At 38.7% G+C, this 62,686-nt stretch overlaps 1 protein-coding gene across 1 annotated transcript; it reads left to right on the top strand.

Annotated features, from left to right (window-relative positions):
• Positions 1-25,229: 25,229 nt before the first annotated feature.
• LOC114657550 (adhesion G protein-coupled receptor G3-like) lies at positions 25,230-60,250 on the top strand. Its single transcript, XM_051932210.1, has 12 exons — positions 25,230-25,347; positions 28,685-28,826; positions 30,549-30,687; positions 35,032-35,154; positions 35,287-35,394; positions 35,496-35,535; positions 37,038-37,132; positions 40,364-40,476; positions 47,496-47,764; positions 48,939-49,047; positions 53,594-53,883; positions 59,943-60,250. Exons 1-12 carry the CDS (start codon positions 25,230-25,232, stop codon positions 60,032-60,034), a joined length of 1,638 nt encoding a protein of 545 aa, XP_051788170.1. The 3' UTR covers positions 60,035-60,250.
• The last annotated feature ends 2,436 nt before the right edge of the window (positions 60,251-62,686 follow it).

Below are 62,686 nucleotides of genomic sequence, written 5' to 3'. Positions count from 1 at the left end.
TTAAATGCTCATGCATGCTTTCTTCTATTTCACTACACAATTTGCTACTTTCTAAAGGTTATGTAAGACACAACTTACATTAGACGGATGATTTAATTTGCAGCCAGTATGGCCTAGTGGCCAAGGCACTGCGCTATAAAGGTTTTACATTTGTTCCCCACCTCAGACTTACAATGTTACCTAACCTGGCTATACTTAATTCATGAAAAAAAATGTAAACCATTGTATTACAGCTTTGTGTTTTTATTTGGCATCTTTATATTGGTACATTAGAATGGTTCTAAATAAAATAAAGGTAGTTTGTTATGTTAAGACAGCATTATGGCATTAGTAGCACACTATTTGAGTTTTCCACTTTTCCTGCCTGTAAAAATGACACCTTCATTAAGTAAAGAATGCATTCACTTAGAGTTGTGTTTCCCAAGTTCAGTCCTCAGTGGGCCCCCATGGCTGCATGTTTCTTAATCTGTGCTCTTTCTTTTAACTGTGCTTCTTGTTTACTAAGCTATCCCCTTTTACTTCCATGTAAATAAATGTTTGATGATGAGGTGAAAAGTTTGCTATCGAGCTAAGTTCAGATTCTGAGAAAAGTTGATTTTAGCATGGCGTCTGTATGTGTATCTGTGGAAACCTTTGTAAAATGATAACTTCCATAAAGATTGGCTTATCTTTTTTTAAAGAAGTTGCATCATGTTTGATTTGTCACAGACTCCAGGCCTATTGTTTTTGATCCAGTTTGGTCGAACACAGAATATGGGAAGGACAGCAACAGTAAAACTAAAGAACTGGTGGTGGGTTTAAAAAGATCAGGATCTCCAGTTACTCCCCTGTCTGTTAGGGGAGTGGATGTGGAGATTGGGGTGTATATGAACAGTATGCTAGACTGGTCCAAGAACTCACTGGCTTTATATAAATAGGGTCAAAGTAGGCTGTATTTCCTACGACGACTCTGATCTTTTAGGGTCTACAACACTATACTGCGTATGTTTTAGTAATGCATGGTTGCAAGTGCCATTTTTTTCGCTGTGCATTCCTGAGGTGATGCAGCATGAAAGTGGTAGACATTAAGATGATAAACAAACTGTCTCTGTGGTAGGAAAGAAACCCGACAGCTTGGAAACTGTGGCAGAACAGAGAATGTCGTCTGGACTTCAGTCTATTATTGAAATACTAATCACCCACTTGATAGTGTTGTGGTTGGACAGAGCAGCATTTCCAGTAGTAGACTGACTAGCATAAAGTGCTCCACTGAGCATCACAGGAAATTCTTCCTTTCCACAGCCATCAGACTCTAATAAGTCCTCTTCGGGTCAATCATCCACACTACAAGCCGTTTCCTTTTTTTCTAATGGATATTCTAGTACATTTTCAACTACTTAGGTATGCAATAACTTGTCTGTTCTTCTCAATTGAAAAACCTTTTGTTCTCAAAATGTGCAACATTTTCACTTAACATGCAATATTATTATTATTAATTATGCTATTACTCTCTAGTATACCATGGATTTTGTAAGATACTCACATGCATAGTATTTATTGTATTTCATTACTGTGTACCTGTAGAGCTTAGTGAATTATGATTTATTGTTCTTTATTTTGTAATGAATTAATTATTATTATTATTTATATTCTATATATATTTTTATTTTACATGCTTATTTTTTATACTTGTTCTTAGTGTTACCTGGACCTTTATCTATGTGTATAGTGGTAACATAAATAATTATCCTTGGGATTAATAAAGTTTTCTGATTCTGATTTAAAAGCAATTTGATTTACTGTATGTCCAACGATAGCTGCTGTAGAAATTGTTTAATTTAACCAGAATATTTTCAGTCTGCTCCATTTAGTTGTGGTACAAGGCTTATTGATTTGCACATTTTTTGCAGACGTAACTTTTGAGAGACATCATTTATTTAAATATAGAAGTATGCACACACAGAAGCACCTGGAGGCACACGCACACTCACACATTCAAAGAAATGTATAAGTGGAGATAGCTGACAGCCTGTTAGCCCTAACAGAGCACATGGCGGGTGATAAAGAGAAGGAAACAAACACATACACCCATGTGCACACACACACATGGTCACACACATAAAAATAGATCTGTAAAGGTCGATGTGCACAGAAACATTAAACCACCCCATACCAATCTATCTATCTGTGCAGCTTAATACTTCATTTGACCCAACATCTTTAGTTTCAAATTACTGTACATATTATTAAAGTTATTCTCTTGATCAAATTTCCTGTTCATTTTACTCTGCATTTATTTGTGTTTATCAAAAATATTATATAAGGTAATGTACTTGATTTTATATTTTTGTGCATTACAATCAGCTGTCTTGTATTGTAAAGTCTTCTGTTGCATGATTTCCTGTAATATTACTAAAGTGTAATTTACAATGAAGAACTTTATGGACCATCCCATGCTGATACTTTATTCTCTTACTCTAAGAAATTCTGAAATATTTGTATTTTTACAAGAATGTAATTTACTTTCCCATGTAAATGATGGAAAGCAAACCAATGCTGGTACAGGAACAAAGGCAGAATGTTCCCTGCCTCACCCAAGAGATAGGCAGAAGGTGCCAGCAACATCCTGGAATGCCTGACTGGGAGGTCATTATGAACTATTTGCTCCCATGAAATGCAAGATTGCACCCAGGGCATGCTGGGATCTGTAGTCCAGCAAGGTGGCCCTGTTGGGTTTCATGGGTGCAGCCTTAGATTGCTGCAGGGATCTGTGAACCTCACTTTGTGGGACTTCAAACTCAGAAGTACTTCCAATGAAACATGTTCCTAACACAAGAAGTACTCCTGGGTTCTAGATAAAAGGAATTGCTCTACCTCACCTCAAGGAGTAAGAGTCAAGAGGCAGAGGACAACACATGCTACTTGAGGAGTAGGATGGAGAAGAAGGTAAACATTTATTCTTAATGTTGAGGTGTGCTCTGCCAAATGATTCTTGAAGGGCCTATAAAGGTCCTAGAAAGAATTAAAGTGATTGCATTTGAACCTGTGACTGTTGTCATGTCAGTTGTGTTGAGGGTTTGGGGGTGCTGCTTTTCTTTTTTAATTGTCCTTTTTCTACTGAGTTTTCTGAATGCTAAAGGGAGCAACTACTTCAGTGCCATACTCAATTGTCTGCTCGTTTGTAGGAAACATTTCTAAATGAACAGAAAATAATTGAAAATGGCAGTAAATCAGTGTTGTTTTCATTCATGTCTTCCATGCCTATGGACAATCATTTAGATACAATTAAGGGAGCAAGTCTATGCAAAGGATAAATTAAAAATAAATGTAAGCATTTAAACCTATTGGTTGGACTAAAAGCCTGCAGCCATGGTGGGGGTTTTGGGCGTGGGGGGGTCCATGAATTTGAAACCAATAATTTACTGTATAAAGTCAAGAAATGTGTTTCCATGCCTCTTTATGCATACCCTGGAGACGGTAATAACTCCAGCGTTCGTATGTGTATTTCACATGATAAATATAAACTGGCCGAGTGTAAATGAGTGTTGTTTTGTGCCCTCAGAGGCACCTTTTCCATTGCTGTTTTCTGTCTTACACAAAAGGTGATGAATGGACTCAACACATATCCAGTGGTCTTGTCTTGCTCAATACTGCTAATTCTTTTTTTTCTTATTTTTAAGTTTTCTTGAGATTTTTGAAAAATTGCTTTGGACAACATATTTCCTGTGTCATTTGTTTTGTTTGTGCAAAGACTTATTTTGCTCAAATTTGACCACATTTGCTAATTTAGATTTTCTGCGTGCAGATTGTTTCTCTGTGCCCAGAAGGTACAAGTCTTGCACCTCTAGATTCTTCACTAAACAGCAATACACAGAGCCAGCAAGGCCAATGATGGAGAATTTCTACCATGGCAGAAAACACCTAACACAGGTCTATGTTGTGAGTTAATGTTAACCTGAGAATTTAACCTACTAGTGATATAATGTTAAATATTTTGCAGAAAACAAATGCTTGTTCATTTGTTCATCAAGGAATCATCACATTGTAGACCTGAGATGAAGATATGCTCCTTTATTCTCTACTGAATCTCAAACTGAGAACTTAGTCCAACCCAGTATGTCCTCCTGTTCTTCAGGTATTCCACATAAAACAGAGACATTTTATGAAGGATCTTGAAATGGGATTTCTGCCTTCTGCGTGTGCACCATATTGACATCAGGCTATGGCAAACTGGATCGAATCAGTTACAAGGAAAAAGCAAAAAAGAACAATTGAATGGTTTCCTCCATGAATGCTTATAAGTTCTAAAAAAGTGACATTTTCTACCTTAAAAGCCCATAACTGCTACAGTTAAGACAGCAACCAGACTACCGTTTTCACTGCTTCTATGAATAATCATCATGAACAATTAAAATATCTAGATCTAGAAATGGTGGTCTGTGTCCAACACAAGTGTAGGTGTGAGGAAAGCAGAGAGAAATGGTCTAGGTATAATCATACAGGGACGCTGCTAGAGAACAGGCAACCCAGCAGTAGGAAAGAATGCATAACTCTCTGAAAAAAGAGAGGGGGAGGATAAGGGAGGAAATGACTGGGGTGGTAACACCTCTTGGTAAATAGAGAACAAAGAGTCCAGGAGGAAACATACAGGAATCTGGTGTGTGTCTAATGGACCAGGGTCGGAAAACTGCCACAGAGACATGGTGCTATAGTTCAATGAAGGCATAGTGGCACAGGGGCACAAAAGTCTACCAGAACAATCTCTACCCTGGCATCCTTGGAGCAAATATAGGGCCGTCCTTGACTGAAGTGACCTGATACTGGGGTAAGAGCAGTGTCAGTGCCAGGGGTTACTGGTGTTGCATTTGACTCAGACACACAAGTAAGAATTTCACTCTGCTCTGTATACTTGAAAAGACGACCACCAGTACTACTTCTACTGAGTGCGGAGTTAGGAACTGGGCAGACATTCAGAGAAACAGAGAGAGAGAGGCCAGGATGTAAACAGAAAGAGTAAGACAGAAAAAATGTGAGAAAGGTGTTCAAGACCTGTATGGTAAGGCAAAGCAGGATTGTTGTTTCCGTTCAGTTTCCTCACACATTGTGCTTTCCCTTTTCAATGTGATTCATTTGATTATGTCTGTTATTGAAGGTGCTGTTGTTTTTGTACCCTTTGCATCCTGTGTTGTGGTGTGGGTGCAGAGAGATGCTTCAGACACTCTCTTCTATCACATCTTTTACAAATGGATACCATACTGTATCTCCAACTTTCTCCTGAAGTCTTAATCTACTTTATCTGAATATGTATTACAGATGACAATAAAGTGAACAGTAACAAGTGGCAAACTGTTCCTGTGAACCGGCCAGATAGTGGGTACAGGAACGTAGCCATGGTGTTATTTTATTCTGATGTTATAACAGTATATTTGTGCTTGAAGTATTTGTTGGAATTTCAAGCCAAAGTGCTTTGAGTGTGTCACATTTTATTGCGCACATAGTACATATCAAATTTGGTTTTGAATATCATACCACATTTCATCATAATAGTGAAAAGTCAGGAAGTGGAAGTAGTCATTAGTGTATCAGGTGAGAGGACAGTGAGTCACATTATCTATCAAACTGCAGAAATAGGATGTGCATCAACATTGCCAAAGCTGTGGGTTAAAGGCTGTGAGTAAGTGCACGTCTTGGAGGAGCTTAGAAGACAAGCATTGAAACTGAAACATCAACTGCTGCACAGGACCAAAATATAAAAAAAGGAACAGCCTGAAATAGGAAACAGTAAAATGTAAGTGCGTGAAGAAAATGTAATACTAAAGTGCTCTCAGTTCTATCATGTGTTCAGTTCTATCATACACTAGAAAATTAATGCTGATTTTTTAAAATTTATTTTTAAGGGGCTACATATGTTAAGCTAAAAAAAAATGATGCAAAATATATCAGCGAAAAAGCTTCAAGTTAAATGGAGTATCTGAACTTTCATCATTTAAGTACTGACGGCACATATTATAAGCCTATTATACTCAGTTAAATATGGAGTAATACTTTAATAATTACACATTATAAAGCAACAGAGCCTATGTTAAAGTGTTTCTTTTAAAGTATATTTACATTGTTTTTTGAATATTTGAAAGAGTGTCAGTAAGCAGTTAGTGAAAGAACTTATGATATTGGTGGCACAGTGGCTAACTCCAGACGTTTGGGTTCAGTTTCTAGCACAGTGGAGTTTGGCACTTTCTTGCCATGTTTGCCTAGCGTTTCTCACCAGGTAGTCTGGCTCACTGTATGCATTATGTGTACATTATGTTAAAATGGCTTGCTACAACATAATGTGGATGTGCAGCAGAGAGTTTCTGGCTGTCGACTGATACCATCTACACAGTTGCTTTTCGTTTGCAGTCAGAGAGTGGAATAGATACAGTGGTGTGAAAAACTATTTGCCCCCTTCCTGATTTCTTATTCTTTTTCATGTTTGTCACACAAAATGTTTCTGATCATCAAACACATTTAACCATTAGTCAAATGTAACACAAGTAAACACAAAATGCAGTTTTTAAATGATGGTGTTTATTATTTAGGGAGAAAAAAAATCCAAACCTACATGGCCCTGTGTGAAAAAGTAATTGCCCCCTTGTTAAAAAATAACCTAACTGTGGTGTATCACACCTGAGTTCAATTTCCGTAGCCACCCCCAGGCCTGATTACTGCCACACCTGTTTCAATCAAGAAATCACTTAAATAGGAGCTGCCTGACACAGAGAAGTAGACCAAAAGCACCTCAAAAGCTAGACATCATGCCAAGATCCAAAGAAATTCAGGAACAAATGAGAACAGAAGTAATTGAGATCTATCAGTCTGGTAAAGGTTATAAAGCCATTTCTAAAGCTTTTGGACTCCAGCGAACCACAGTGAGAGCCATTATCCACAAATGGCAAAAACATGGAACAGTGGTGAACCTTCCCAGGAGTGGCCGGCCGACCAAAATTACCCCAAGAGCGCAGAGACGACTCATCCGAGAGGTCACAAAAGACCCCAGGACAACATCTAAAGAACTGCAGGCCTCACTTGCCTCAATTAAGGTCAGTGTTCACGCCTCCACCATAAGAAAGAGACTGGGCAAAAACGGCCTGCATGGCAGATTTCCAAGACACAAACCACTGTTAAGCAAAAAGAACATTAGGGCTCGTCTCAATTTTGCTAAGAAACATCTCAATGATTGCCAAGACTTTTGGGAAAATACCTTGTGGACTGATGAGACAAAAGTTGAACTTTTTGGAAGGCAAATGTCCCGTTACATCTGGCGTTAAAGGAACACAGCATTTCAGAAAAAGAACATCATACCAACAGTAAAATATGGTGGTGGTAGTGTGATGGTCTGGGGTTGTTTTGCTGCTTCAGGACCTGGAAGGCTTGCTGTGATAGATGGAACCATGAATTCTACTGTCTACCAAAAAATCCTGAAGGAGAATGTCCGGCCATCTGTTCGTCAACTCAAGCTGAAGCGATTTTGGGTGATGCAACAGAACAATGACCCAAAACACACCAGCAAATCCACCTCTGAATGGCTGAAGAAAAACAAAATGAAGACTTTGGAGTGGCCTAGTCAAAGTCCTGACCTGAATCCAATTGAGATGCTATGGCATGACCTTAAAAAGGCGGTTCATGCTAGAAAACCCTCAAATAAAGCTGAATTACAACAATTTTGCAAAGATGAGTGGGCCAAAATTCCTCCAGAGCGCTGTAAAAGACTCATTGCAAGTTATCGCAAACGCTTGATTGCAGTTATTGCTGCTAAGGGTGGCCCAACCAGTTATTAGGTTCAGGGGGCAATTACTTTTTCACACAGGGCCATGTAGGTTTGGATTTTTTTTTCTCCCTAAATAATAAAAACCACCATTTACAAACTGCATTTTGTGTTTACTTGTGTTATATTTGACTAATGGTTAAATGTGTTTGATGATCAGAAACATTTTGTGTGACAAACATGCAAAAGAATAAGAAATCAGGAAGGGGGCAAATAGTTTTTCACACCACTGTATGTCTGAAATAGTAAAGCTGATTTAGAAAAATTAAAAAATTACCATAAGAGTATTAACATATAATAATATATCATTGACCGCGACTCTCAGCACAAAAAGCCTTTGGGAGGATGGGATGAGATAATGAAATATTCTTAAATACACCTAAACCCTGAAGGAAGTCCATTACAACAGTGCTGGAAACGCTGCATAGTGTGCAGGGTCTATTCACATATGGACATGCAGGGTCACTTTAGAAATGGTATTAAACCTATCACACACACATTTTTAAAAATTTGGGAAGAAAAACACAATATCTGTTGCAAACAAATTACTTCGACACAGGTCGAAGACGCAAACTCAACACTCAACATATAGGCATAGAATTTGAACTCAGGATGCTGGAGTCATGAAGCAGCAGCATTACACCGACTAGATAATGTGATTACTTTAGTAAAAATATTTTATAGCATGCAAATTAAAAGACCACTCACTGGAATACTGCACTAGGAAACTACTACAGTGTTAATAAACTTAGTAACTGACTTTGATGGTATACCTTTAAAAGTACCAGGTTATCAAGTAAATACTGTTTGTTTAGCATTCTTAGAATCTAGAAAGTGAAGTATATGACTAAAATAGAGGTGAAGGCTTTGGGCTTTGGACTTTAAATCCTGAGGCTGTGGGTTAAGATCCTGCTACTGACACTTTGTGACCATGAGCAAAGTGGAGCTCAGAAAGTATCTAAGGTGGCGTTGGGCCCAAGGCACGCATGGGAAGGTGTAGTGGATGCTATGATGTGGAAGAGTCCCCTGCAGAACATCACCAATAGTGGTATTCGGTAACATTATAAAGGTGATTTAAAGTTTCATTCAAAGTCAAAAACTGTTCAAAAGCATCAAAACCTAAAAATAGTACTGCATCAGTAAACATTGGGTTTGAAAAAATGTCTACCAACAAAAATATTAAAACATAATATGCCCCATGTCCACACTCACATCGAGGTGAATAAAAAGGAAACTTGGGCGTAACATTACGCACATTTTCACAGCAGCCTCAGACCAGGCGTACACACGTTTCTCTTCGGTTTTGTAATAGACAACACCCAGCATGAAAGCAATGCTACTGTTCCTGTGTGGTTTCCCTTTTTTATATGTGCACTCATGATGCAGGCTTTATCAAATACACCAAAATTAATTGCATATCATTTACAAATTTAAAACACTTGATAGTAATCAATCTGTAACAATATAATGGTGCAAGGAATGGCCAGAATATTCCAACTACCATGGCTGCTTTAGTGTTCTTAGAAGACATCGCAAATGGAAGATTGAGAAGAGAGTATTTAGAGATCATACTGATTTCTTGTCCCATGATGATGACTGACTTCTAAGTCGATTTCAATTTCTAAAAGCTACCCTCTTGGAGTTGTGTGCTGAACTGGTGCCGGCTTTACAACGACAGACTTTGAGGAATTGTTCTCTGACTGTTGCTTTGCAGGTTCTGTCCACTCTCGGGTTTTTAGCCTCAGGAGCTTTTCAGTGTGAACTTGCTGACTGATCAAGTATTTCACAAACATCACTGAGTCACGCCATGCCAGCTGTATAGGATGGTATTACCTGCTTGTCATCCAGATATGTAAGATTTCCTTACACTGTGGTTGAAAAGGCAAACATAAAAGTGCAATTCGCAGCAACATCCATTTTTCCCAATGTAATCAGAGCGGTCAACTGCACACACATTGCTATAAAGATGCCTTCACAGAATAAATTTGCTTAGTAAATAGAAAGCATTCCAACTCGGTAAATATGAAAATGATCTGTGATACAAAATGCGTCTCATTAATGTTGTGCTGAGATATATAAGTGTCTTGCCAATAAATGCAGGAGCTCGCTGCTCAAACGGTATGAGTCCCAGAATTCTACTACCTCCTTCGGTGGTGTCCGATGGTGGGCTGCGACTCACCTTTTCACATCCACTTTGATATTTGACCATTTCTTTTTTTATTTCAGGCACTGTGTGACTTTTTTCCTTTTCTTGCTTATACTACCACTGCTTAGGCCACCAAATTGTATGTTTTTCCTTGCCTCCACTTCACTGAACGGGACTTCCATTTTGCATTTGCTGAAATTGATATTATTTACAAGTGCTTTTGCCATTGTCTTTTAACAAAAGACTGAACAGAAGGGGCTATTTACATTGATTTGCTTATTCAAAAATGAGAAATTCTGGGAGGAGTTAAGGTTGGGCTGTAGGCTCACACATATATGTTAAAATTCACTTTGATTGGGATTTATAAAGGGAAAGTGCGTAAAATTTTGCTTATGCACAGTTTTATGCATCTGAAGTTTTTTGTGTGTACACACATTTCTAGTTTTGTCTGTACGCCATGGTTTAGTATGAATTCTTTGCAAGGAGTTATACATAAAGCCCCAGAAATGTATTTTTTTGGTTTGTTGACCAGCACATTTCAACTTAGGGTTTTTAAATTCTGCCTTGATATACAAGACGAGCAAACAAAGTCAGCAGCTCATCATAACTGATATCAGGCCACAAGTGCACATTATAATTTGGTTTCAGTGTGAGGCGCTACATTAGTGGCTGTGAACTTCCGTTAAGGTTCCATTATAATTACATCAAACATGCCTTCACATATGAACACACAAAGGAGATCACCTGTATCTGGTGCATATGTCACCCTGGGGATCCAGTAAATGGCAGATAGAGAATTGGGAATGGGAGATAGGGAATGTTGTCAAACTCTCCTGTGATACCATGCATGACACCGTCACATGCAGTGTGGTGATGAGGCAATCGTCTCAGATGGCACTTTAGTCAGGATTGCGTTTTTATACAATTCTTTTTTTTTATATTATGAAATAATATTACAAAAAAATGAGAGTTAAGTATGAACAATGAGACTTACTGTATATACATTTCAACTGCCTTATTTATAAACTCCCTTTAAAAATTATAAGAAAAAGTTTCATTAGAACTTGTACTGCTTCACTACACATGTGCATTTCGAAGCTACATTATGCTAGAGTTAATTTTCCTTATTTTTCATATATCATATTGTGTATACAGTATATTGATTGCTATTTTGTAATATTTTATTAATTTTATGAATGTTATTAAGGCGTCAGTCACAGGTACGATGTCTGTTGAATGTCTTTTAAGTTTGAAACCTACATGTTTAGTTAGATAGGACAAGCGTCCTGCATCTTGCAGGACAGAAGTTTGAAACTGCCGAGGAAGGATGGTGTGTGCATGCATCTGCCTACAGATGAGCTATCAAAGAGACAAAGGGGTAAAGAGGACTTGATTGGCTAGTCCAGCCACAGGAATATTTCTTTGAAAAATAAACAAATATATTTTGATTAATTTCAGGGCTCATGTAGTTTGTGGTGCCCAGTCCCACCGTGAGTATGATATTAAAGAGTGAATGTTGAGCTCCAAACGTAAGAATCAACATTCACACCAGTGCTATTTCACTACCAGAGGCACGTCAAAACTTAGACCTCACTCACAACAGATAACTTTTGAGCCAACAACAGAATTAATAAATAAACACATTCCTAGAACATGTAGTCACTTGATGCTTTATTAATGCTATGTTACATAAAGTAACAGTTTCCAAGAAATCAGAATTATCTTCCTGGAAGTGTGAGACATCAATATTAACCACAGCTTTCTGTCTTCACAGTATGGATATGCTTAATTTGTCTATGTTTCTGATAATGTGGAAAAGTCTATACTCTTCACAAATCCAAAAACCCTAGGCACAGAACAAGATAAAATGCCTTTCACACAATATCCTTGAACCTTTTAAAATGAAAAGCTGTTTTGCCAGCATTCCCCACTTTGAATTACACTGACTAAATGTTTTAACACCATTAATTCAGTGACATTGAAATACAGTTAACAACTGTATTGTCAAAATTAAAATTTAACTCAGCTCATTAAAACTGAATATATAAGATTGCATCTAAAAAGAGAGAGTCTTCCTTTCAGTGGAACGTTATCAGCAAAAAAGCTAACAAAGCATCAAGATTTACTTGCTGACAAAGTATATCTGTGAGGTCATTCGTAGTTATTTTCAGGGACCATTCAACGATTTGTTATCTCTCACTCTCTGACATAAAGAGACATAGTGGAGTGGCAGCCAAGAAGCAGTTCTTTGCTTGTGCCCATGCAGCAAACAACGGGTCGCAACTAAACCTGGAAGTGACACCAGGGCTTTGACAGAGGTGAACCCAGCTGGGGTTTTAAAGGTGCCATAAAACCAAAATGCAGTTTTATTATGAAGCCGAGAGCACAGTTTGAGGTGACAGCCAAAGTAAACAGAAAAAGAAATTGAATTTGAGCTGCTGGCACTTTGGTGGACAACTGAACAAGCCGTCCCTCCTAGAGCTGAAGCCTATCATGGTAGCACTTGGCTCAATTGATCACTTGAAATGTATGAACTACTATTCACAAATATATAAGTAAATATCAGTACCATCTACATTCACAATTACCGGTATATGCATATATAAAGTGATCTGTAGTGAGCATTGCAGCTCCCCAAATCCCATGCACAAAACTTGGGTGCAAACATATGATTTATTGCACAAATACCTTTCCAATACAGGCTTCTCTGTCAAATACCATACAATAAATCATTATCTTCTTTCTTCCTTTCTTTCTTTCTGTCTTTCTTTCTTTCTTTCTTTCTTTCTTTCTTTCTTTCTTTCTTTCTTTCTTTCTTTCTTTCTTTCTTTCTTTCTTTCTTTCTCCTCCTCACAGGCAAGGTTTGTTCCACCCAACACGTGTGATGAGAAGTGGCCTTCTCTATACCGGACCCAGGAGTACTTCTGGTGCTACCACATTGCATACAGGAAGCATTTCTGAGGTCAGGCAGAACCTCCCTAAAATGAGGAAACCTCCTCCCCAATGTTCCTTCTGGCTACTCCCACAAGACCCCATTCCAATTGTATGAGTATGGGAGACCCATCAGAGATCTGCTGCCACCTGTTGTACTGGGTGATCACATGGCGATACGATTGAACATTACAATACGATTGAACCTTTCTGGCTGAAGGTCCCCCTAGGGATGATATGGGCTGGTTTGAGATTATTGCACTCCCAAACATCATCTGGAGCTCTTTTATTAACCAACTCTCAAAATCTTGTCCCTGGTCAGAATGTATTCTGAAGGGCAGACCATATGGACAAAGGACTTTTCCATGAAATTTTGCAAAAGGAAGGGATTTTTGGTTCTTTGTAAGGAGAGCCTAAGTGCAGTCGGTGAAATGATCTGTTACTAATCCCTTTGGAGTCAAGTTCCATTGAGAGGAAATCAGTGTAGGCCAGATCTATCACACCGCTGGTTATTGCTGCTTTTTTTCAAGGAGTCTTGCGTGTGACACACTCTACACAGTTTTTTACATACTATTCCACATCCCATCCCATTTTGAGAAGTACAACCTACACCTTTAAAGACTGGTTGTCCTTTCTACTCCCAAATGAGCCATGTAATCGTATACAGTAAGTAGTGTAGAACAGCTTCTCTGAATTCAGCAGGCAGAACTAGCTTTACTACCTGCCCTCCTGAGGTTTTTTGAGTCATCCGTACATTGCTATTATTACCCTGTATTTTTAAATGGATGCACACTCAAAAAAGAAAAAATAAATCAAAAATGAAAGCATGAAAAAGTGTTTGAAAGAATCACATTTTCTACTGTGCATGCAAATAAAAACAAAACAAACTGATGAAAGACAGATACATTTAGAGGTGCAGCAGCATGTGTGGGTGATCAAAATTGCCTTAACACACACACCATTAATGGTAGCTAAAAGCAAAAACTCTCCAAGTCAAAAAAAAAAAAAAATACATATATACTGTATATCACTTTAATTTGCCTATAATGTGAACTAGTACTACCTTTACTCTGGGTCTAGTTTGCCTATGTCATTAAAATGAAACAAAGATTTCATCTGTCAGTTACAAAATGTAAAAAATGGCCATTTGCAAAAAGTAGAAGAAGAAGCTAAGCACCAAAGCCTGAGTTCAACTGGACCTTGTGCTACAGATCTTATAGATAATGTATTTAATGGGCAAAATTATCCTGATATTTAATAGTTTTGGAATTATTTGAAGTTTAGTTTGTAAAATGGAATGAAAAAAATAAGACTATGCTTACATTGACTAAGAAAGAAGTTAAGCCAGTGTGAAGTCCAGGGCACATACAGCCACCCTAACCCTGACACAAACAGGCAGGACACCAATTGTGACACAGCATACGGTTTATTTACACAGTGTTACCTTCCACAGCACACAAGACACAGAGGATAACACAGTTCCTCTGCCACCATTCCTTCCGCCTCCACTCCTCCTCAGGCTTTGTCCTCTTCTTCCGCACTCTGGCCATTGAGTGGTGGTAACTGGCTCCTTTTATAAGGCACCCAGAAGGACTCCAGCTGCCCAACGAGCTTCTTCTGGCAGCACTTCTGGGTGTGGAGAAAGTGCTGCCAAATAGGGCCCTATAAAAGCCCAGGCGCCCCCTCGCGGTAGCCATGGGCCCCAGAAGGGTTCAAGCTTCCATGCTCACAACCCGTGGCCCTGCTACAAGCCAAGGGGGCTGCCCTCTGTTGGTCCAGGGGAGAAAGGGTCTTGCAAATACTCTCACTCCTGGTCTTTCCATACTCAGAGCATCCCAGCCGGGTAAGGGCTCCGACCGTCCGTCACACCTGTTTACTGAAAAGATCCATCTATCGATTTACAGAATCAACCAGCCTAACTCAATTTCAGCTTGTAGTGAGCCAGATCATATGTAAGCAGCATTGACTGAGGTGTGAATTATGTCTCTATAGTTACCGCCATAGAATGTTTTCATGGCAGAGTTGGGGGATAATGTCATCTGCCACTTCCTGAGGTAAATTAGTGATAATTTCACGGTGCTGAAATACTTCGACTTCTCTATAATTGTAGGTGACTTTTCATTTAATAAACTATCTCAGTCTTTGTGTAAACCCAGCCACAGGGGATGCAAAAACCAGTATGTTTATTGGTGCCGGTCCCAAGCCCGGATAAATGGGGAAGGTTACGTCAGAAAGGACATCCGGTGTAAAATTTTGCCAAGTCAATATGCGGACAACAATACAAATTTCCATACCGGATCGGTTGAGCCAGTACTGTTAGTCAACAGGGTGCTGGCGAAAATTGGGCTACTGTTGGCCGAAGAAGAAGAAGGAGAAGAAGAGGGGGGGAGACGTGTCCATATGCAGGAGGAGAGGAGGAAATTAAAGAGAGTGGAACTGAGGGTAGGAATTTTGAATGTTGGCAGTATGACTGGTAAGGGGAGAGAGCAGATATGATGGAGAGAAGGAAGGTTGATATATTGTGTGTGCAAGAGACTAAATGGAAGGGGAGTAAGGCCAGGTGGATCGGAGGTGGATTCAAATTGTTCTATCATGATGTGGATGGGAGGAGAAATGGGGTAGGAGTTATTCTGAAGGAACAGTATGTCAAGAGTGTTTTGGAGGGTGTCAGGCAGAGTAATGATTAAGAAGCTGGAAATTGGAGGTGTGATGATGAATGTTGTTAGTAAATATGCACTGCAAGTTGGGTGTGCAATGGGTGAGAAAGAAGATTTTTGGAGTGAGTTGGATGAAGTGATGAACAGTGTACCCAAGGGACAGAAAGTGGTGATTGGAGCGGATTTCTATGGACATGTTGGTGAAGGGAACAGTGGAGATGATGGGTAGGTATGGTGTCAAGGAGAGGAATGAAGAAGGTCAGAGGATAGTGGATTTTGCCAAAAGGATGGACATCGCTCTGGTGAATACGTATTTTAAGAAGAGGGAGGAACATAGGGTTACGTACAAGAGTGGAGGAAGATGCACACAGGTAGATTACATCCTATGCAGAAGAGTTCATCTGAAGAAGATTGAAGACTGCAAAGTGGTGGCAGGGGAAAGTGTAGTTAAGCAGCATGGGATGGCGGTCTGTAGGATGACATTGGAGATCAAGAAGAGGAAGAGAGTGAGGGCAAAGCAAGGATCAAATGGTGGAAGTTGAAAAAGGAAGACTGCAAGGTTGAGTTTAGGGAGGAGGTGAGACAGGCACTGGGTGGCAGTGAAGAGCTACCAGACAGGAGCAGCTGAAAGAAGAAGAAGAAGAAGTCTTTGTGTAGCTATTTATTTTTTAATTCATCTGCTTCACTGTTAAATGTAATATGCTCTGGTAGATCAGTGCAGACTGGAGTCAAAGTAGCATCAGCCATCTGTAGAGCTAACCACATAGACATCCCTTCTGACAGCTCCTAATACATGATATGAAGAGGATGTGCAGCAGCACTCACTGGTGGGTGTAACGTTAACAAAACCAGGCAGATTGCTCACTTTAGCTGCTGTTGCAAAACCGAAATGAGCAGGCAAGACTGTTTATTTTTTTTAACATTATTATTGTTTGAGGAACATAAAGAAAAGAATCGATAATGAATGTCCCAGGTGACTTTGCAATTTTTCTGTGAACCAAAGCTACTTGACCAAGATTGTGCAGTAAGTTTTTCACCCAAACATTGCATCAGATTCATAACCCTCTATGCACAGTGAGAATGAAATGAAAATGTTGTCCACAGTAAAATATATGGCAAAAATTAATTTAGCATTAAATTTTTATTCTTAAATTTAACTTTATAAAACATATGATTGTTTAAATTTTAATAGACATACCCCCCCCCCCAAAAAACTTTCACAAATGTTCTATTTAGGGGGAACTTATTCAAAGGAATTTATCACTCCTTGCTACTCCATGTTTCACACAATGGGCATGAGATAAGAACTATGTTTAGGTTGAGGTCACCCAGTGGCACAGTAGTAGTGCTACTGCTTTGCAGTAAGGAGACTGTGGAAGATTGTGGGTTCGCTTCCCGGTTCCTCCCTGTGTGGATAGTGCTTTGAGTATTGAGAAAAGCGCTATATAAATGTAATGAATTATTATTATCTATCACAGGACCTGTCCACTCTCACACATGTGCTTGTTCATGCTACTTCAGTTTTGTGTTGCCAGTTAACCTAACTCATATCTGTAAGTGCTTCTAATATGGGGACAATGTCTAAACCAGGGGTGGCAAACTCCAGTCCTGGAGTGCCGCAGTGGCTGCAGGTTTTCATTCTAACCCTTTTCCTAATCAGTGACCAGTTTTCACTACTAATTAACTTCTTTTTCCCTTCATTTTAATAGCCCTGTTTTTAAGAATTCAGTCCTCTTAATTAATTATTTTCTTCATTAAATGACAGCCAAACAGAAATCAAATGTTAAACAAGTCAACAGTTGACCATCTAAATTGGGGCTTCAAACTCCAACTAATTTCACTCCAACCAGTTTCTAAATGAGAAGCCAATTCTTGCTGTTAATTAAACTCGTTATTTAATTCTATGGCTTGTTGCTGCACTCATTCTGACACAGCAGACATTTCCATAACTGTTGATTTTCTGTTTTTTCTAAGAACATTGTCAAAATGTTTTGGGGACCTGAGAGATCAACCATACTGAGACCTTCACCTTACTTTATTTTCAGATATTGTGTGATGGGCACAGATGAGCTGGTCATATGGCACCTTGTTTTGTGTCTCATTATTGTCTGGGAGCTAATTAAAGAAAAAGAAACAACTAAGGAGCCTGAATCAAGTTAATTAAAATTAAGGCAAAAGAAGTTAATTAGCAGCAAAAACTGATGAAGAAGATGGTTAGAATGAAAACCTGCAGCTACTGTGGCACTCCAGGACTAGAGTTTGCCACCCCTGGTCTAAACTTTACACAGATAGTAGCAGGATGGAATTTCATCACAGCCTTCTAGAGCAGTGAAGTAGCAGTGGCAACCATTGTTTCACCAAGTCTGAAATGTATAAGAATTACTTACGGTTTCCTTCTGAGTTGAGCGTTCCTTATGACCATGCTAAGCATGGATAAACATGCAGCCAAGTAGAAGCGCTGGACAGATACAAACACATGAAAATGAGAAGGTTAAGTTCAGAGATATGTCTCAGGGTTTCATGGACCTCAACTGGACTATAACTTTACATGATCACCTAGTATTAACATGGTACTTTTGTTTGCTCCCAAATCCTAAAAAATCAGTAAATCTAAACTGACCCAGTATGGGTGTGTAAGTGTGTTGTGTTAGACTAGCTTCTCATTCAGAATTACTTTCTGCTTTATACGAGGTGTGATCAAATACGGTGAATATTTAAATAAATAAAAAAGTTTTTCCAGCAATTCTTCTGCCGCAGAGTTCATTTACATAATCTTAGGGAGTCAGGGAAGTCATGTTGCACTTTCATGATCAGCAGTTATGTAGTTTGACATCCCCAATGATTCTATCAGACCAGTCTAAGAATTACCCCAAAACAAAGTAACAGATTTGATTTTACCTTAATTCTTAAGGATGGGATTTTGTATGTGTAAAAGCTGACAATGAATGCTCACAAAGAAGGACATTGTATACAATGCTGCCATGAGCAAAGAAGAAAAATGGCCTTGCAAACAGAAGAGAGGTTTGTCAGTCTGATGTCTTGTGTGTGCTGTGCCTTGAAAAAGGAGAATAAAAGGGTTGAGATTGGGGCTGAGCTCACCCTATTGGGAAAGCCTTTATTCGAGTACTGGACTATCAGACAACACAGTAATTTGCTGTAGGAATGCTACAAGCTTCTGACACTCTGGTAATCTGAAACTACCGTGAAGTCGTCACTGAGTTGTGTAATTTGTTGTCCCTTGCAATTTTCTATCATGCAATCTGACATACTCAAGACAACGAGGTACAGGGACTGCAGTTATTTAGTTTGACATCACCTCCAACTACAAGTCATGTAATGTGACGCTGGTTTAAGAGGTGCCCATTTTATCGCTTGATGACACCATTCCATGGATGACTATTGACTTCCTAGATACCGTATGAACATAAAAATTAGAACAATTATGACGAGAACAGGCCATTCAGCCCATTAGGCTTGATCATCCTATTACCCAGATTCCACAAAAATAACAACATCAAGTTTAGATTTGAAGATCCCTAAATTCCTAATCTCCACCATACTACTTGGTAATTTATTAGATTTGTCTTTATTGTTCTGTAAGTTAAGAAAAACTTACTGATATTTGTGTAAAAATATGCCCTTAAAATGTTGCCAACTGTGTACCTGTGTTCTTGTTGCAGAAATTATTTTAAAGCAACAACTGGGATCCACTGCACTAAATCCTGTCATAATTTTAAACATTCTGTCAAGTTATTATGTCATCTCTTAATCTCCATTTGTTTAAATGGAAAAGGTTCATGTAATAATAAATATTTTTATACACTTTTTTGAATATTTGCATTTTAACTCATGAGGATTCAGATGTTTACAAAGTTTACTTTCCTTATCTTCTTTATTTTCTTTATTAATCTGTCACCATTTTGAAGATCACATGATTATAGCCGCTATGCCAATGACATAACAGAAGTTATTCTGTAAATACGACGGCAGTCGCACTATGTGATAAACCTCTTCTGAAACTCTGTGTCAGTTAGCTTTTTTTCAGTTATGCTCTAAAGGTAGAATTGTGTGTTTTGGTGTCGATTCTGCTTTGTCCCTGACTTTTGAATTTTGTTTTATTCTTTGTTTTTTCTGATTGCCTGATTTAGCTGGATCTTATGGTTTGACCCTTTTCTGTCTATGACTATATCCTTGTTTTCATTATCATCTCACAGTATTTTAAAGTGCTCATGATAACCCTCGAAGGCCTCCAATGTGTCCTTAACAGTTCAGCTCCTACAATGTCTCCTCAAAACTCATACCTCTTAGTCCTATAGTCAGCTTAGTTGCTCTCCTCTGGACTCTTTTTAGTGCTACTACTTCCTTTTTTATAATATGGAGTTAAAACCTGAACACAGTACTCCAGGTGAGGCCTCACTAGTGCATTATATCATTTAAGCATAACCTTCCTTGTCTTTTTCTCCACACTTCGTGATATTTAACCTAACAATCTAACAATCTAATAGCCTTCTTGATCGCATCTGTACACTGTCTTGATGTAGTTAGTGGTAAACCCACTGTGACTTTTAGATCCTTTCCTCAAGGTGTATTTTGAGATTTAAAGTCTCCCATTGTGTGTTCAACAGCTGCCAACCACAAAGAATGCATTACCACTCAGCTGGCTTGACTCCACTGGCTTCCTCTCAAATATCATTTGATTACTTAATTTCATTGCCTCAAATTCTAATACCAGAATATCTGGCTTTCTAGCCAACCAAATATTTGAGATCTTTTAATACCAGCCTTATCTACTCTATATATATAAAATCCTAAGCCTAAAAGTGATAGATAGATAGATAGATAGATAGATAGATAGATAGATAGATAGATAGATAGATAGATAGATAGATAGATAGATAGATAGATAGATAGATAGATAGATAGATAGATAGATAGATAGATAGATAGATAGATAGATAGATAGATAGATAGATAGATAGATAGATAGATACTTTATTAATCCCAAGGGGAAATTCACATACTCCAGCAGCAGCATACTGATAAAGAACAATATTAAATTAAACAGTGATAACAATGCAGATATACAGACAGACAATAACTTTGCAAAATATTAACGTTTACCCCACGGGGTGGAATTGAAGTGTCGCATAGTGTGGGGAAGGAACGATCTCCTCAGTCTGTCAGTGGAGCAGGACATTGACAGCAGTCTGTCGCTGAAGCTGCTCCTCTGTCTGGAGATGATACTGTTTAGTGGATGCAGTGGATTCTCCATGATTGACAGGAGCCTGCTCAGCGCCCATCGTTCTGCCACAGATGTCAAACTGTCCAGCCCCATGCCTACAATAGAGCTTGCCTTCCTCACAAGTTTTTCCAGGTGGGAGGCGTCCCTCTTCTTTATGCTGCCTCCCCAGCACACCACCATGTAGAAGAGGGCGTTCGCCTCAACCGTCTGATAGAACATCTGCAGCATCTTATTGCAGATGTTGAAAGACACCATCCTTCTAAGGAAGTGCAACGATTGTGTGCAATGATTTTATGTGACACTTTTATGTCACATTTTTGTCACGCTTTAAATCGGGCAAGCTGGCAGGCAAAGCAAGAAGAGGGCGAACCCCCTAGTTACTATTATAAAATTTAAAATTACATAACTCTTAATGAGGGCTTTCTGACTCCTCTATTACACAACTTAATACTGTCTATGAACCCCTTTCAATGTTACTTTCAAATAGTACCTGAAAACCAAGGATCCCACTATTACATTTTAGATTAGCCATTACATATTTACACCATCTTAAAATTATTACCATCATGTTGAATTTGGTGTGTGTCTCTGATCTTTATTCTTAAGAAAAAGGAGAAAACATAGAAGAAAGCAATACACAGATGTTTAAGACACATTCATAATAATGCTTAAGTGAGTTTTTGATAAAGTATGGTAGTGCAGTGGTAAGCACTGCTGCCTCACAGATTCAAGGCCCTGGGATTGAATCCTATATCTTATCTTCGTCTGTGTGACGTATGCAGGTTCACTGTGTGCTTGAATAGTTTTTCCTTCTGGTTTTTCAGATTTCTTCCCACATCCCCAAAGTTACACAGATAAGGTTGAGTGAAGATGCTAAGTTGGCCGTGAGTGTGTGCTCCTTCCGATGGAGTAATGACCTGTCCAGGGCTTTTTCCTACCTTGCACTCAGTGCTGGCAGGATAGACTTTAACTTCCTGTAACCCTGATTTGAATTATGCAGGTCTAAATACAGCAAATTTTGCTCTTCCTTTGAGTTCATGTATGATATGTAGCAGTTGATTTGGTTATGTGTTGGTTTTGGCCATGTATCAGTAATCCTGCAAATAAATACAACTTGAAACTCACTGCAGTCCTGAACTCAATCCCTTTATCATGCAGCCTGAGCAAATTTTAATGCTAATGTGTTTTGTTTTGTTTTTCATAGTTTGCGCAAATGCAAAACACACTGATGTTTCTGCTCATCGTTGCTGAATGTCTTGGGATGGACAGCTCAAAATGTAAGTGAAACAGAGGCACTCTTGTCTTAAAAACTAGTGAATCATCTTGTCTTTGACTAACATGATGTCACAGTGAGTGGTGTTGTTCTCTTACAGTCAGTCCCATGATGTTGGGTTAATCCAGACAGAGGATGGGGTGTATGTCTGGAGCCTGCATGTCCTTCCTTCTTAAATTCTAATACGCTTTTACTAAAAATGTTAAAAAAGAATAATATATCAAAAGACACTTTGTTTATAGCTAAATTCTTGACGCCATACATTAAATTAGTACAGTGTTCACTGTTTTCCTTTTAATTCTTTAGCTGTTTATTGAACTGGTGACCAGAAGAGAAGATGTAATGTGACGTGATGTCTTCTAATTGACCTCCGTTATCCCTCATCTCTTGCGCTTTTGCTTATTTTTTGGGATGGTCACATCATAAAATTATGGCTCTTTGTTAACAATGACTATCAATGGAGATTTTTGGGGAAAGGAAAATCAAAGAGATCTGTGGAAATTCTTAGGATTTTATGTGGATACAAATAGGCAATACACAGTATTACATCCTGACTGTCAGCACGGCAGTAAAACAATTGTTTATGACTACGCTTGACAGAAGGTGGGTCTAAGGTATGGAGGTTCAATAAAAAACAAGCTGACATGTATATGACAGCTGCCTGAGTCTCCCCCAGTGATGCACAAGAATCCACACAGCCTTGGCATTACTCATTTCCAAAGGCATTGATATTTATGCCTGGGAAGGCCTAGTACAATGAGGGCACAAAAGAACAAGGTTGGTGCAACAAAAATACTTAGTGTAGATTATTCCAACCAATCAAGTCAACAGGCAGTGTTCAAAGAAAAAGTGCAGTGCATTTCTTCATTAAATAAATAAATAATCCATGTTAAAAGCATGTGCTTTACTGTGGCAGTTAAAATCAGTCAATAAATAGGTAAATCCAAACAAGGGTTACAATCATGTACAAAACCAAAGAGTTCAGATTGGGATCTCCTCCTCTGTTCCCTGAGCCTTAGTGCCTTTCATTCCCATCCCTTCCAGGCTTATCCATCGGGTCTTCAAAATGAGGCTGAGACACCAAAATGCACGGTCATCCATTAAAACAGTGTTGGGTCCTGGTTAGCTTAGCTGGTCAACGCTGGGAAGCCAAAGCCCACCACAATCATTTTGGCATCCATAGGACAACCCCCAAAGCATTTTAGACTGCCCCATAATTCATGTAGGGCCACCATGCTTCTGTGGTGGCTTGCCCTCCCAATCCCCACTCTGTCGTTCTCCAATATTTCTCCTTCTTGTTTTTATCTTTATGTTCTCAATCTTTCTTTTCCATGTTTTTCTTTTACCTTCTCTGTCCTACTCAGGCTTTTATACTTTGTGGGTGCAGGTTCTCACCAACAAGCCTGAGCCACATTGATTTTACTTAAATTCAACACAGCCATGGGCCCATATTTGCTTCAGCACCCATTCTCTTTATAACACATAGGCAAAACAAAAACAATATGTAAGATTTTCAAAACTGAAGTATCTTATTCTGGTAATACAACCAACCTCAATGCACATTTAACCAGATACCTCAACAAATAATATGTAAAAGCAAGAAGACAAATTTACTCAGTGATAAGAGAAGCCTTGAACACGCTTAAACCTTGGTAAATGATTCCTCACAGAATGGAAAACTAACCAAATGTGTGGCAAATCTCCACCTTGGACATTCCATTCTTTAAAAACATGCTGTCAGAATTCAAGCCAAATGCTTTTTTTGCTCATATGTAACTGATGTGCAAGCACAATCTGAGAATAATAATAATAATAATAATAATAATAATAATAATAATAATAATAATAATAATATATAGCACCTTATCATACATTTACACACATTTCAAAGTGCTTTCCACAATTTAAACAAGAAAAACAATAAAGATATACCATAATTACTTGGATACTATCATTAATCAGTATTATGATAATTTCTAATAAATGTAAGTATACTAAATAGAAAATCAACCTGGGCATTGCTAAACAAAATTTAAACACTAAAGTGAAAAACAAATCTTCACTCTTATCAGAAACAGATTCATAATGTTTTGTAATTAAAAGCCTTATACATAAGATGGCAAGAGAACTACCAGGTCTAATTTACATATATATAAAAATAAATATATATACTGTATTTATCTACATTTGACTTAGGCATTTGTACATGTCACTTCATCAAGTAGGAGTTTGACATTATTAAATTCAGTGAAAAGCTAACAAAGCAAATAAAGCAGTTCTTAGCAGTTTCTGTTGGTTAAGGGTATAGATGGAGTTCTTGATTCCTGAATGTGATTAGTTGACCAGCTGACATGGACGAAAGGAAAACAAAAAACTCCTAAGATTGGGACAATAGGAGCAAAATAAATCACTGGAGGGCCACCATCGGAAGACAGAAACGAGCAAATCAAATGGTAAAGTCTGATGGTAATCAGTTTCTGCATACACAGAAGTCCTGGGCCAGCTGGTCACCCACACTCTAGTAAGATGAAGGTATGGGTTCCACTACAGACACAACAACATCTCATGCTACAGAAGACTACGGGCAGAGACAGCACATCCCACAAACATATATTTTGAGTTGAACTTTTCATATTGAAAATTGCTACAATTGGTGCAGTAACAAAACACACAACTATGTCAGGATCCACATCCTATCTAAAAGCACAGATAATTCATGTAATATTAAAAAGGAATTAGGGTTGTTAGAGTAGCCATATCACCTGTACTTCAGAACAGGTGATCCACATGGGCCTGGCCAGTACTTAAATGGGAGATCAGTCAGATAAAGCTGGGGTTGTTGCTGGATGAGGTGCTGTTGAGGCCAACAGCCTGTGTGTAAATCAAAATGCTCCAGGACAGTGATGGGGACACTGTGCCGTAAAAATGGACCCATCCTTCGGATGAGATGTAAAACCAAAGTCTGTGTTCATAAAAGATGAACCACCACCTAATGTGTGGTGAGCCTATGGGAGCAAAGTTGTCTGCCGTCAAATCATCCAGGTGGTGTGATGGAAATCCGGCATTTCAGTGTGGCCGGGATGTCCCTGAACAGAAAGAAGGAGGAAGAGCAGGCTTTTTAGAACATTGCCTCCCCCGGGACGCTAGATGGCAGCTCCCCTGGACGGAAATGGTTCCCCGGATTCCCTCAGGGCATCATGGGACATGGAGTCCGTTTCCGTGGGCGCCGCCAGTGGGAGCTCACAAGGAACCTAGGGACTCCTACTGTTATTACGACCCGAAAGTACTTCGGAGGCACAAGGACGGAAGCCCACAGTACTTCCGGGCTACTTAAGGAATGAGGATGTGGCAGTTGACCCAGAGAAGGAACACTTCCGGGTCATGGACTATTTAAAGGACTGGTCAAGACCCAGCAAAGAGATCTGGAGAGTGGAGGATTGTTTATTGTATTATTGATTATTGATTTGGGAATTGTGGAGTGTGCTGTGCTTTGTGCACTTTATTTAAGAATATTAAAGAAATTATTCTTGGTGCTTTTAAACGTGTGTCCTGGACGTCTATCTGGTGGGTTTCACGGGGCAACAGCGCCTCTAGCATCCACACTGGATACTGCATATTAGTGGTGCCTGAAGCAGCCACTCACCATGTACAGTGCTTGAGTAGTAAGCAAAACACTGTATATATGTAAAGAATTATTATCATTTATTATTATTAAAACAATGGCTTCATGACGCACTGTGAAAAAAGGTCTGGCAGTGCAATCAGCCAGTAAAGTTTTGAAAACGTGCATGTGTATCATTGGACATTTCAAGCAGAGGGTCCCTTTTCAGCTACCATAACAACAACTGATGCATGTCTTTGAAATGATGAGTCTTTGTGAAATGATCCTGACCTCTATGCTGCTCTGATTGAATCAAGAAGAAAAGATAAGAGAGATCTCATTCTTGCAGAAAGTAAGCTTGCTCACCTACTAGTGCTCAAGCACTTCAAGAAGGCCAATGCAGTACTAAGCTTGGGAAAAAAGGTGCCTTATGTTTACAAGTTTATAGGGTCACAGTGAAATTGTTACTTGCAGGTACTAAGCTGATTCCATTATCAGCATAAAAAGGTGTAAGGAAATCATTCAGTTAAACACTCTTTCTTACTATTTCACAACAAAGATATAAGGGAGATGACAGAGGACAGTAGAATGTTAAAAACAGAAAAAAAACCCACATTGCCATCACAGGAAACGATCACCAACAATGTGCTACGTAGGAAAAACATTTTATCTGGCAGCATTACCAATAAAATATAATGTATACATGCTGATGTTTCAACAGGTATCCAATCTTTATCCACAGATCGGCTGTTTCTGTGGCAGAATCATCTAAAGAGTCTATCCCAGCAGTCAATCCAAATGTTATAACTTCCTACAGGGTTCTGGGATAATTTAAGGTCCTTAGTGAACTAGCTGTAGTATGCAGAGAAAGTCCACTCCGACACTTAGAGTACAGTAAATGTGCAAAATCCAAACAGGCAGAAACCTTAATAGGAGTTGAATCCCAAACCCTGATGCTGTCACGCTGCCCTGTTTTAATATGCTTTAAAAAGCCTTATTAAACACAACTATATACCTAGCGAAACATTATAGGCTATGGAAGGGCTGCTGATATTCTCACAGGCAATACACAAACTGAAAACACCAAAGTCACACAATCTACCCATACTTTCACATTTCCTGCATATAGAGATAGATAGATAGATAGATAGATAGATAGATAGATAGATAGATAGATAGATAGATAGATAGATAGATAGATAGATAGATAGATAGATAGATAGATAGATAGATAGATAGATAGATAGATAGATAGATAGATAGATACTTTATTAATCCCAATGGGAAATTCATATTCTTCAGCAGCAGCATACTGATACAATAAATAATATTAAATTAAAGAAAGATAATAATGCAGGTGAAAAACAGACAATAACTATGTATAATGTTGAATGTTAACGTTTACCCCCCCGGGTGGAATTAAAGAGTCGCATAGTTTGGGGGGAGAAACGATCTCCTCAATCTGTCAGTGGAGCAGGACAGTGACAGCAGTCTGTCGCTGAAGCTGCTCTTCTGTCTGGAGATGATACTATTAAGTGGATGCAGTGGATTCTCCATAATTGATAGGAGCCTGCTGAGTGCCCTTCGCTCTGCCACAGATGTTAAACTGTCCAGCTCCATGCCAACAATAGAGCTTGCCTTCCTCACCAGTTTGTCCAGACATGAGGCGTCTTTCCTCTTAATGCTGCCTCCCCAGCACACCACCGCGTAGAAGAGGGCGCTCGCCACAACTGTCTGATAGAACATCTGCAGCATCTTATTGCAGATGTTGAAGGACGCCAGCCTTCTAAGGTAGTATAACCGGCTCTGTCCTTTCTTGCACAGCGCATCAGTATTGGCAGTCCAGTCTAATTTATCATCCAGCTGCACTCCCAGATATTTATAGGTCTGCACCATCTGCACACAGTCACCTTTGATGATCACTGGGTCTATGAGGGGTCTGGGCCTCCTAAAATCCACCACCAGCTCTTTGGTTTTGCTGGTGTTCAGGTGTAGGTGGTTTGAGTCGCACCATTTAACAAAGTCATTGTTTAGGTCCCTATACTCCTCCTCCAGCCCATTCCTGATGCAGCCCATGATAGCAGTGTCATCAGCGAACTTTTGCACATGGCAGGACTCCGAGTTGTATTGGAATTTGTTGTCTATATCACACACATAGAGAAAATATTTTGACAGGATCAAAAATGTGACTTGAAGGGATTTATTAATTTTATGCATTGCTGAAATGATCTGACTACTTTTAGATTGATGACTGTCTTCTTTTTCAGAATGTGTGTCTATGAACACTCATCAAAGAACTGAATGACACTGGGCAGTTATTAGCACAGTAAAATGCTAGAAGCTTCTTGACACTGAATAACTTCATTCCAGTAGATTTTGCTCTACAGAACTGATTTTGTATCTTTTTTCACACTTGTGTGTCCCAGATGCTGTACAATGGGGAAATAAGAATATAAATATTTCCAACAACCTATGAACCTCTTCAGTTTTATTTCAGATAATAGAAAACTTTCTTGCAATATATTTTATTGATAAAATCACAGTTTAAGTTAAGGGGAACGTCATGTGCTGGACTCATCAGATTTTTTATTTTCTGGTTTATAGTTTATAATAGCCACCATGTCAGCTAATTGTTTAAACTAAGGTTTTAAAAGAAAAAAAGACACTTAGTAGGGATCGCTATGACTTGCAGATTCCCACAGTATCATTACTGTGTTTTGTATACTGTGCTGTTTAAGCTTAATGACCATAAACATCCATTCATTATTATTCATCCATTTTGTCATTACAGGTGATCACACGAGAGAAAAAAACAGTGAGTAAAATTTTAAACTGTACAGTAGAAAAAGTTACCAACATTAATTGGATTCACTAGCTGCATTGTGTGACTACAAACAGATGGAGAAGAGCCACTAAAAAATGAGAACCTCTGAAAATGTTTGCAAAGGGAAGAATCATCAGGATGAAATTACGACATCTAAAATGAACTTTGACTTAGGGCCTCCTTATTTCTGGAGCACCTGATTTTTCTTTATTCCTTTTTATCTATAGATATGAACTGCACGGAAAAGGATTATAGCACTATAAATAAAGACACAGTTGATTCTGGAAGTACAGAAGATTCTGATCTCTGTTGCTATATCAACCAAGTAGATTTAATTATCAGTGATGTCACCCAAACCTCCAGCAATAAGTAAGTAGCTACATAATTTTAAGAAATTCACTTCTAATAAGCAAATATAGCATTTTCACTTTTCAAAGAAAAACTTTTAAACATTTTAAAAGTAGGTTTCCTGTAATATTTTCTACTCCAACGTTTTACATTTCTTCTGGATGAAGTGTGTGTTACAGTTGCTCATGGCTGCAACCTAGATAAACTTTTAATTAAACTTTTTTTTAATCAAAGGATTGAATCACTTACAAAGCCTATGTGCTACGTTAACTTGTTATTTTTTTGGGTATACAGTATATTGATTGTATTTTCAAAAAAGCAATATATATTGACTGTATTTTGAAAAAAGTAATTAGTTGATTAGCTCAATTAGTCTACTGTATTTAAATATTATTTCAAAGTAATGCATCAGCTTCCCACAAAGTTACACATAATACATAAGTATACAGTAAATATGTTACAAGAATAAGGTAACTGGCCAATGAGTATTATGATAAGTAATTGATAGATAAATTGATGTAATTCTGATTTATGACAGGCACTAATCTATTTTCTTTTTTGAAACCTACATTGTTATTCAATATTATTTGTTTCATTTTGATACCTCCAATCTTCCTCTCAGATTCTTACAAATAAATAACCTATTACTAAATCTCTTTATTATAACAAAAAAACTTGGGACGAGACGAGACTTGTTCAGAGAGACGAGATGTGACCTTCTCAGAAATACAGTACACTTTCACATCCCGCGAGACTACACTTTGTGCCAAGAGATTTAATCACACCCGGAGTTGGAAAAAGACAAAGAGTAGATGACAAAGTAGAATGGCATAAAGAATTCAAAATGTTGGCGTGATACACATGCAGTGCAGGTTAGGGATAGTGGAAGTAGGAAAATTCGAAAGTCTCAAAAAATAAGAGAAAAGATCGCATTAGTGGAAAGAAACGGAAAATATTACTCCGTGAAATAACGGAACAGCGAAAAGAAATCGAATAGTGTTTGAGGATGTCTGGAGGAGAAGAGAGACAAGGCAGTGAGACAAAAGGACAGCTGCTGTACAGGCTTATAAACGTTTGAAGTGCCGCACGAGATGCAGATCATGCACCACAGCAGCAGAGGCAAATCAGCAGCTGATCGAGCAAAGAGGAGGTAAAAAAAACCTATTTGTTTCCCATTGTATCACCGTTTAAGAGGGGTTTCAGAGGAGCAACCGCATCTCCTTGGGGTGCGTTCAGCCCCCCTTTTCACAATGGCTTCGGGGGGTGCTGTTGACGAGTGAAGTGAGCAGGGGACAAGGCCCCCTAGTAATAAATAAATAAATAATGCACTGACTTCTAGAAAATGGATAAAAAGATCAAATGAAACATTGAATAGGAAATAAACATTTATGTCTGATGTCTGAAATGGTTTGGAAAAGAAGAGTTGCTGTCCAAGAATCGCTGTCATGTACTGTAGAATGGCTGGACGGGCTGAATTAAATAAGCTTTATTTTAACAGGTCTGTTAGTTACATATCCATGCAATCCTGACCCATAGCATCTAGTACCAGGGGTACACATCCATTATATACTTTATAAAATTATATTTTAATGTTTGTCTATGAGTGTACCTTATCTTGCACCTCATCTAGAGTTTCATGTTTGTTGCACCCTACTTGCTCTCCATGACAGGAAATGGAAGGTTAAATGCTTTTGCTTGAGCTGTAAGACTATTCTTTACATTTTTCTTATACTTTTCTTTCAGAATGATTGAAAACTTGGAACGTATTTTGGAGAATGTACATCTAACAGATGACTTTAGTACCAGTAATAATAATCTGGTTATAAATATCAAACAAATGAAAAAACCTGACGATTACCACTTGTATGCAAATTTACACAATGTAAGAAACATCTTCTTGGCAATCAAGAGTGATAAGCATAATAATGTATATGTAATAATGACACATGCTAAATAATTGAGAACAAATAGATGTACACTGGCTGATCATTTTATGTCTGAAAGAGAAATGTTTACATTTTTTGGTTTTGTTTTATAAAGTTAATTTAAGAATCATGACAGCAAAGAGTGGCAACATGTAGCATGTGAATTAGCAAGAATTTCACTGTACTCTGCACACGTGACCAATCCTATAACAGTAGTCAGAGAAAGTACAAACTAAGGTATGAGATTAATAATAGTTTTGATCAGCTTACAAATCATTGCAGTTGAAACACAAAACAAGCTTCAGAAATAGTACCTTAACAGTAGAATGATGACACATTTACTTATTTGCCAGACAACTTTAGCCAATGCAACTTACATTTGAGATATGTGTGATTACACTTGTGGCAGTAGTGGGATTTGAACCCACAACCTCAGGGTCTGACAGTCAAAGCCTCAACCACTACACCACACTGCTTACCGATGTGTTTGATGTGTACTCTGTGTTTTCTCAAATTAAGTTCTAAACATTCCAGCATAAATGGACAATAATGATTTTTTCTGACCTGTGTCACCTAAAAGTAGTAAATTGTACAAGAAAATTCAACCCAAGGTATGTTCTTGTTACTACTGCAAATTAATTATTTAGAAAAGAACTAAACAAAACATAATAGACTAATCCAAAAATAATTTGGAACTTCTGACATAATACCATTTAATGTGTTCAGTTAGTTGTATAATAATGCAAATACAGGAATCAGCTTTCTTAACAAATTCTAAAGAATCACAACATAGCACTTAGTAAATTATGTTAAATTAAATTAATGACCAAACGGGAAATTTCATAGCTGATTTCTGAAACAGAACCTACCACCTGGCTGACAGACCCTGTTCCAAGTAGGTCATTCTAAAATCTGATTGTGATGGTTACTCACCCAGATTAATCTTTATTATTCCTGATTTCATCTAAGTACCCAGTGTTAAAGAAATCAGATACAATATGTACTGTGCTTTGAAGAAGTTCTTGTCTTTCCTTGGATAGTTCTTGTCTTTCCTTGGATTCCTCATACTTTGCTACATAACAGACTACATTATCACATCAGGTCAGGTTTGGGAGCATGCACTGGCACCACATAACGAAACAGCTCAGTATTGTGGTTGCCAATCCTTCAGGGTAGACACGAGGTTCAGTCCCACCCCCCCAGAAATGACCGTCTATCTGCTATAGTCAGGTGTTACATGGATGCCCCCTTGGCGTGGTCCAGCCGTTTGGGTTCCCAGCAATGAGAATCCTGTGAGCAGGATCACCTTCTGGGAATCGCAACACATGGCCGTAGTGTCATAAGTGATACTCCCTCACAATGCAGGTAATGCGCCTCATTCAGGACTTCGTGAGCAACCGCTCACTTGACACAAAGTCAAACCAGCAGTGCCCAAGGACTTTCTGAAGAGACACAGTAATGAAGGAGTCCAGTCTTCATCTCAGGTCACTGGATAGCATCCATGTCTCACAACCATATAGCAAAACAGGAAGCACCAGGATTCCTTTAATAACATCTTGGGCACAGTCGTCAGCAGTGTGGCAAGACAAGAAAAAGGACACTGGTCAGATTAAGTAAAGCAATGAAATACACAAAAATTCTTGAGGAAAATTTGCTTCCTCAGTTTTTTAATATATATAAATGATTTGGATAGGAATAGAAGTAATAAACTGGTTAAGTTTGCAGATGATAACAAGATAATCTGGAATCTGTTGAATCATTACAGAGGGACGTGGACAGCATATAGGGTTGGGCAAATTTGTGGGAGATGAAATTTAGAGTCAGTAAATGTAAAGTGTTACATGTAGGAACCAAAACATTAGGTTTGAATACACAGTGGGAAATCTGAAAATTAAAAGTACACCTTATGAGAAGGATTTAGGCATTGTAGTGGACTCTTCACAATCAACTTCCAGACAGAGTTCAGAAGCCAATAAGAAGGCTATGTAGCCCCCTGATATGTATAGAGTACACGTGCAAGGAGGTTCTGCTCAAACTTTATAACACCCTGGTGATTCCTCATTTGGAGAACTGAGTACAGTTTTGATCTCTAAGCCACAAAAATGACACATGAGCACTGGAAAAAGTCCAGAGAAGAGTGATTAAAAGAGCTGAGCCGATTCAGTTTAAGTAAAGGAAGATTGAGAGCAAACATGATTCAGGTTTTTTAAAAGTATGAAGGCAATTAGTACAGTGGATCAAAACTGTTAAATTAAAATCAGAACACAGGGACATAGCTGGAAACTTGTTAAGGGTAAATTTTATACAAACATTAGGAAGTTTTTCTTTACATAGAGAACCACAGACACTTGGAATAAGCCGCCAAGTAGCATGGTAGACAGTGAGACTTTAGGGATTTTCAAACTCAATGAATGCATGCAAAGCAACATTAAAGAGGTTTTCATATAAGAAGGTGAATGTTCTTGAGTGGCTTAGCCAACATGCCAACTTCAATTGCATCTTTGGAGACTTACAGAGGACAGATTACCAATACTCCAGCACCACCCTAACAGAGCCCAAGCAAATCTACAAAGAATTGTGGTAGAAAAATCCTACATCGGGCATGCAAAACATAGAATAATATAGAATCAGGTAAGAGTACTCAAACTTACAATTTCTACTTTTACACCTTTGTGCAGTGTTGGGGGATTTCTACCCTTTAACCGCCAACTCCCTAAATATTCCCCAAGCCAGGCGAAATCTGAACAATTTTTGTTTTTTTACTTTTTTACATTTTTTTTACATTTTTTACATTTATTCAAGCAGTATTGACCACTAAATGTTGTGCAAGTTGCCAGTGTATACACGAAATCTATAAATGTAACCTGAATTCTCAGCTAAGCAAAACATCTTGATACCAAACCGTGCCCTTTTCAATGGTAGATACTGTCGAAACTGTAAGCGGCCCTTCCACGACAATAAACTTTCATCAACTGCAACTGACGGTCCTGGCATGTAGGGCAACTGACATGCTTCAAATAAATGATCAATCAAAGGACGTAGCTTGAACAAGTGGTCGCGGTTTGGATCTTTCTTATCTGGCTCGTTTCTGTTGTCATTCAAATGAAAGAATTTCAGCAGCAAAGAGAATCGGTTACGTGTCATGACAGCTGCAAAAATAGGTGTTGCATACATAGGATCTGTAGACCAGTACATCTCAATATCTGGTTTTCTGATTATTTCCCATCAACATCAAAATCCCAATGAATTTTTTCATTTCGTTTTCATCAGTGTCAAACCAAGCACGAACACGGGAATGTGGAGGTAAATTGGGATTTTTCTCAATAAACTGTGCTGCATACAGATTTGTCTGATGAACAAAATGTCTAATCAAATCAGGTGACACAAACAGCTCATAAAACTGCTCAGCAGTGTAATTGTTTACATCAACAATAAAGCCACACGTTCCCTCAAACGAATGCAGAAAAGGTAGTTCACCACGGGCAGCAGTCCAGTTGAGATGCTGGGGATACACCCACTCAGCGCCGTCATCCGATGCGTCTTCATTCACAATATCATGCAGCGCACGTTGCTGCTCATCACTGTCACTAAAATCTTCTTCAGAACTGCTACAATCATGATCAGAACTGTCCAAAATTGCCTGCAAAGCCTCACTTGAAGTCAGTTTACGTTTCGCCATATTCACAGCTGTTACATGCGAATCACGTCACATGACTGGCCAAAACAACCACAGACTTGTCGAAATACAACGTAGTAATAATACCCACGCCAAACCGTCAGTTATACTACTTGCCAGGCATTCATATAACCACAGGCAAATGTGCCGGATAATTCCGGCAGTATGGCGCTAGCATTAAAACAGCGGTGCCGGATATATCCGGCAGAGGGCGGTGAAGGGGTTAAAGCACATTGTGTGCTCCTTCCAAAGTTCTGATTAATAAAGATGCAGCAGTGTGGTCTGAGTGCCTATTTTTACTGGCAAAGTTTAGTTTATCAGACGTGATTATGGTGACATCCTCAAATGACACTCAAGTCTAACCTACATATCTGCATTTATATGACTTTAACAATATTATGTACTTCCCTCATTTTTAGTTCAAACCATTGATTCACTGACTAAAAGCTAAATATTGTCTCCCATGCAACAATCTAATTATCACAGGCATTGTTCCGCTTTAGGAAAATATTAAATAAGTGTGAAAGGTTCCTGTTTATAATAAAACAGGAACTGTTAGACTGTGTCCTTTTCTTTTGTCCTTTACAGTAATTCTAATCTGCATGTCTTACCTTGTGCATTTCAGACCTCAGACAGTGAAGGAAGTGTTATGAATCACGTGGTTGAGGTGCATTTGCCCAAAGCCTTGATGCAATCTAACAGGAAAAATTTTGTATTCTGTATGTACAAAAACAAAAAGCCATTCAATGTAAGTTCGTCAAAGCGGTTTACATTGAAGTGATGGAACTTTAATCCTTTCAAAGTGTTAAGAGTTACATAAAATGTTAGCTGTTATTCATCGATTCTGATTTATGATGGACTAAAATTTTTACTTTTACAGAATGACACTGTTATGAATGAGTTTGTTGTGGGAGTGAGTCTTGGCAATTCTTTTTCAACTTTGGAGGTGTTCTTCAACATCAGCTTTGTTCATCAGACACAAAATAATGTAAGTTTTCTCCTAGAATTGCTTTCACTGCTTTGCATAGGCACGTATTCTTCAATCCTTAAAGCCACTCATCCAGAACTGTATTTCTCTGTCTATTTCAGATGAAAATGAAGCACACTTGCATGTTCTGGTCTACATCAGGTGAGTTTCTGTCCCATGGTTGATATGTAACTTTACTGACGAGGCAGCAATATTCTTTCCTTAACTAATGTTTCTCTGATATCCATGATATAACCACTAAGGGAATAAAACAGACACACTTAAAATGAAAGCTAGATTTACTTTATTGCGCTTTTGGCAAGAACTTCATTTAACTAGTATACATCCAACTCTTGGCTCTGCCTGAATTATCTGACATGGTATTCCTGGCATAATGAAACATGAATAAAAGTCAAAGTGAAATTTTGCCTCATTAAATTGTATTGCACTTTTTGATGGTGTTGCTCTGAAATTTCATTGGTCTGTGCATCTTATAGTGTTTTGACAATTGCTATATAAAATTTAGGATTAATAAATACTAATTTATTATTTCTGCTTAGATTGTTTCCTCCTTCAAACTAATGAAAGACCTAGGGCAAAGTTAAGCAGACATGGAACTGGAAGTCACATAACCAGTGGTGAATTGTTGCCTTTTACTCTGTCTGTAACTTCAGCATTACAGCCTTAGTGTTGATGTTTAAAGCAGAAAAAAAGACGTTATGGGACAGTGGAATTTCTGCACTTAGTACACTCACTCCATTCATTTGACAGCTTAAGTCTTTGGCTCATATAATTAAATATGTTGAATCCCAGTCTACTGTCATGAACTTGCTTAAAATAATCAAACTGTCCTTCAGTCCAGCATTCCAGATGATCATCTAGCTCAGATTCGGTGTCATCTTTGTTGTGGCTTTTAGAATATTCTGTATTTACAAAGAGGGATTATGAGAAGAGATCTCTGGAGTGTATGACAATATCATAGTTTGACTCTAATTCTTCCGTGAAGTACAGTATATGCAATCAGACCCATAGTATTGTCATAAATTGAGAATTCATATGTAAATCTGGAATAAAATGGCTTGGCATTGAGGCCTACGTTCACTGCTGCCCTCCAATACCCAGGTTGCCTACTTTTGTCTAAGGGCACTCATTTTTTAAAGAACACTGGGCATAATGAGCTACCATTCCAATTTTTTTTTAACATTCAGAAGGGTCCCAAGATGCAGCACCCTTCATTTATTCTACTGAACTTCCTATAGTCATTTATGTTGTCCTTGATCTAGCAGGCTGAGTTCTCTAGTCTTTAGGAGGTGCTTTATGTCCCCCTTTAGTACATGCCGTAGGTGTGGTTAGGGAGCTTCCATCAGGCCACACAGACACAGATAGTAAATGTATGTGGCTTTAAACCCAAAACTTGGTCATAAAGCTGTATTCCAGCATAGTCCGTTAGTGAAGAACATGACTTCTTTGACTTCTTCTTAATCACAGCTTATGCCTTGGCCATAAAGAGTAAACTTCATTGTTAGAGAGTAACTGAAAGCAAAATGGAATGATGAATTGTATCTGGTTTGCCAAATAACCCAAGTTCCATGTAAAAGAAACAATGGTGTAGCCTGATAATAGCACTATAAGACCACTAAACTTATTTCAATATTGCAATTTAGATAACAAATGGAATTCATCTGGATGCAACACCATTCTGGAAACGAACAAAACAACTTGCCAGTGCAACCATATGACCTACTTTGCAGTATTATTGGTATGTACTAAATGCACAAAATTGCAAAAAGAAGAATCATTAATAGTTACTTCAGTGTGGAATTAGAAGAAAAATTTTTGACAATTCATAAAATGGTGTTTTTTCTAAGCGTGAAACATTAAAGGAGAAAGGCATCAAATAAAATAAGCAGACAAAAAAGAACACCTGCCAACCTCCTGGGCTTCCTTATACAGTTTTCGCTTTCCCATTAAATAAAGTAGGGCAGCTTCCCAGTGTTCCCCCCTCTCAGCACTACACCTCTTATTCTCAATGTCTATCCCTGTTGTTCTGTTATGGCATCTTTTTTATCTCTGTCAATGAACTTTTGACTAACTCTATTCCAAACTCCAACCTTAACTTTCCATTGGCAAGGAGCTTTTAAATCATACATGGACCATCTGTTGTGAGAAGATGACAGAAGATCCAATTTAACTGTATGTCCAGGGAATGAAAGCACCGAAAATGATCAAGGAGAAAAAAATAAATCGAAATGATAAAAACCTAAAAAGATTAATAAATGTTCAATATATTGTTCAAAATCAAAGACATTATTACACACACAAATTCCCCACTAACTAAATGCAACACAAAACATTTCCCTAATATCCAGAAACTGTGATACTGAAACATAATAACTAATCTTAAGTGATCAGTGATGGGCATAAAGACAGTATAAAATACAGCTGGGGCCATGGAAAAAAACCAAATAATCTAAATACAAATTGGTGATGTGAAAGCTTTAAAATACATTAGGAACAATTCATGGCTAAATACAAAATCAAAGGAATTGTATAAACTATTGTGACACCTGTGGGGGCGTACCAGCCAGCCAACCCGACACAGACAGACACAAGAGGCACACTTATAAAAGCTCACACATTTTCTTTCTTTCAATTCTCAGCACACAGTGCACAAATCACTTCTGTTTCTCTTCTCTTTTGCTGTCTCTACTTCTCCCTTTGCAAGCTCTGTCCTCCACCTCCTGACTCCCGTTCCCAGAATGGAGTGAGGTGGCCTCTTTTATAGTTCACCCAGATGTACTCCAGGTGTTCCTTGACACTCTTCCTCGTGGCAAAAGTGCTGCAGGCCATGGCCCCAAAAGATTAAGTTTCCAAGATCCAATCCTGTGGTCCCAATGCAAACCAGGGGGGCTGCTCTCTTGTGTCTCGGGGGAGGTATTACCTCTCTTCTAGTCTTTCAATCTTCCATGTGTCCTGGCTGAGCAAGAGCCCCAGCTGTCTGCCACACTACATATAAAATAATGATTTGCATATACAAAAGCTTCAAAAACCATAACATGATCATGGGTGGATCTGCAAAGTGCTACGGCTCTACCCACAGTGCTGTTAGATGGCCCATCATATCAATGCCCCCCTGATCATTAACCCACCAAATATTCATGCACTTTCCTGCTTGTCTGTACTTTATTTTTATTCTTCACACTGGTTGCCACCTGCCAGTCCCCTATGGTCTTTCACTCTCTGTTGAAAATGCAGGCACCCTTGGTATTTGTTTCTCTGGATGTCAGTAGGTGGCTGAACCCACAATCCTTGTTAAACAGTCCAACTGTAACAAAGAAGACACTGTGGTTGATCAGGACTCATTCTGGAAAACAATTCAATATAATAGGTTTTGGAATCTATGGACAAATCGAAAAAACAAAAACAATCCAGATATTAATGAGATGAGGTGACTGTGTCTACTGCCTTGGGCCCAGTTAGTCACATACAAAGGCAAATGACTCAACATATGACTGCCATGGAAGATGAAAAGATAAAATTACCATTACTGTGGGGTTAAACACAATTCTTATGTCATGCGATCTAAGGTTAGGTAAGGTAAGGTTAGTGAATAGTAACGGGAGGTTTTATAATCCACTATACCTAAAATAATGCAAAAGAGGCCAAAAGTACAAAAAAAATGTTCATCCACTCTGGGCCTACCAGAGACTACAAAGAAAAACCTCAATTTCATTTGTAGAGTGCCTTTCACTAAATACAAGTTCATAGGACATGCACAAACTTAACACTATAATGCAATGACAGAAACCATATATCAAATAGGTAAATAGATATTTACAGTATATTTAAATATGTAACACACAAACCTGACCTCTAACACGTGAACTCAGGTCCTAACTCATCTCCTAAATCTAAGGTCAGTTAGTCTTCTGTCTCAAGTCAGCTTTCAATTCACCTGACAATGTCAGTTCAGGTCCAAGGGTTGCAATTACTTTTTGGTTAGGAATATCTGCACTTTAGCTATGAGGGTACCAAGCTGAACTTCTGCTAGTGCCTCCTGCAACTCTAAGCCTTTCATTGTTTTTAATGAGTAAAGTCATTTAGGTATCTTCTTGCTTCCCTCCCTTTATTGGGTAGTATATTCCCACTCCTTTCACTTGGGGACCACTAAATAGGTTGGAAGGTTATGACAGACTTTATGCTAGACTTTTCCTGCTAACACTCATAAACATCTCTCCCTGTTTTAACTATAGAGGGTTTAAGTCACAGTTCACATACTTTTTAGCATCCTGGAGGCACACTACCCATTTCCTTCCTGGCTTCACTTTTACATTGATGTTCTTACCCTTAATTCTGAGGTGCCAAGTACATATACAGAGACACAATGGTGGCCTTTGTGCCATACAGCAACTGGAGTTTACCCCCCAAATGTCAGTGTGGGTTTTCTTTTCTCTTGCTGAAGGGCAAACTATTCCCCATGCCTGCTCTTCTGCACCCTTTCCTCCCTGATAGTCCTTTCCAATCAGGTTACCTTCAGTTGATGTACTTTCTTAATTCTTCTATAGTTCTATCACCTATAGTTAGCATCAGTGCTATACTTCAGTGTAACTATCATTGTTTAAAGATGATTATTTCATCTTAAATCACGTGTGCAAAAGGTGTCCATTGTTTGTAAGAAACAGCAATTTCAGAAAAAATTACTAAGCAGCAACAGATAATTGCCATTCCCTAAGTGCAATTGCAGTTCATCTTTGACTGAGACGCCCACTATACAAAAAATTTGCTATGTTTTGTATATGTAGAATTAGCTGGAACTGTTAGCAAGGTAATGAACAGTTTTTAACTAGGAAAGGGCCTCTTAATTAAAACATTTTTATGTTAGCTATTTGGTAATAACTGATTGGCCACCTCTACAAACAATCAAATGCTTTCCTGGGCTCACAGGTTTTCTGTCTGGCATATCACAGATTTTCTGTTCATGTCTTTGCAGAACCCATATACTGAGACCAGCAATCTAATATCTCTAACATACATCACTCAGGTTGGATCAACTATTTCAATCGTTTGTTTAGTTCTTACTCTCATCATGTATGTTATTTACAGGTAAGTGTTGCATTAGTAATGTGTTTTATTTCCTCATTTTATTTAACAGGCCGGAATAATCATCGACACATTTTTCTTTAGGATTTGACATGAGAATTTGGGTTTGTGGTTCTTTTATACTAGAGGAGTTGACAAAAGGGTCTTCATTTGATATCAGAGCAAAGCTAACTCAGTGGGAAATTAAATGGACTCTCTAATACCAAAAATAACCAGCAGGTGGCAGTTATACATACAGTAACATAGGTTCAGACTTGCCTGAATAAGAGGCCTGAGCTGCCTCAAAAGCTTGCATATTGTAATCTTTTTAGTTAGCCAGTGAAAGTTGTCTTTTTGCTTGACATCTCATAATGACTAACACCCTACTACATTAGTTCAGAATGTTTCTTTGACTGTTTGATGGCAGAGCTACCAGAGACAGCACTCTTGGCATTTGTTGGTCTGCTTGGCATCCACCCATCATAATAATAATAATAATTCATTAAATTTATATAGCGCTTTTCTCAGTACTCAAAGCACTATCCACACAGGGAGGAACCGGGAAGCGAACCCACAAACTTCCACAGTCTCCTTACTGCAAAACAGCAGCACTACCACTGCGCCACCTGTGAGGACATAGGCAGCACTGGGAAGTATAAGTAGGAACCTTTATAAATAAAATCATTATACCCTCTGTCTGTCTTTTGTATTTTGAAGCTTCATTTGATGCTATTTTCATTTGATGTTATCTGTTTGCTTGTCAATGATGCAGAAATGGTTAAATCAATGATCACGACTTAAAGTCCAACTTAAAATACAGAATATATGGCATTTCAAAAATTTCATTAGAAGAGGTGATTGTAAAGGGGGAAAGGGGGGGCAAAAACAGTGCATTATTCCAAAACAGAGTTGTCCATACTAAACTCATGTATAATAAAGCTGAACTTACCAGACTACATGACATTTCAAAAATGTAGTTGTAACGGCAGTTGTATTGGGGTTGGGAGTGGGACAAAAATGTATCACTCTAAAAGGTCAAAACTCATGAAATTTTGCATACATAATACTGGTAACAGAACTTAAAATCTAGACTTTAAGGCTTTATAAAAGTTCCATTAAGAAACAGAGGAGGCAAAACGGCAACAAATTTGGCATATTGTTTGGATTTAGCCCTCCATTCAGTGACGGATACATTCTCTGCCAGTGATTCAGAACCAACAGTGGTGGCTGAGGTGGTGTGTTTCGAATGGGGCACCAAAGCAAAAATCACACATCACTCAAGAACAACTATGACTTCTTTTACAAAATTTTGTTTTTACATTATCATGCATGCAATTTCTAATTCAAGCTTTATGGAGTTTCAAACATACCACTGGGAGCTGTAATGGGAGGGCTAACACTAACACTACAAACACATGGAACTACTCCAAAACAGCTGAGTAGATGTTTATGAAAAGGAGAGATCCCGTGAAGGGCTGGGACACCAGTGGTGATTCCTGTATAACTGCTGGCAGAAAAACAACATTCATCAATGTAATATCATTCCAGACATGAGTCTACTGCTAGACTGACTCAACATGGCAGTGGTAGTGGTTCTCAAGCAGGAAGGCAGTAATAGGCAGGCTAAAGTGAAAGTAAACCTAAAGCGGCATCAGAGGTCTTTGAGCTTTCAGTCTTCTAACCTGTGGTTAGTGGAAGAGGAGAGGCATAAAGAGACAGCGCCTACCCTTGGCTTGGGGTGGAATTACCTTTCAGTGAGACCTGAAATTGTCTCCTATGCCCATCTGTGTGAGAATATGAATATTATTATTTACCTGGCTTAACATACTGAGGTTATGAAGTTCCAAAAGTTTCATCATGATTAGGGGCTCAGTAGAGGGAACGACACAAAAAAGTACATGCTGTATCAATGATGCAATTGTTCAACAAGCCATCTATTTTATTAATGTGAGATTAAACATCTATTTGTGAAACGACAATAAACCAGGATATGCTGGTTTATACTAGCAAGGAGTTACTGCCATTACAGAATCCAATTATACATAAATAGAACAAATTCTGAACTCATGAGCATAGAGGAAGAGCTAAGGCGGTAGTGTAGATGACAAACGGAACACTTGCATTTCAGGCACCTTAACCCATTTTACAAATACACCTAAGCAATGCTACTACAATGTAAATTAAGTAAACTTGTACACTTCAATTTAAAATCTATAAATCTGTCTAGATCAATCTTTGGACAATCTAATAATCTGTGTGTCTGCCATTCCAACATTTGATTTAAAGTTCATGTTGTTAACGCACGCACCAATTACATTCAAAAGTAGTTTAATCCTGATGCTATAAACTTAGTTTTTCTAATTATAATGTTTTGAGGATCCAGAGCAAGTCAGGAATCTATACAGAGCTGGACACCAAGCCATCACAGACAACACACACACACACACACAGAGCTACTTCGTGACTATACCAATACACACAGAAAGCAGAGGTCCAGATGACTGGCAACAGTAATGTGAACAGCACCTTCACTCTCCTTTAAAGCCACGTAGTCTTTCAATTATTTTCTGAATCCACATAACCCAATAAAGAGTAGTGGGGCACTGGACTGTTGGAGCACTGGGACCAAGGCAGGAATCTACAGGGTGTCAGTTCATTCCAGGGCATAGTAACTCACACAGGGCCAATTAAGAGACATCAGTCAACTTAACCAGCAAAGCTTTGGGATGCGAGAGCCTAAGTACCGCAAGGAAAAGGCATTGCAGGCCTGAGCAGAATCTGAAAACTCCACACACACCATGACTTGAATTTAGGCCTCTGCAGCTGGAGGGGCAGAAGCAGTAGCCACTTTACCTTCATGTCAGTCTTAACAAATAGAATTAATTGCAGTGTTCTTGCCTGACTGAACTATATAGCTAATCTTTTTTACAATAAAATATAACAATTTTTAACTATAAAATAACACAAAAAATCCTTGCATTTATGTAAATCAGTTAAAATGCTATTGTTTTGCAATGGGGCGGCACGGTGGCACAGTGGGTAGTGCTGCTGCCTCGCAATAAGGAGACCTGGGTTTGCTTCCCAGGTTCTCCCTGCGTGGAGTTTGCATGTTCTCCCCGTGTCTGCATGGGTTTCCTCCCACAGTCCAAAGACATGCAGGTTAGGTGTATTGGAGATTCTAAATTGTGCTTGGTGTGTGGGGGTGTGTGTGTGCCATGCGGTGGGCTGGCGACCTGCCCAGGGTTTGTTTCCTGCCTTGTGCCCTGTGTTGGCTGGGATTGGTTCCAGTAGACCCCCGTGGCCCTGAACTTAGGATATAACGGGTTGGATAATGGATGGATGGATGTTTTGCAATGGGCCAGGCAGGTTAGGTCAGTCAGGTCAGGATGGGGAGCATGCACTGGTACAGTGTGTTCCCGCACCCACCACACAACAAAACAGCTCAGGAACCTAGTTGGCAACCCCCCAGGAAGACACGCGTTCCAGTCCCACCCTATGGAAATGACCACTTATCTGCCGCAGAAAGATGTTACGTGATCATCCCCTTGGCCTGGTCTAATCGTTCAAGTTGAGGATCCTGAGAGCCGGATCATCCTTTGGGGAATCGCGCCACATGGCCGTAGTGCCAGAACCGACGCTCCCCCACAATGCAGGTAATGTGCCTCATTCAGGAGTACATGAGCAACTGCTCATTCGACACAAAGTCAAACCAGTGGTACCCAAGGATTCTCCGAAAAGACACAGTACCGACAGAGTCCAGTCTTTGTCTCAGCTCACTGGATATATCTATGCAATGGGCCTTTTATTATAAATAATGATAATAATAAATAATTATGCAAAATTCAAATATTTCAGAGAAAATAATGAAAATCAGCTACCTACCATGGCTCAAAATGAAAGCAAAAGCTACACTTTTGTCAGAAAGCTGGAGCAAGGTAGAGACAGTGACATCAGACCCAAAAATAAATGGCAGGAAAGCTCATGTTGACTTCTTGCCCACCAAAATGTATCACATCCTTTCAGTACATCAACTTATGTACCAGTGGCAACTATGTATTTTGCAGCACACTAATAAAATTAGAAAATCTCACTGATGCCATTCAGCATAAATAGATTTTTGATCTAAAGAAATTGCAGGAAATACAGTGGCCCAATCCTGGCTTATCTTCCTGCAAGAGGTGGGGTGGTGGTGCAAATCAATGGCTTTATCTTTGGCTGAAGATATTGTAGCACTTTTGCATATATATGGTGCATATTGGTAAACTAAGCATAACTTTGCAAAATTTTAATATTACATAGCAAAGCTTAAACGAATTCACAAACTCCTTCAGAGTGAGTTATGCATTTGTGGCAGGTTTGCAAAGACAGGTTCAGAGATGTACTGGATAACAACCATCCATCTATCCATCCATCCATTATCCAACCCGCTATATCCTAACTACAGGGTCACGGGGTACTGGATATAACAGTTCCTGAAAATTTACAACATAAGGAAATTTTCGGGTGGTAAGGCTTTCAGTTAAATTAAAATAGTTATGAACTGTGCTTCCTTTTCCTTTTTTAAGTTCCACTCCATGCATTTTTAAAAAGCATGCATAGTCTCTTTTAATCTAGGGTGTGAAGTATGATAATAAAATAACAACAACAACATTTATTTATATAGCACATTTTCATACAAATAATGTAGCTCAAAGTGCTTTAAAAAATGCATAATTAGGCACCCTTAACCGTACTGTCTTTTCATTGGGCTTGACAAGAAACTGCTTCCTTAGAGCTTTTTGCAGTCAAACACTGGGGTAATCATTCGTAGGTTTTAAAATGGGGGACAAAAGTGATGTACTCATCTTATTACAGTTTTTAAGTACTTTCACATGAAAGTGATGTCCCTGTGTAGAACAAACATTTGAAGAATAGTCTGACGAGTATTCGATGTGCTAACAAAACTAGCAAAGACTAAGGTCCATCTATAGCACCAAAGGAAACAGAGCCTCATGACTGTAACCTATTTATAAGTCAGTCCCATACTGGGCTTTGGGGACACTGAAAAATAGATTTATGCTTTTATTGCTTCATGGCTCGATTATTGCAACTCTTTTCTCCCAACTCATAGCAAAACCAGTCTGTCTAGGCTGCAAATGGTGCAAACTGCTGCTGCAAGACTCCTCACCAGGTCTAAGTCCTCTGCTCATATCACCCCTATTTTAGCCTCATTACATTGGCTGCCAGTTACTTATAGGATCCAGTTTAAGATCCTACTTTGGCTCGCAATGGTCTGGCTCCAGTATGTGCTAAAGGCATGCTGAATTTGTATCATACAGGTACTGTAGACCTCTTAGATCATCTGACCAGTTCTTACTTGTTATTAAAAACAAAAGGGGACAGATCCTTCTGTTTTATGGCTTCCAAACTCTGGAACTGTCTTCCCCCTTGATATCAGAGCATCTTATTCTGCAACTACATTTAAAACTCGAATAAATGAGAAGTCAAGCAAGACTAAGTGTTCAAGCTTTCGAGGAAGTTCAGGCCCCTTCTTCAATCAGGCCTATTCTTCAGGCAAGAACATTATTAGCTTGCATATTGTAATCTTTTTAGTTAGCCAATAAAATTTGTCGTATTGCTTCACTTCTCATTGCATCCATAATGGCTAACGCGCTACAACATCCTACTACTTTAAAACTCGATTGAAAGCATATTATTTTAGACAGGCATTTCTTTCTTGTTAGGTTGTTTTTATCTATATATATAATTCACTAAGTCCATGCCAAGCAAGACGCACGCAAGACCGAGCCCCGCCCACCAACAATTCACTAAGCAGCCGACCATGGCACACGCACTACAGAGCCAACAATTCGCGCGAGAGCGAAAGCATTTGCCAAGAATGTTTTCATTAATCAAGAACGAAAGTCGGAGGTTCGAAGAAGATTATATACCGTCGTAGTTCCGACCATAAACGATTCCAACTGGTGATCCGGCGGCGTTATTCCTATGACCCGCCAGGCAGCCATTACTCCCACTGACATGCCTCCGCATAAAGTCAAACTTAAAATTGGTTCAGTCGTCATGCTTCTCAGAAACCTCATGCCAGCAAGAAGTCTCTGTAAAGGCACTAGACTGACTGTTACCAGCATTCACCGCAATGTACTGGGGTGTAAAACAATCGCAGCTCCTACCTCACAAACTGTCCATATTCCCCGGATTTCCCTGACCCCATCAGATTCAAATTTGCCTTTTACTTTTATACACAGACAATTTCCTGTTAGATTGGCCTTTGCAATGACAATTAATAAGGCGCAGGGATAAACTTTCCAAAAGATATGCCTGTATCTGCCAAAACCAGTTTTCAGTCACGGACAATTGCATGTTGTTCTCTCCAGAGTTCCATCTTTTCATTCACTTACAGCACACAGGCGCGCGCGCAAGAGAGACACACACACACACACAGGCGCGCGAGAGAGAGAATCCCTGAACCCATCAGATTCTAATTTGCCTTTTACTTTTACACGCAGACAATTTCCTGTTAGATTGGCCTTTGCAATGACAATTAATAAGGCACCGGGACACACTTTCAAAACGATATGCCTGTATCTGCCAAAACCAGTTTTCAGTCACGGACAATTGTATGTTGCTCTCTCCAGAGTTCCATCTTTTCATTCACTCACAGTCGTATCCTCAAACCCACCCCATTTGGACAACTGTGTCTTTCAGGAAGTGTTCACCCATCAATACATAATTATGTGGTGTTGGCTAGTACTATTTATTTATCCATTTGTTTTTAGCTATGAGGGCTTGCTAATTCTTTTTTTTCTTGTTGTTGATCCAGTTTTATATGAAATATTGTAATGGTTCTTCAGTATTACTTTGAACTTTTTTATGCCTTCCTGTTTTGTCATTGGGAAGCATTTTGTACATTTCGCTTGAGAAGTGGCCTTTAAATACAATAAATCAAATGAAAAATGAAATGAATAAATGTAATAATGTATTATTTTCATTCTTATTGCTCAATATTTGAACCTATTCAAGTGCAAGTTTCCTTTTTATTTCAGAAAATCATTTGTTGAACATTCTACACAGATTCACATAAATCTTGCCATAGCCTTACTTCTGTTAAACATAAACTTCCTACTGAATGTGATTCTGGCGTCACTGAACAGTGTAATCTTGTGCGTGTTTGCCGCTTCAGCACTGCATTACTTCCTTCTCTGCACATTCACTTGGATGGCGATTGAGGCATTGCATCTGTATAGACTGCTGTGTAAAGTGTACAACACCTACATGAAACGCTACATTCAATGGCTGTGCCTACTGGGCTGGGGTAGGTAAAGAATTAGACTGCAAGGGTCATTTATAAACTCAACCAACATTGCAAAAGTGTATTTTGTCTAATAACTTGAAATGTACTTTTATACAGGTTGTAAAAACAAGAAAAGAGACAGAGAAAAGGTTTAGGGTTCCACCCCTTATATTGTAGGACAAGGTAAAGCAATTGAATGAATAATCAAAAAAGACTGAGTCCCAATAGAACCAAATGGGGAGGAGAGGTGCGGGCTTTTATAGGTAGTGTGCAGGAAGATGCGGGTCCGTGAGGTCAGTAGAAGGGTGTGATCTGGACAGGAACACGGAAGTCGGTGCTGGTTTAGCTGGGTTTCACTTCTGATGACCTGAAGAAGAGGGAGAAAAGAAGTTAGTGTACTTCGCCAACTCCTGAGCTGACATCTTATCCTCATTTAAGCCCTCTGACTGCTTCCTATGAGCACGTGTGTGACAGGATCTAAAAGTAAAAAGATAAAAGTAATATCTTTGTGTAAGTGTGGTCTGCTCTTCTCAAATATTTCAAATATTACTCATCTATTCCTTGATCTCTGTGTTTTGCTGCTCCCAAAATTAAATATATGGGTGGCACTATGAAGCAGTGGACAATGCTGCTGTCCCACAGGTCCAGGATTTTGGCTCGGTCAAAGCATGAGTGGAGTTTGAAGGGTCTATGTGAGCTTTCCTCTTGCTATCCCAGTTTTTCTTACACGTCATGAAAGCATGGAGACTCTGAAATGGCATGCCGGTATGAGTAACTCTGGTTGTGCATTTGTAAGCCTGCCTCAGGATGGACAGGCACGCTGCCCCGGGTTGGTGACAACATTCTGCATCATGCTGTCTGGCGTCACCCCACTGACTCTATAATTCAGGTTCATTAAATGGTTGCATTGGTATTTGGTAGTTTTTCTGTATTTCACCAAACGATTAGAATGATTTATATGAAAGCAGACTTATCAAAATCTTTGTTAAAACAATTGTAGGCCACATTCAATAATTTCTTGATCTATTAAACAAGTTAAGTTAAAAATTTTCTGCATTTTACATTAAAGTGGGTTAAAGGCAAATCCATCTATTATAGATATTTCCCTTTGGTATAAAGCAAACCTTTTATACATTTTAATTTTTTAAATTTTACTTCATCAGCCTAATTACTAATTCTGTTTGTTTTACTACAGGATTTCCCGGTCTGGTGGTGATTTCAATTTTATTTGCTTCAATAAATCAAAATATTTATGGGCAAAGTGACATCCCATCCAAGGACACAAACTATGTAAATTATAGCATGTAAGTATTTTACAAAATAACTAGCATTCTTCAGTCCAGCTCCTAGCATTGGCACCAATGAGGAATATCTTTTTTGTAAGCAAGTACTCTCTCAGGAAACTACTGCCACATAATCCCTTATCAGATTAAACACTGCCACTAATCTCTGAAACATCTGTTTTTTTTATTGATTACCATACTGTTTATTCATTAAAGCTCATGTCATGCACGCAAACCCCTGACCACAATATCCGAGTTAAAATCAAACAGCATTAACTGGCACAGGCCTAGCAGAATTTAAAAAATGCTGTCTCTTAGCTGGAGATGCCTGCCTGCCTGGTCTGACTCTACCTAACAACTTTCCATGGGGTGCATACACTGCTAAAGTAAACTTTCATGCCGGTGCGTGCATTGACAGGGGTGTCACAGCTTCAAACTCACAGGATGTCCGATCAGTCAGATCTTCAATTTTTATTAAATTTAACTGATGTGATTGGAGATTAAGCTAGCAATGAACTGAGTGCAATGTGCACAGTGCAAGGTCTGCTTAAGGTAATTGAAAGAAAAATTTGCATTATCTAAAATACAGGACAAATAAAGTTATCTTTAAGAATTAGTCAGGAAACCAATATTATGGCAGATAAACTGGACTGTTCTGAGAGACATGGGACATCTGGTCAACCTATGTATAGTAGAATCACTGGACCTAATATGGACTTCTGGTTGCCGTACATCTCTAGTCACAGATCTTAAACTAATAACAGAAACAATGATACAGGTGGGCAGCACAGTGGTGCAGTGGGTAGCGCTGCTGCCTCGCAGTTAGGAGACCTAGGAACCTGGGTTCGCTTCCCGGGTCCTCCCTGCGTGGAGTTTGCATGTTCTCCCCGTGTCTGTGTGGGTTTCCTCCCACAGTCCAAAGACATGCAGGTTAGGTGGATTGGCAATTCTAAATTGGCCCTAGTGTGTGCTTAGTGTGTTTGTGTGTGTCCTGCGATGGGTTGGCACCCTGCCCGGGATTGGTTCCTGCCCTATGTTGGCTGGGATTGGCTCCAGCAGACCCCTGTGTTTGGATTCAGCGGTTTGGAAAATGGATGGATGGATGATACAGGCGAATTCCTAAGTCAGGACAATTTATGTCTGATGAAGAAGGAAATGTGAAGTTTTTCTGTAACTATGTAAGTCTGTCAGATAGAGAATAGGAAATGAACAAGTTCCATTTATTAGCAGTGATAAGGGCAGCACAGAATTTGCATTGGTGTCTGAACCTCCCTGACATTGGAACAGTACGTGAAATGGCCAGCGAATCAGCAGTTAAAATTGTTTCTGAAAATGGGTTTGTCCAGTTCAAGGCTGCCTGGAGGTATAACATCCAGACAGCTTCGGGAATAATGCAGGGAAGAGAAATTGCAGGGCACATTTATGCCCACACTCATAACATGCCAGTATAGAGATACCAACCTTTCACTCATCTTCAGAATGTAAAACAAGATTTCTGTTTATGGCAGGCAGAAGACATGAACACAAACTTTTTAGATGATACTTGATGTAGGGTTGTCAGTAAGGGTACAGTTCACTTGGGGGTCTCTTTCCACTGAGAGAATAGATAGATAGATAGATAGATAGATAGATAGATAGATAGATAGATAGATAGATAGATAGATAGATAGATAGATAGATAGATAGATAGATAGATAGATAGATAGATAGATAGATAGATAGATAGATAGATAGATACTTTATTAATCCCAAGGGGAAATTCACATTCTTCAGCAGCAGCATACTGATACAATAAATAATATTAAATTAAAGAATGATAATAATGCAGGTGAAAAACAGACAATAACTATGTATAATGTTAAATGTTAACGTTTACCCCCCCCCCGGATGGAATTAAAGAGTCGCATAGTTTGGGGGAGGAACGATCTCCTCAATCTGTCAGTGGAGCAGGACAGTGACAGCAGTCTGTCGCTGAAGCTGCTCTTCTGTCTGGAGATGATACTATTAAGTGGATGCAGTGGATTCTCCATAATTGATAGGAGCCTGCTGAGCGCCCTTCGCTCTGCCACAGATGTTAAACTGTCCAGCTCCATGCCAACAATAAAGCTTGCCTTCCTCACCAGTTTGTCCATATTGAAAAACAACAGAAAGGTTCACTAGGATGGCAGTGTCATATTGTCACTACTAGTCAATTGTATCTCTAAAATTACCAGTTGGAATAACCACAAGCTTCCAACGGAATGTTGATGTGGATGTGTACACACAATAAGAGACGGAAAAACTAATTTTAAATCTAGAATGCTATAGCATTTCTTTCAAGCCTTGAAAAGCTCACACTTGCCTTGTGAATGTCTTCTTTTCTGTCTTAAATATACTGCTTTTACAGATTAAAGTAGTCTATCTTGTCCATTATTGCATGTTGGGAAAAGTATGTGCACAAGTTGATCGTACAGGCGTTACATTCCAGTTTCTTCTGTGCAGTATAAATTGACTTTGTCAAGCTATAAATTATCTGTTTTCATGTTCTTTTACATGAATCAGTCTGCCAGACCCAATCAGAATTCCTTCCAAAAGAGATCTAATTTTAATTTCCTATACTACTGGAAAAGCAGTATTTACTGTACTGTTTAAATCAACTGCAGCCAAACTTTTTTCAAATTAAGTTTCTAACACTAGTGGATTCTTGAATCTATCAAAATGATTACATATTTATATACAGTAACTTGGCCATAATAGCATTCTGTGCTGTCATTCACTGCTAAGATATTTCACTTGTTGCTAATAAATGTATTTTCTTTTCAGAATGGTCAGGTGTGGGAGAGCATTTTGGCTACAGATAGAAACAATGTCTGCGGAAAACCTTTCTAATGTTTGTACTTCAAAGAGGTTTCCAATAATGTGTCTTCTGATCTCACAGACAGAAGGCCAAATGTGCAGTAATTTTAAGGTCACCCAAGTAAGAGTGGTGCTGCAGTACTGGGAGTCCATCGACATGAGGGTCTGCCTGTCTGCTGTACAGCAGAGGACCAGGAATAGGTGGGGGATGAGGCATGACTGTATCAAAGCATACTTGGTGGGAAAAATTGTGTTGGGTCTAGTAGGCCTTGGGAGATTTAAAACAATTCATTGCGATAAGAGCCAAAGCAGAGAGCATTGCTATTTTCCCCAAAAGGAGGCAAAAGCTTTGGTGGCGGAGATGTGCTCCAGTAGTGTGGAGGTGATGAAACAGCAGGGTGGGTGGATGAGATGGGAGGAAGTTCTGGACCATAAAATCTCTTGGTCTGAGCTATGGCAGACTCAGGCCAATGGCATCAAGGTCCAGATTAGATCTGTCTGTCCTCCCCAGCCCATCTAACCTCTTATGTTGGGGCACATCTGAGACTCCAGCATGTTCCGTGTGTGGTAAGAGCACATCCTTGGGTGTTGCTCTGCAACACAGAGAGAAGGCAGCTAATGCCGTAATGATCAAGTGTTCAAGGCAATAGCTGAGGCAATTTCTGCCAGTACAGACACCACCATCACACAAGTCCAACCATACATAAGCTTTATCAGGGCAGAACAGAGGGTTCATCCACATGCAATGGCAGCTGCAAAGCTCCTCACAGAGGTAGAAGACTGGCATTTAGGAGCTGACCTTGGCAGGCAGACTTATATTTCCTGCATGTATCACTGTGGACCACATTGTGCTGCTGTTGCAAACAACAAGGCAATTAATCATTTAAGAGCTGGCAGTGCTCTAGGAAGAGAGAATAGTGGTGCCATTGAAAGACTGGGAGCCAAATATTAAGTCATAAGTTGGGATGATTGAGGTGTGCTGCAAGGAATTTGCTGGTCAGATCCTCGGTATGACATTGAATCTAGTGGCTATCACACAAGAGGAAGGTTATCTAAAATCTGCCCAATAGCAGAGAGGACCTCAAGGTGGCTATGGATCAAGATGGGAGATTTGTGGACAAATGCTACTTAAACCATATGGTTCATCTGGGAGAGGGTGAATGATGTCGAAAGACCTGAAAATACCAGCAGATATATTTTCAATCACACTGTTCAATAGCCAGCGACATACGCAGGGGCGATTGAGAGAGCTGCTGTGTAGAGAAAGCTGTGTCACTGGTTAATTGACCATATCAGCCACTGCATGAGGGAGATGTCCTTTAGTGCAGTGGTAGAAATGGTGTCCTGTAATCTCAAAATTGTCAATTTGTGTCCCACCTCTGCTGCCTCAGGGTGGACAGCTCAAGCAGGAGAGTAGGAGCATCAACCCTGAGCAATTTGTCATCTGTGACGCCAGTTTGATTGACTTTTCCATGATCACACATTGGGTCAGCATGGGATTTATAAACTTTCACCTTGAAGAGTTCAGTTCTCCTCTGTAGACAATATTCCATTTTTTTTCACTGTTTTGTTTTCTGCAGCTAAAGCATAATGCTTGCGTAAAGCCTTGTGGTTGTATGTAAAATGTGTTCTTACGGCATTTGTACGCCAATTCAAATAAGCTCTACTTAGTTTTCCATCCCTTGTGCTCATGGAATATATGTACAGTGCCTCTATCATTTCTGTCTTGCAGGTGTTATATAACAGAGAAGTATAAAACAGTGCACTATGTCACAAATCTGGGATACTTTGCTCTCACTTTCACCTTCACCTCCATTATGTTGGGCATCACAGTGTACAAGATTTACAGCCTGAATGCCAACCAAAGACATCAAGAAAGCAGGAAAGTATGGAAGGACATGTGCACAGTGCTGGGCCTCACAAGTCTTTTAGGAACGACTTGGGGGATTATCTTTTTTACTTTTTCTCAGCCAATAGCCTTACCTGCTCTGTATCTCTTCTGCATCTTAAATTCTATGCATGGTAAGTAAAGAAACACTAAACACATGTTTAGTCAGCTCTCTACTGTACAACTCCAAGTGTCTAAGCTTTATAAGAAAGTCTGAACAAATCTACATAGGCCTTTACCTACTATACTTTATAAGCTTCAACTGGTCCAGAATTCAGCTGCTCGCATCATTACTAGAACCCCCTCTATTCACCATATCACTGCATTCAATTCAAAATTCTGTTAATTTTTCAGGCTATCCACAACCTTGCCCCTGACCTTGTCTTGTCTGACCTCCTCCATGTTGCCATTCCCTCCCGTACCCTTAGATCCTCTGCCTCCATCCACTTGACTGTCCCCTTCGTCCGTCTTACCACTACCACAGCTTTGGAATTCACTACCACCTGAGCTTAGAAATATTGAATCATTTTCACTTTTCGAATCTATACTTAAAACTCATTTGTCTAAGGCTGCTTTTTCTCTTTGATTACAATTACTCTGTCTGATTTTAATTTTTGTATTTTAGTTTTGTTTATAATCTGTGTTTTATCTATTGGCCGGTGTCCTTGAGTGTTTAGAAAGGGGCCTACAAATAAATAAAATGTATTATTATTATTATTATACTTAGGTCTGAGTGTGCCGGCAATTTCACTATATTTAACATATCACTTTGATACTTTTTGTTATGTAGTGAAAGCCTGGTTTAGTTTTCTGTCCATTTCCTTGAACAGCTAAAATGCTCAGAGCTGAAAATAGCGAGTCTTGTATCTAGAATCAGTCAGGCTTGTCAATTAAAGGACCTTTTGCCTGACATGGAAACCCCTTGGTGCTGCTGACCTTGGCAGGCTATGAGTGCTAACCAGTAGGAGCCATGGACAGTACAAAATACTGGATACTTGTCACAACAATAAGCCAAGAGCGGCGTTTGGGAGTGCCAAGTGGGGCGACCACGCGCCTAAGGGGGCCCCGCTTTTGAGGTCCGCGTGTCCTGTTTGAGTGGATTTGTCAAGTTATATCCTCCAGTTATATTTTGATAAAGTCTGCATGTTATCTTGCAAAAATTTACCTGAGTACTCTAATGAAAAAATCCGGTGTATGTTAACATTATTTTTATTAAATTCACGCGCAAGTTTATACTGTCCACACATACCGGTAACAGTGTTTGACGTAACTGGCCCGCATTGGATTTAATGCAATAAACCCTGCTTGGATTTAATGCAAATAGTCATTCATTACATGCAATATGGTAAACTATACTGTTAGAAGATGACCATAGTTTGTTTAATATCACATAGACCTTTTAGGTTCTCCATCAGTGCAAGCAGAAATCTATCATAATACTTAAAGGGGATTCTGTATTTCTACAAATAGAGCAACTGACATCTAATTTAATAGACATTTTTCGAATTTTCAAAGGAAAAACATTATGTTGAAGTTATTACTTCAGAGAATATAGCTAGCATTACAAAGGGTGATTAAAAATTGTCTTCAAAGTGTATATTTATGACTAAGGGAACCTAACTGATCCATGTTACAATACAAAACCTGCAAATTCAAAATTAAAACATATTTTCTGAGAAACATTGACACACATTTCAAGTGGTGAAACAGAAGAAACACTTCACTGTAATCAAAACAGTTTTTCTCAAGAAATCCCCTACATGGTAGAGCAGCCTCCCACATAAACCATCCAGACACTGTGCCCTATGGTGGTGCTCCACAACTGAGCCCGCCAACAGCACATGCACAACATTATAGCATCTCTCCTTGATGATCTGGTAGTCTGGGAAAAGCATAAGGTTCCAATGTTTGAGTGGGTAACAACTATCACCTGGCACATGTAATGACATTATTGCTGTTACAATGAACAGTATAGGCCATGTAAAACACTACAGGTTCAGCCCGTTACTTTACCAACAAGCCAGCCATCACATACAGCACCATCAACAAGTCATAAGCCAATCCTACTTTGCCTCAAAAAAAGTGAATCATGGGTTGACCCTAGCCACCAAGCAAAGACATTTGTCAGTTTCATCTTGGCATCATAGATGGTTTTGCGTTAATGCAGTATAACTGCTTACAGTTAACAAATGCAGCTTCTTTCTCACTAGGTGCCCTTATTGCAATGTAAGTGCGGTTATTTCCCCGACTACATCATTAAAATTACCTTTGTATACAGGCCTGTGCACCCATGCCTTAAGGAAACTGAATATAGTGCCTTGTCAGTCAGTAGGTTCCTGTTGCCAGAAAGCCAACTGGTGTTAAAACATGGCTATGAACAGGTTTAGCCAAGGCTGTTTTTTGGCAAGTGCCTAGGTCACCCTCTAGTGGTTGGTGTGCATTACTGCAGCCCCATGTAGAGATTCCAATCTTTATTTTGTTTAGAATAATGTTTATGTTGTGCACCTCAGCAGCACCTGCACTATGAACAGCACAATCTGTTGCCCAAAAACAACCCTGGGCGATGCAGTAATTCTTTTAAACAATAAAGACCTATGAACACTTTTACTCAAAGCGAATGTCCGATTACTTTGTTTTATATTTTTTTTCTCATACTAGCAATATTTGGGCTTAATGTCTGATGACCTACACAGTCCAACAATAACACGAACCACAACAAAAATGATGATAATGATGTCAATAATTAGCATAGAAAAGACAGGCATGTCAAAATAATATTAAACAATCAAAATACCAACAGGACTGTACTTCTTGAGTGAAATGCTAAAAGCTGATTTAACCCAAATTTTGAATATCTCCCACGTAGACATACATTAGAACTTGTGTTAAAACTTAGCAGATATTGTCCTCTGTTTCTCACCATCATTTGTGAGATTCGCTCAGGGTATACTAAAGCAGTTGTGCATTTTTTTTGGATAGGTAGATTGCATTATTTGTGTACACGAGCATGTGGTAAATAGGAATTGTGGGTAAAGTTTCCCAATTAAAGATAATGATTTTCATTCTCAGTTTTAGCGAATGTTGTCATTATGCTAAGCTTTCAATTTATTTTATTGATCTGAACAACATGCATACAGTATGTTACGGTAATGTATTAGTTAAAAAAAAAAATGATATGTAGAATGTCACCATCATCAAAAAGCACACATTTAGCTGGTGGTTTAAATAGTGAAATATAAAAAATAAAGTGCTGTTTTGGCAATAGGTTTAGTGTTTCTTAATTGTCTTTAGAGAAACATTAATAGCAATAAATAAAAACCACTAATATAACTTGATTTCAATTTATTTTCTGAAATGGCACCGCTCAAGAGTATATTTTTCTGAGACAGTCTTGTAAACAGATGTTTCCATAACTCTACATTCTCAAATTGTGAATTTGAGGTCCTAAATATTTTGCTGTCCCCGGTCCTGTCTCCAGGTCTCAATGTGCAGGTCTGGCAGTGATGATTCCTCTCAAAGCAAATGGGGTGGTGGGGCACCATTTACAACTTCATCTAGGGCCGCAAAAATCCTAGAACTGGCCCTGCGTGTAGCTTGATTTCAGGCAGTCTGATTTTCTATAGCCAGGAGCTCAGCACACAAGTCCAAGAGAATGGCTCTTATAAGCCTAAGCTGGCTCATAAGCCAGTCATCATCAATGGACAAAAAAATCCTGCCAATCCTTAAAATCCTTTTTCATATGACCAATTGCATACTCTTCAAGTAGCAACAAACAAGCCATGTTGTGCCGGACTCTTAGGGTATGAATAGGCAGTAGAGCAAGACATATAGAGCTCTCTGTACGCAGAGAGTGAATCAAACCCGTGGTTTTACTTAATGTAGTTATTGACAGCTTTTCTAAACCTGAGAAGTGACAAGAGGTTGCCGATATAAACTGATGAAAATCCATAACAGTTCCTTGTCACAAATACACAGCAATGGTCCTGTTAAAACGGAACTAAAATAGAGTCTATACATCATATTCATCCTTTTTGGGGTTTAATATGTTGGTCATGTCAACACACATTATAATGGTGGCTTGGTAATGTGAATTATTATAAGCAGCTGAATTGGCAGCATTTCCTCACTTGATCAAGGGTGTCATCATTGCCCCAGTTTCCTTGAAATGTTGCATGCCGATAGATCAGAGCTGTACTAAATATCTCGGCTCTCTCTCTGTCTTTTGCAAACCTTAAGTCCGCAATCTTGGTGTTGTCTTTGACAGTAACCTCTTTTTTGAGAAACAGATTAATTCTGTAGTCAAGAGTTGCTTTTTCCAGCTTCGTCTTTTAGGTAAGATCAAGCCCTTTTTTATCTTCTAGGAATCTTGAGAAAGCTACTCATGCTTTTATCTTTTCTCACTTTGATTACTGCAACTCGCTGTATTCTGGGATTAGCAAATCCCTGATATGCAGGTTACAGTTGGTCCAGAATGCTGTCGCTCACTTTCTGGTTGGGGCAAGAAAGTCTGATTCTGTTTCTCCAATATTAGCTTCTTTACACTGGCTGCCTGTCAGTTTTCGAATTGATTTTAAAATCTTGTTGCTAGGTTTTTAAATCTTTACATGGGCTTGCTCCTGCCAATTTATCTGAATTGTGTGCTTTACACCAGCCATCTAGAGTGCTTAGATCTTCTGGTCAGTTGTCTCTTGTTGTCCCTCGTACCAAGTGTAAAACTAAGGGGGACAGGGCTTTTGCAGCTGCTGCTCCTCGCCTGTGGAACTCTTTACCTCCTCACATAAAGGAGTCGCCTACAATTGAACTGTTTAAAACAAGATTAAAGACTCATTTCTATTTACTTACATTCTGTGACCTTCAGTAATACTGATGGTTTCCTCATTGTGATTATATAACATTACTTCTATTTATTATTTATTTTATTTTTATTTATGTTCATACATTTTTATTTCTATTTTTGTTATTCATGTTGTTTGTTTTTCTTTTATTCTATTATTGTAAAACACTTTGGCCACAGCATTCCTATGTTGTTTTAAATGTGCTATATAAATAAATTGACATTGATATTTTACCAGTATCTAGCACTCTAATAAGCCTGAATCATTTGAAAATGGAATTCATCAAACAAGGGTTTTTTTTCCCAGTTTTTTAGTACCATGGTGCTGTGTTTCTTAGTCCACTGCAGCCACGTCTGTTTGTTTTTCTCTAACAAAAGAGGAACTAGGATGGGCTGTCAACTGCCATTCTACCTTTGTATGACAAAGCGCTGAAGGTTGTGCTTTGTTCGGCCACTGTTTTCAACTGCTTGTTAGAGGACCATTCTTGATGGTCTTGTCAAACAGCAAAAACCTCAGTACAGTAATGTTATTCACATCCAGGTACACTTTATCCTACAATACTACTTTCAAAGCCACTATTCTGTCTTGCCAGTTGCCCCCTGAATTGCACACTCACACATGATTCATTGCTTTGTTTGTGTACATGATGTGGTCATTGATCAGATAGCCAGTTATGTCAGAGAAGAAGGTGCACCTTAAAAATAGCTCACTCAATGTAATGCCTTTCATAATGGGCATCATCAAGAGCCTTATGAACACAGCTAAAATATGACACAAAGGCAGACAAGATAACAAGATAGATTTCAAGAAAATGAAAAATGCAAATACAATGTCAAAGATAAAGCACTGGGAAGAGCATGCAAATCAGATAGCATCACCTTGTAATATAAAGCAAAAAACTCAAAGAATATAAAGCTGATTTTCAGAAGCAGGTAATTGACCTGAACAGAGTTAGCATCTGTGAAATAAGTGTAAAATAAAAAAGCATATAAAAATGCAAAAGATGACTTTTGTTACTTGATTTGAATAAGCTGATGACCACTGCCTGATATATGGGAATACACCAGAAGTGAGGTTTTTTATTTTCATACAGTATCTAATTCTGGAAATACAAATGCTCTGCATGCCAACAGTAGCACAATAGACAAAGAAAGGAAATCTACAATGTCATTTTGTTCATAATACCATACCTTTGCAGTGTGCCACAGAACTATATGCACTCCTAGAACAGGTTCCATGCAGGTTTTCTTTACGAAGCATATTTCTTTGCTCCTGCAGCCAAAATACTGCACATTGCCAAATTAATTGGTCACGGTATTGGTTTTATATCTTCACATTGTATATTTATCTTTTCACAGGCCTTTTCATCTTCCTGTGGTTCTACTGTTCAAAGAAGACAGCAAGCAAAGGCTCAAGTGGAACCAATACCCAAGACAGTAGCCGCTTATGACAAAGTAAAAAAAAAAAAAATCTTGGACAGTTCTCAAATGACAGTGTTCTAAGTGGATTGTTGGTCCTGGCTCACATTATTTAAATATAGATTAACATTTAAGAACCCTAGTTGTAACACACAAATACAAATATTAAGACTATAAAGTTAGACATAGTATTGGTTGAGGTGTATGCAGTTTGAGGAATCATTGGATGTGCCAGATCTACAGAGGCATAAAGAAGGTCCTATGCAGTAATTTGATGAAAGTGTTACATGAACTGAATACATCCATCCATTCTTTTGTATGAACATTTCTATTGCACAGCCATATTATGCAAATGTCTACCTTAGCAATCTCGTACATGATACATGAATCCGCCCTGGAAGGCATGATAGACCATCACAAGGCAGCAGAGATATTTCTGCCATTAGCTACCATTAGAAAACTCCCTAAGATCAAGTAACATGGAACCTCCACAAAGAAATTAAATGACAAAAGTCAAAGTTACAAAGGTATTTAAAGATGTTCCACAACCTATGAAATATTTGCTTTTTCTTTAAAAATAGACATTAATTTTTAAAAATTAGAATAAACAACCAAAACTTAAAAACTTCTTCAAAATCAAAGGAGAGCAGCAGCTTCTACATGACTCTATAAGAAAGCAGACATTAATGGAGAGCAGTCCCTTTTATAACAGTGCAGAAAATTTCTAATAAAGCGGTGGAGGACATTACCAGATCATCACAGCCCTACAGTGGCGAAGATAGAGGCTGAACGCAGAATTGACATTCATTAGGACATGCAGATCATGAACAGATGGACACAGGTTCAGGTACAACAATTGAAGAGAATGCACTTGTGTTACACAAGTTATCTTTATATATAATTCACTACCGTGGCTGTTCGTTTGTCTGTCCAGGATTTTAAATCAGCAGTAGCCTGCAAACCATTTGACCTATGACCTGAAATTTGGTACACATATACTACGTGACCTCCACTATCTGCTTTCAGGGTGATGATTAACCTCCAATGTTATTCCTCTTTTCATTTTTATTTTATTTTATTGTACAATCAACTCTCTGCAGCGGCCAGCAGGGCAGTCATGCGGCACATGTGTATGGGCACCATTCTCATCCCTACCACCTTCGCTGTCATTTCTCCTACCTCTTCATATTTTAAATCATTCTTGAGGCAGTTTGAAGACTTAAGTGCCAGCTTAAGTGAAAAATTAAGGAAAACGTGCTAAGTAATTGCAACACAAACACTAACTTGATCAAGTTTAACGCAAATAGATGCTGACGAAAGAAGAGAAGAAGCAGGCCGCTAGGGTGGAGAAAATGAGCTGCTCAGGAAGCAGCAAGCGCATCAACCTCTGAGCAAACGAATGGTAAACGTACAGAGAAAGAGGATGAAAACTAGGAATGCTCAAGTCAAGTGTATTCACAGCATGTTATCATGCGCCGTTACTGGTTAATTATAATTATTAGCAAATCTGTTGATTGCAAAATTAACTTTTCTTCCTTTCATGTGAGTTGATCAGGAGCTGAATGGTAAAATCTGATGTGTGTCTGGATCAGCAGCTGAATCAACATAACAGTATAAATCTACATACACTTAGACTGAGCCTAGTCAGCTGCTTTCTTCTTCACACACATAACAAAATTGATTGATCTGTGCCTTTATCCTTTTTAGTAGTGATGAGTGAAAAGATTCACATAAAATCGAATTTTCACTGAAACTCAGTGTTACGCTTGGCAAAAAAATTCACAAAAAAAAATTTGATTTTGCTTCCACTGAAATGTGTGCCATTGCTACAATTAGAAAGATGTTTAGTCCAGTCTGGAAGCATTTACTGTGCATACAGTACATTATCTCCACATGTGTCTTATCACTTAGCATTTATATAAAGATTTGTAGTGAAAAGAGAAATCACCAGACTTATTTCCTGTTAAGTGTAGACATTTTATGAGCCCCATAGATGTGTTCTGGTAGTGCAATGCCCCCTTTGCCATTTATGATAACAATCTTGGTGATCACAAGCCTAAAAATGCATTGGAGACAGAAAATAAACTTGAACCTCCTTGGCACATCGAGAATGAATATTCTTAACATTCTCCACAGCAATTAAAAAATATTAAAGGGTGGTTACTAGGTAATGGGAGCATGAGGGTGTATGGGGGCTGATTCCCATGTAGTGGGATTTTTCTGTTTAATCTGAAAATGTAATCTAATGTGCACAGTTCACAGCAGGGTGTTCCAGTATGTCTTCATATGGAAGATATGCAGCATGTCACATTTTTAAAAAAATGCACTGCAGTCCTTCATGGTGATAAGCATAAACGGAAATGATATTTCTGATGTGTGACAGATTAAAAGCATTAGGAAGCCACACAAATGAACACAGGTAAACCCAAAAGACTGAATGAGGCTTTAAAAAGCAATGTTCCTTCTTTATCACCCCAAACAACCCCCAAAACAGGATTTTTTGTGAGTTCCACATTTCACAATTGCCTGCAAAAAAATGTTAATGTTAGTTTTGCAAAACGTCACGTGAACTTAAAACTGTTTTGCTCACATGAGTGTTTGTAATAGTAATGTAAAGCGTATAAGTCTTAAAAAAATTAACTAAACCCAACCAGCCATTTGTTAACTGGCTATGCTCTGGGGTT

This window comes from Erpetoichthys calabaricus, chromosome 9 (assembly GCF_900747795.2).
Source record: "Erpetoichthys calabaricus chromosome 9, fErpCal1.3, whole genome shotgun sequence".
NCBI lineage: Eukaryota > Metazoa > Chordata > Cladistia > Polypteriformes > Polypteridae > Erpetoichthys > Erpetoichthys calabaricus.
The sequence above is the reverse complement of the archived record's forward strand: the minus strand, read 5'-3'. Positions and strand labels throughout refer to the sequence as shown.

What these genes read in the sequence shown, in the direction of transcription:
- LOC114657550 (XM_051932210.1), top strand. Translation starts at nt 25,230, where the DNA reads ATGGGACATGGAGTCCGTTTCCGTGGGCGCCGCCAGTGGGAGCTCACA. An exon ending in ACCCAAACCTCCAGCAATAA is followed by an intron (nt 28,827 to 30,548) that starts GTAAGTAGCTAC and finishes CTTTTCTTTCAG; the next exon opens with AATGATTGAAAACTTGGAAC. An exon ending in CCTACTTTGCAGTATTATTG is followed by an intron (nt 37,133 to 40,363) that starts GTATGTACTAAA and finishes ATGTCTTTGCAG; the next exon opens with AACCCATATACTGAGACCAG.